Genomic DNA, 71,791 nt, shown 5'->3' on the forward strand with positions numbered 1-71,791 from the left:
AGGAGGGAAGGTTTCAGGTCGAGAACAATTATGGACAAAACTCACACATTGCCACCAGGTTGTTTGGAGGAGACCTTGAACTTTCCCCATTGAGGAAGGACAGAAAAGTATTTACAGAATTTCTAACTGTTTTTATGTTCAGGACTCACTCTGAAAGAACACAAGTTGAATCTAGAGTTATCCTTGTAGTTGGTTTGATCATTCTCATTTGTATTTTGGGAAAACTAAAACCCATAGCATTTCACTAGTTCTGCTATTTAGTTCAAATCTTAACTCACTTAATCACTTAACTAATGCATTAACTGTTGGATTAAAGGACTGCGCTTGTTTTTCTGGAAAATTACTATGAAGAATATCATTAACGCCCATACTGAAAAGTATACATCAACTACCATGTAACTGGAGGCAGGTGGGTAAACGGTGAGGGCTGGTAATCGGAAGGTTGCTGGATCGATTCCCCGCAGTGGCCAAAAATGACGTTGTGTCCTTGGGCAAGGCCCTTCACCCTACTTGCCTCGGGGGGAATGTCCCTGTACTTACTGTAAGTCGCTCTGGATGAGAGCGTCTGCTAAATGACAAAATGTAAATGTAACTACATAGCATATATAACCAACATTTCTATCTTAACAACATTGTAAGTAAATCGGAATTGCTGTGTAATTAAATGGTATTGCGGGTTATCATTAAGTTAACCTCTTAATGTAAATGTGTGAATGCTTTCAATTCTTTTCTATTTTCTAAAAAAAGACAAGTAGTCATAAGTACACTGTACATTTGATTGGGTTATACAAGAGAGCATGTTTTTTTCTCTCTGTTCACTCCTTGCCATTGAATCTTCACGTCCTGTTTTCTTTTCAGCTCTCATTCTCTCTACTTGTTCTCTGGCCCCACTGTCTCATCTTTTTCAATTGAGATGGTTATGAGACAGTGTTGCCATGGTACCCACCATTCCAAGAAGAAGGGATGAAAAAAGATGTGCAGGGGTCAGTCTGAAAAGGCTTGCCTATATGTGTATGTGCCTACAGTCAGCGTTTGTCGGATAATCGTGTTGTCTGCGTGCTTCTCTCAACATGATGTGCAGTGGGCGTGTGGGGGTGTTCAACGTAACCACACTTATGACAGATCTTTACCTCAGTCTGAGGGCTATACATAACTAAACCTCACCAGGAGGAGCCAGCCAAAGGGCGATATCAACTATTTGTATTTAATTCACTTTTCAATAGTGGGACATTTTGTTTAAGATGACCTTATTAGGACTTACGCAAGGCCAGTACCATAGTAGTATATTGGACTGTACAATTGTGTGTTTGTTTGTAAGAGCAACTGACATTTGGTGTAAATATTATACATATTTTATTTTAACCTTCCAGACCACACACAGTTATGGAAAAAAAACTATCAAATGAAAGAACATAAACCATCTCAGGAACCAACTGGCAGCAACTTACAATACTACTGTCATCATCAGTAGTCAACATATGCACACAATAAGAGCGGATAACATACTTCAAAAGTCTACCATTTGTCTAACATGGCTGTTGTACATGCACTGGTGTCTAATCACTGGCAACCGAGGCCATAACACATTGATTTGGATTACATCGCCATCTAGAGGATCACTAGTTAACTTTCCAGCCCAGATGAGAGCATTGTGTATCTCTGATGTAGAAGAAAGCTGCAATTATTTCTAATTAGAATATTTAAAGGGGTTTGGATATGTTATATACAATGAGTAGATGTGACTGTACAGTCCTACTCAAACAAAATGTATGAATACACATGTTTTGAATGCTGAGCAAAAGGAATATAACTATTACAATTCTTCATCACTATTTATTGGCCATGTTGTGACCTGCAAATAATAATAGGCCTTCCTCTTACAAATTGGCATTTGAATGGGTGGGATTCCCCAGGGAGAGATGTTGAATAACTTTCTACTAGAACCTTTCTACTACAAAAATGCAAATACATTTGTTTGACTTAAAGTAGAGCTAGATGACTTTAATGTTTATTTTGTGACAAGAATGGGATTGGCACAAGTACACTACTTTACGCAGCTCTTTCACACAGCTCCATTATTATCAGAAAAACATTTATAGATAAAAGTCCTACAGAAAACACATTTACATTCAAGATCTAAATGTCACCTACTGTAGGGATCTTCTGATATAGTGCAAAACCATAGACATATAAAGTCTGCTTTAAAAGGCACCTTCATCCTGGGTTAGCTGATGGACACATTAGCAGGGATATCCGCCACCACACCAAACTGCTCACAAACCTTCTTTAGTTGTTCTTCCAAAACAATATTTTTCTTCACCTCTAAATTGTAGTTAAACTTCAGGTCTTCGATTTCCTCGAAAAATGTTGGATCAAAGTTTTCCAGTTCTGTCTTCAGTTTTTTTACTTGAGCCTGGAAACATAAAAGCAAACCATTGAAGTACTTATCATACAAACTAAACACTAAATGTCCTTTTTGAAGTAGGAATGCACCTAAATTTCGGCCCCCGAAGATTTTCAGCCAAAAATGGCAAGAGAAAAAAGGTCAAAAGCAAAATATGGGTCAAAAGCGGTCACTTTTGCGAACTTTTGTTCGATTTAGCCATTATTACAGTGCTACCCAGCAAAAGGTGATCATGTTAAGCGGTGTGGAAATACTTCACCCTTTCCGATAACAACATCAAATTTGCAATATGCAGTGTTTGTTTAACAGAAATTTCAAGACGGGGTAGGGTGCCTACATTTAAATACAGTTAAAGTATATTATTAATACAAAAGATTTTATAATAATTGTGGGATTGGGCCCAGAATGTTAATTTCGGTGCATCACTAATTGAAAGGCTTTGTATAGTTGTAGAATCAATACCTTTAACTGTCTTTTCTCTAGGTCAGTTGCCTTGAGTAGATTTTGCAGCTCTTCGTAACCTGACAACAAAAATAATTCATCTTAATTATACATTTCAACAAAATATCCAAGGCACTGGGCATTTCCCATTGTTCATGCTACCTCAGGCATGTTAGTTTAGTCTGCACATGTAGCCAGTGAAGAGGAGTTAAGGGTGTTTAGAGACGAGGGGTCAGGAGGAGTCAATAGAATATGGAAGGTTTTCATATGGAATTGGTCACATTGACAATTGTCAATGTATTTGTGTTTAATGTGCACATTGGCAGACATCTTCAAGTCAACATAAGGCTACAGAGTGACTGGTTGAACTATTTCAACAACAGTATTGGTCAAGTCCACAGCACAATGCTGATGATGTGTATAAAAGGTCAGCGTGTCTCACCTGGTCGAGCAGAGTCACCAGAAGTGGCCCCATGCCGCTCACTGAACTCATGGAGCCTCTTAACCAAATCTGCCTTTTCCCTTTCCAGCTGTCTATTGGTCAATCTAGGACACAGCAAGTACATATTTAGTCAAAAGGGCCATGAGCAATGTGTTTTAGGATGTTGCATGATTTGCTATACATTGCAATATATAGTTTTTTCACCTAGCTGACTGAAGGTCCTTCGAGAGATCTGTCTGCTCTCCAGTGGGAAAGTTCTTCAACAAGTCCACCTGGAAAATGAACACCAACAATGCATCATGCCATCGCAATGATCACACGACACACGTAGGTCACGCCATCGCAAAATGGACGCGTCGTTCATCGCCGTCCACAGAGATCACCAAAGACATCTCGACACAGGAAGACCGAGGACGAACAGTGGTCAGGGAGACGGCAGAGTGGACCTGCGCACGGTTCATGAGGTCTTACCTGGTCTTCCAGCTGTCTGACCGCATGCTGCGCTCTCTCCTCTGTGGCGCTGGCCTGACGCAGCTGCTGCCTGAGCTCTGACAGACTGGACGTCTTCTGAGCGTTGTCCTTCTCCAACTCCTTCATCTTGTTCTCAAACAGCCTGAGGAAGGGGAACCAGTATTCAAATGACTGTGCCACTCAAATCCTCCCTGAAACGTGAGGATGGAAATAGTACCCACCAAGGCTACAGGGTCACATTTGACTAGAAAAGCGCTTGGTGCATGACAAAGAACTGGCACTTTACCTAGATATCACAGTTGCCTTCCAGGTCTTACTGTCGGCTCCCTCGGGGATGGTTCTGGACTGTGCTGCCAGTAGTCTTTGCTTCATTTCATCAAGGTCAGTCACCAGCTTGTCATTAGTCACCTCCAAGCTAGTCTTGGCCACTCTAAGCTTCTCCACAGCCTCTGTCTCCTGCATGGAAAAAAGGTTAGATATGGTTGGTATTGCAAGTCTGAATAAGCTTTGAAGTATGCTGGTATTATAAAAATGTAATTCACTATCACGTGATCTTTTTGAGACAGATCAAGCAAATCTTTAATTTTTTTAACCAAACACCCAGCTGTCTCCAAATTCCCTTCAGTGTTGATTTGAAATTCAGTAATTGGCCTTTTCAGTAATAGGATTAACTTTTGCCAAACTGGATGTTTTTATCCACTCCAGTTGTTCTATATACACACACAAGACCTTTACCCTTTTAATCTCCTTTCGTAAACGTTCATTTTCCATCACAATTTTCTCAATTTCTTTGGTTTTGGAATCTTGTCTGGAGCTTAGTTGTGCTGCAGTTTGTTCCTTGAGATGCCCATAATCAATCTAGGAATAAAGTTGAGTAAGGAGGTGTATTAGAAACTGTGTAACGTCACCTGAGAAATTAATGTATACAGAATTCTGTTTCATAGGACACATGCTTATAACATCATTCGGGAAAAGGTGTCCAAACTTTTGACTGGTACTGTATGAAATTTAACAAAATGTTAAGAACATCCATGAAGTATTTAAAATAAACTTTCAGATATGCACCATCATGTACATAAATATAAATTAAACCTGGCCATTTGTACACAGTTTAATGTATTGTTCACCTTAAGTTTATCATGTGCTTGCTTCAGAGTGGTGAACTGCTCCTGTGTCGGAGTTGCAGGACTTTTCTTGAGAGTCTCATTTTCCCTCTGCACCCTTTCCACCACCCTCTTCATCAGTCCAATGGTTTTCTCCAGTTCTGGCACAGTCTTACCGCTGCGACCCGCCTGGACAATGGACAAAAACATGACAAACAGTGCAACTTAGAGTCTTAATTGACCAATTGATTTGGAAATCCTTTATAGCTTGCGTGCTTGTAAAAGGCATAGGTGGACCTACTCCACGAATGTGGCTTAGCTTTCTCTCCACTTCAGCCTTGTCGTTCTTAAGGGCATGACACAGCTCTTTAAGGTCTGCAACCTGGTCCTGGACGTACATGAGCAAGTCAAGAAGAGAGAATACAAGCATCTAAGCAAATATCTGCCAGAAAACGGGATTCTCTTTTGTTCATAAGACAGGAGTCTGGTTTGGCCCGTGAAAAAGCTACATGGACCAGGGTGGACCGTATCGGATCCCTGGTTGTACCTTGAGCCTGGGCAGATCCTTGTTGGCCTGCTCCAGCTGAAAGCGGAGTTCCAGGTTCTCTGAGGAGAGCTTCAGGTTGTCCCGCTGCAGCTCGTGGTCCTTCTGAGCAGGCGTGCCGGTGCCTCGTCCAGATGTCTACAAGGAAAGTTCTGCAGATCTTATACCAGGAGATAACAAGCTCACCAGGACATGAGAGACAAACAACTTGGGCATTGAGAGAAGGAAGGCAAGACAGGGCGAGTCGAGCCTATCAAACTAATCACAGCTACTACACTATGAAGTGCTATCACTGCTAATGCTACTGCCGCGCGACTATCCCCCTAACATTCAGCTGAGGGAGTGGGACGTCCTTCAATACCTTGACGGATTTCGGTTTACATTTGGATGTGGCCTTTTGCTCTCTTTTGGTGACAACAGATTCCAAGCTCGGTTGACTGCAGATGCTTTCGGGCTCGGACTCTGAAATGTCGAGATCTTCATTGAGGACGACGCTGGGGTCGGTGTCTGCGTCGGTTACAGAGGACTCCTCGGGTTTCTCAGTTGCCCCCTGTGCTCCTGTGGATGTGCTGTCCTCTACTTCGCCTTCCGCCGCGGAGGCGTCCTCAGCAGTTTCACCCACTTCCTCTCTTTCGCCACCCTCTTCCTCTCCGTCCGTTCTGTCCTCTGTCCTGGTTTCATCACTGCCTCCTCCAGGGCAGGATTTGGATGATTCTGATCTTTCTGATGGTTCGACGGTGTCTGGCTCGCCTTCGTTCGGGCTCTGGGACACGTGGGGTTCAGCGTCGCCCTTCCGGGATTCACTCCTGCTTCGCTCTGAGTCTCCTGGGAGGTGTGCTGTGCTCGTATCCATTTTATCGTCAGCAACGCCGGCTTTGGTGTCCTGGGACTCTTCGCCACTTGTGTCGTCCACTTGCCGTGCGTCGTCCACCTGCCGTGCGTCGTCAACCTGCGGTGCGTCGTCCACCTGCCGTACGTCCTCCACCTGCCGTGTGTCCTCCCCAACACTGTACGTTCTTGTGTCTCCATCTTTCTCTCCGCTTGTTTGAGTCGTTCCGTCACGCTTTCTGTGTTCTGCTCCGTTGTTTGGTTTCTGATGCTCAGCCTCGCTCACATCCCACATGCCTGCAAGGTCGGTCCCGGTTTCTGTCTGGTTTGGGCTGGTTGTTGACAGCCCGTCAGCCACTTCGGTGTAAGACGAGGTGAGATGGACGTCCTCGATGGTTTCGTCCTCTACCCCAGGCCCAACCCTGACATCGAATGTAAGACAACGCAACTCTCTCAGAGATGGGGACGCCATACCCTTTGTCTTCATTACGCGTGTTGTGGTATTACGACAAGGAAGGACGGAAAGGGATAGAAAAACAAGAATGGAAAGTGAAGTAAAGGAGAACACAGAGAAGAGTTTTAGACAAAAAACAACAAAACAAATACGTATTTCAAATGCAAACACACCGGGGATGAAATGTAGTGAAAGAGGAAAAAAAAAGAAGAAGAAGAAGAAAGAAATGACATCCGTTGGTGATGACAGTGCTTGTGGCTCAACAGGACTAGAGTGGGTTTGTCGGTATAATTACAGAGGGTCTCGAGGGGGGCTCCACGGACATCTGGCCCTCCAGTGAGTGAAGCCTCTCCTCCAGGTGGCGGTTCCTCCGGGTCATTTCCTCCATGGCAGTGTCTCGGGGTAAGGCCTGCTTCTGTCTGACAGGGAGAAATACGCATCGACTGATTACAGTGCAAACGCTCGCTTTCAACTCCTTCAGTACGAGCGTCATTTTAAGTGGCGAGGCGGTGTTTGGATCAGTAAGTGTTGAAATGACCCATAGTCACGTTGAATATACACCCTATCCAGTAGACTAGTTATATAGCCAGTTAAGAAGTTCTGGCACCTGCGACTACAATTCCTCGTTTCAGCCTCTCAGTTGAATTCATTAGGGTGCGTATGATATCCCTTCGTGCCCCGCTTCGAGGAAATATCGATGCGGCAGAATGAGCGCCTACACAGCGTATGTGAACGTGTCGTGTACCTCACGCTGAGGAGATCTCGCTCCAGCTCTGCGTTTCTCCTCCTCAGCTCCTCCGCCTCGTTCTCGGCCTCCAGGTGGCGTGCGCCGACCACCTGATCTGCCGTCACGGCAACGCGTCCCTTTAGCTTCCTCAGCAGGGAAGCCTTCTCCTGGTCCACTCTGAACACGCGGCCAAGTGCACGACCAAAGTTGGCATTTAGTCCGCCTGTTTCTATTCGATGTGATCATCGGTATAACTGATATAAGTGGGGTTGTGTGTGTGTTACAGACCTGCCATAAAGCTCTTTGAGGGTGCTGAGTTGTTTGGTGAGAGTCTCTGTTTCTCTTTCCTTCTCCTTCAGCATACTCTTCATTTTCTCCATCTTAGCTTGCCACTTCTTGCCCTCCTCCCAGCGCGCTATTTCATCCTTTGATGACTGACGGATGGAACAGTGAGACGTTATCTTACCTTTGACCTTGTAGTAACCCGGGAAGTTCATACGTCCATTCCACTATAAGGTTTAAGTCATATACGGTCAACGTGTGACTTTTACCTTGTCGTCGTTTAAGTTCTTCCTCTTAGTAGGGTCTGGAACACCTCTCTTCTCCAGTTCTGCCTCCAATTTTCGAATTTTCTTCTGCAGTGCCTCCACTGTGGGCCCCTTCAAATCAGCCTCTGACTGATTCTGTCCCGTCACACACGCGTACAGGTATTCATTAACACACATCAACTAATACGTTAGAAAAGCCCAATTGTTTCCCCCCCCCCAATTGACTTTTACTCTTCATTTTCATTTCACCAAGATCCCTCCCCAATGTTACTGTTTTAACTGTACTTTCAAATCCAGCACAGCCTAACCTATAATCAACCGAGATGCGGCGAAAGTAAATGCGACGCCCCTGCCCCGTCACAGTCAGGGAGGTTGGTTGGGCATCGCCATGGACAAGTGCTTTGGGTGCAAATCACCTGCAGGCCGCTGTTGAGCCTCTTGACCCGCTGCCTCAGCACCTGGATCTCCTGGTCGCGCTCCTCCTTCTCTCCCTGCAGAGCGCTCTCCGCTCGCTGGCTCTTCTGCAGGTCTCTCCTCAGACCCTCCAGCTTCTCGCCGAGGGCGTTCTCTCGCCCCTTAGCTGCCTTCAGGGACTCCCTGGCTCCCTGGAGGTCCTCCCTCAGCTCCAGCATGACGGCCTGAAACGACAGCCTGTCGCGTTACAGGTTTACGTGGAACAACTACCAAATACTCGGGCGGCGAGGTGGCTCGTTTGGTTCTCGTGTATGGAACGTTTTGATGGGACGCGAGGGTGTGTTGAGGTCTAACCTTAAGGTCTTTTGTTTGCCTGTCCACCAGACTCTGGATGTTATGGCTCTCCTCCTTGTGGGCTGCGTTCGATATAATCTGCTGTTCAGCGTGGGAGGTCATCTCTGCCCTCAGATCCAACATGACTTTGCTGAGAGACTGACATGATGAGAAACAGAGAGAAAGGTAAAAGAAAAGAAAAAAACGGAAAAGAAAAAAAACGCACGAAGACACATCAGCGACTCGTCGACTACGGCACTAAAATGGCCAGCACGTTTGCTGTCCGAGAGACGTCGTTCAGACAAAGTCGGGCGGTGGCTCTGCCGCACCTTGAGCTGTTTCCCTTTCCGATGGAGCTGGGCCTTCAGCCGCTCCACCAGGCTCTTCATGGTGTTGCTGGGCGAGCGGACGTTGGCCTCCTTCTGGGCCTCCAGCTCGGCGCGGAGGTAGTGCAGCTCCTTCTCCATCTGCGCCGTCTGGGCGTGCCGCTCCTCCACCTCCCCGGACAGAGCCTTCACCTGGGCCGCATGGTGCTCCTCCAACCTGGAGCAGGTCAGCTCATTTAGACTGGAATCCACCCGCTTCATCTCAAAGACACAACTTAATGCATGATAGTGGAATTTCTAAATGGCCGATAGGCTACGTACAGTACATGTACACCACCTTGAAACCGGAGTGGAAACAAAGTAACAACAGGCCTTGTCTGCCTCTGACTAGACATGCCGGCCACTGCAAATTAAGTTGTGACTGCAAATCTCCCTTACGGTGCGTGTCCACTTCATTGCTTCCAATTCGTTTTCAATGAAACCGGGCGTTGACGCTCGCGTAGGGCATTGTGGGAGCGTCAACGCCCGGTTTCATTGAAAACGAATTGGTATCTTGGTGGGGATACTAACTTTGACCTCTCGATGGCATGCTCCTTGGCCTGCATGATGGCGGCGGCCCTTTGGCGCTCCAGTTCGCCGCTGACGGCCTTGAGCCGGTTGTCGAGGGTGGAGAGCGAGCTGTCCTGCTCCACCACCGTCTGCTCCATCTCAGCCAGCCGCAACAGGTGCTTGGTGGTCGGCACGGCGATGCTGGGCTTCTTCATCAGGTCCTGGTGACGCCAGAGAGAGACCGGTCAGGTTCTATTGGTCGGAAGACAGTCCCGAGGGGCACTCGGAACCTCGATTCCCAGTGGGAGCGACGCTTACCAACGCAGTCTGTTTGAAGCGGTCCAGGGAAGTATCCGTGTGCGAGTCCAGCTTCTGATTCAGAATCCTCACCTCCTCCTCCTGTTTTTTGGTCATGTCCTCTTGCTCCTGGTGGTTAGAGAGGAAGAACTGTTAGAACTGTGCATGGACAGACACACAGACACACACTGTACAAACAAGGACGTACCTGTCTAGCCCGTGCCAGCAAGTTCTGATACTTCTTGAGAACCTCCTCTTTCTGATCCAGACGACCCTGCAGATTGTTGATGGTCTGGTGGGCCACTTTAAGGGCAGGTTGGCTTTCTGACTGGTCCTCCTGGTGCTTGGAGAGGTCGGCTAGGAGCCTCTCTCGGTCCGCAGAGGCCGGGAGGCGGAGTCGCAGCTCGTTGATGACCTTGTCCCGAGACAGGACGTTCTGCTCCGCCTTCCAAAGGGCTGCCTCTTTTTCCTTCAGCTTCTACATGAGGGAGAGAGATATTCTGCTGTGTCGGTCATTTACATCATTGTATTTCAGCAACTCTTTCCCGACATTGGCCACGTATTGCAACATTCAAAGTCTACCAAGAGATTTTTTTTGTTTTATTCAAAAAAGAAATTGTGCAATAGGATCATATTAGAAGAAATGACGCAACTTGATGCAAATTCCGGGGTGTGTTCTCCACCTGGTGAACAGATTTACCACCAGGGGGAGTGGTTAGCCGTATTTGATGCTTCTAGTCTAAGTGGTAATGAATGCTGCTCGCAACATGATGTGATATAACACTAGGTCGATTTTTTTTATTCAACTGTCTTTTCAATGTCTGGAGATGTAATAACATTAATTGAGGAGGGTTAAATGAAGAATGCAAAGAGCGGTACCTCGTCCAGAGTTTTGCAGGTGGCTTGTGTCTCCAGGATGGTGCGGACTTGCTCTTTGATTTTACCCAGCGCAAAATCCAACTGGTGGGCCAGTGGAAGACTCGGATCTAGCAGGGCACCTGTGGTTTCCTCAAGCTACAACAAGCAGAGACAGTGGGCTTATCATCATGGAGCATGCATGGTGGCCACAGTATAGTGACTGTGGCAGTCAGTCACTATGGCAGCATCAGAATAACCTTGATTAAACAAAAAGCAGTAAAGCACTGCCAACCAACCCCCAAATAATCATTTAATCATGAACGACAGTTTTGGACAGTGCAGTGCGTTCATGTTCCTACCTTTCGGGCAGTGCAGTGCGTTCATTTTCCTACCTTTCGGGCAGTGCAGTGCATTCATGTTCCTACCTTTCGGGCCAGTGCAGTGCATTCATGTTCCTACCTTTCGGGCAGTGCAGTGCATTCATGTTCCTACCTTTCGGGCAGTGCAGTGCATTCATGTTCCTACCTTTCGGGCAGTGCAGTGCATTCATGTTCCTACCTTTCGGGCAGTGCAGTGCATTCATGTTCCTACCTTTAGGGCAGTGCAGTGCATTCATGTTCCTACCTTTAGGGCAGTGCAGTGCATTAATTTTCCTACCTTTCGAGCAGTGCAGTGCATTCATGTTCCTACCTTTAGGGCAGTGCAGTGCATTCATGTTCCTACCTTTAGGGCAGTGCAGTGCATTCATGTTCCTACCTTTAGGGCAGTGCAGTGCATTAATTTTCCTACCTTTCGAGCAGTGCAGTGCATTCATGTTCCTACCTTTAGGGCAGTGCAGTGCATTCATGTTCCTACCTTTAGGGCAGTGCAGTGCATTCATGTTCCTACCTTTAGGGCAGTGCAGTGCATTCATTTTCCTACCTTTCGAGCAGTGCAGTGCATTCATGTTCCTACCTTTCGGGCAGTGCAGTGCATTCATGTTCCTACCTTTCGGGCAGTGCCAAGGATTTCATTCTGCTGCTTCTCGTAGAGGTCCAGCTGGCGCTCCAACTCCACCTCTCGCTGGTCCCAGGACAGCTGCCGCTCCTCCAGGATCTGAGGGGGCAAAGGAAGGAGGGACGGCTGTGTTTGTCTGAGGGAGGGAGTGTCAAAATGAACAGGTATGCTAAGAATTCGATTTCCCAGTCCTGTAAACGTGGGTGTGTGGTGATTCTTCATGTCCCCTGTGTTTGGGTGTGTGCGTGTGTCCGTTTCTCTCTCTCACAGTGTTTTGCTGGACGATGTCCTCCTCCAAAGTCTGGATGGTGCGCTCCTGTTCAGCCACCAGGTTCTTCAGGTGTCTGATCTCCTCCTTCTGGACGCCCAGCTCCCTGCCCCGCCTCAACTCCTGCAGACGAACGTCCTCCATCTTCTTGTGCCACTCGTTCACCTGTGAACATCCAAAATGAAGCCACTTCAAATTTTGGGACGTTTGGCACCCCAACAACAAACAAGAAAAAAATGTAAATCCTGAGCTGTAGTTTGTATTCATGAATGGTCAGTGACCTAGACAGCGGAAAGGAGAACTGTGGTTGAGAACTCCCAAACCTTCTGAGCACCCTTCACGTCCTTCAGTGTCGATATGAGCTCCTCCAGTCCTCTCAGCTTGACCTCCAACTCCTGCACCTTTCCCTCGGCCTCTCTCCTCTCATCGACCGCCAATCGCTTCTCTTTCTGCACCTTCTCTTGATCGTCCTGCAGGTTCATCATGGTCTGAGAGAACTTCTCCTGATGGGCTAAGGGCAGGGCTCCGGCAAACTGCCTGCGCAAAGACTGGATGATTTGGCGTAGATACCGGACCCGATTTTGGCCTGCCTGGCGGGCGTGGTACAGGGATCGCTCGCCGGCGTCCAGCTTCTGCTCCGCGCGGAGCTTGTAGGCCTCCAGTTGCTGGATGCGAGTGGTGGCGACCTCCAGTTTTCCCACGGCGGCTGACTCGCTGAGTTGCAACGCAACTAGGTGTTGGTGTAGTTTGGCAATGAGGGCTCTTTCATCTGACTGGGACTGAGTAACAGGTAAAACTGTAAATAATGGTTGATACCAATAAGAATGACAGGGGGTGATGTGTGACTGATGTGTAAGACCATTGTGTTTTCTTGCCTGATAGTCTAGAACTTGTCTCCGCAGGGCTTCCACTTCCTTCTCTCTGGACTGCTGCCGTGCCTCAAAAGCCGCCACCTGCATTTTAGCCACGTCCGATACCTCCCGCAACCTGCGCAGGCACAAACCACCTCAGCATTTCAATCTGGATCCCTAAAGGGGCCCCCGTCCATCACCACAGCGAAACACGGATCATACTTAGAGGCTTCGATCCGGAGCTGGGCCTCGCTTTCCTCTAGCTCGCTGATCCTGGCGCGGTCTGCGTCGCTCGCTTCCTTGCTCACGCTGTTGGTCAGCTCGTCCCTCAGCTCCCACTCCACCTTCTGGGCCTCCAGGCTCTGCTTGGTCAGCTGAGGAACACACGACAGGTGGTCAATCAGTTCAATAGCTTGTGCTTTTCTTCTGTCGGTTTTTTAAACATTTATTTTGATCAAATTGACTTGCGGATGTCTGTCTCAACCATTAAGCTCCATCAAATGTGCTGTAATAAAAACGAAACGGTTTAGGCTACGTCTCCCCCGACCTCTGCAAACTTGGTCTCCAGCTCCGAGTTGCGCTCCTCCACCTGCCGGAGGGACTTCCTCAGGTGCTCGTACATCTGGAGGGCGTGCTCGGCGCGCTGCCTCTCATTCAGCTCCTTCATCTCCAGCGTGGTGATCCTTCTGGAAGCAGACACGATCTCACTGTTGGCCACCGCCTTGGCCGCTTTGTCCATGCCGCTCTCACCACCTGTCCGTTAACGGCCAAAGTCAACATGAGTGATTCTGATGCAGACACCTGTCCACCATCCTGGGGAAACGGAACCAAGAACAACTAACAAATTCGTTCTTTCGTGTTCAAAAGGTGCAGACGGACCAACTGTGTTGATGTGCTCCCAAGCTTGCTCTAACGTATGAAGTTTCTCCTTGGTTATCGCCAGCTCCTTGTTGAGACCGGAGATTTGCTCGTGTAGACACTCGTTCTCGTTCTTAAAGGCGAAAGGGGGGGACGGGGGGACGTCAGCATTTCGAAAATAAGCAGTATGCTACGACACAAATCAAGGACAACAGGAAAAGTGGATCTGAAATGCTAGAAGAAGCCAAACAAAAGCATGTCGTTGGTTCTCCTACGTTGAGATGTTCAAGGCCGGTGGTCCTCTGAACGAGGTGATTGTCCCTCTGAAGCATGTCCCTGTATTTCACCGTCAGCTCTGTGTACTGCCTGTTAGCCCTCTCGAGCTCTGAAGAAGGAACGCTTTCATCCAAGGCCCTCTGCAGCGCTGCCATCTTGTATGCAGCCATTTCCTACCCATCAGGACACACGCGTGACAGAATATATAACATAGCACAGCCTAATAAAATACCATGTGTGTACACACTTGTAAATCGTACAGTTACAAAACCTATCGGGCAACCAAGGAACACACGTTTGGCATCCATCCTATATCACCATGGCATCCCTGTCGGACTACCTTGTATCTCTGCAAGTAGCCCATGTGCTCGGTGACCGCGGCCTGCATGGCGGTGAAGTCCTCCCTGAGTTTGGCGTTCTCCTTGCGGAGGTGGTGCTCCTGCTCCAGCAGGGTGGTGTAGCAGCGGGTCAGACACGTCTCGTTCACCCGCAGCACTGTCAGCTTCCTGGCTGCCTCGGCCGCGTGCCTGCGAACCTCCTCCGGGTCCTTCTGCAGGGCGTCCAGCCAATGCTGGTAAACGGGAGAAGACACATTTAGTGAGGGTCTACGGGGGGGGGGGGGGGGGGGGGGGGGGGGGGGGGGGGGGGGGGGGGGGAAGGGAAGACTTTAATTTGATCGAATAAATACAAATGGGCTCTGCTTACGTCACTTAAGTTTGGTGTTTTGGTCACCCGCAGATTTTCAAACGGAATGTCCACCTATTACAAGTGTACTCACATTGAACTCTTTGACTCGGATTGTGTCCACCTCCTTCTGTTCTTCCAGCTTGTTCTTTAGTTCTGTAAACACCTCCCTTTCCTTTTGCCAGCACTCTTTCTCACTAAACACAAACGGAGGTCGTTCGGGTTGGAAATCGTGGAGCATCGTTCGACAAATTATAGGCTGTGTAAAGGGATTCGACCCCCCTTTTTGTTAGCAATAAGCTGAGTCATCTGAGAGACGGTCCTACTTGAGGTAGGCCCCTACCTCTGGTGATGTTTGTAGAGGAGTCCCTGCTGGTGGCGGATTACAGAAAACTTCCTCTGGTACTCCTCTAAGGCCAACACAAGCTTCTTATTGGACTCCTCCTTGACTTTGATCTCCTAGAACACATTTTTATAAAAGAAATTAAGGATTCCATGAAACAAGCAAGTTAAATATGGGCTTTATGGATGGGATAACCTTTATTAATAGTTTCACAGTTTACAGAAGGTTTTTTTTTTTTTTTTTCAATATTCATGAATTGACTGTTGTTCATAGTGCACGACTTGTAAAACTGACCTGTAGCAGTCTGACAGCATACTCATTCAGGGAACTGATAGCCTCAGTGCTGGATGGAGCCATGTCCTCAGGGAGATTCAGGGTCCTAAAGATGGTCCCACTACCTCCAGACTTCCTCAGTGCCTCCACCTCGCACTGTAAATGGACAACCTGGTACAGAAGACGTCTTGGTAAGATCTTTGAAAGCTGAACCTGCCATTCCGGTATTTTCAACTGACATCTAATAAGTGATAGATTTTCCCTATTCTCAAGTTCATCAAAACATTGTATAACATTTTATTTATAAGTTTGACTGATTACTGATTCATTTTAAGAAGTCAGACGGTACATAAATAATATACTGAAACATTCAGTAATGTTTACAATATTACAGTGACGAGGAACGTCCTTTGGCAGTATACAAAAAGTTGAAATAATTTTTTATACAATAACTACATTATGTTGTAGTATTCCATATATTTATGGCTCTAGAAGTTGGACTATAAAAACACTGCCCTTATGTTTAGCCAAACATTTAAAATACAAAGTTGGCAAAGATCAAATAAAATAATGAGGGTCTTGGGGACAGTGTTCAGTTCACTCAACTCTCATCAATAAGAAGCAAGTTCCCAATTAGATGTAAATACTGTAAAAATGTATTACTGACATTTTCTCTTGCTCTGACAAGTTGACTCAAGGTGCTGGCAGCCTCGTCCCGGGCCAACCTCATTTCCTGTCTGAGCTCGTCATTTCTGCCAATTAGCTGGTTTACTTGGGCCTTTAGGTGCAGGTTGGCGTCAAACTTTCCCGCCAACGTGAAGTTCTTAATCTCTATTGCCTGAAACATAAATATAGGAGCAGTGTATGAATTGGCACATTATAATAACAGTAATCTACCACAAAGGCATTAAAAGTAGCATCACAATCATGTGTCATACGCTATATGCGCCAAAACTTCAACCCACAAACCACATGTATTCAGACCCCTTGGTAGTAATCAGTGCACAGTTAATCAGTTATGTGTCTTATCTGAGTTAAAGACACATACAAGCTTCTTTTGGTTTACCAACAGGCTTCTAAAGGACTCACGAGAATTATAGGAATGTCTTTGAGTGCCTCAGCCAGGGACCCTGTTTTTGATAAATGTCTAAATGTACGGAACAATGTACGAATTGTAGAAAAAAAAAAAAAAAATGTTTAATTGAGGGAAGAAAAATAACCTAAAATGAATTCTATGCATGTTTTGATGAACAATGCCTACACCACACTGACTACCAGCTTTTACACAAGAGACTACACTTACATCAACCAGCCTCTCTAGACTGGGAATAGTAACACTTGTTCCAGCGGGGGCATTCTGTTGAGCATCCTTTAGGGCTTGAAGGATCTCTGTCATTCCTTCTTCAAACTGCTTCTTGTCCTTTGATAAGTCTTCCACTATGATAATTAAGAGAGAGGAGAATAACAAGCACTTTTATCTTAATTGAACAAACCAAACCAGCAATTGTCAAGGTAATTGTCAAGTGACAAAATATTTCGATAAAATGGTCTGCAATTGGTGTTAATGATATTTACCTGGGTGTCATATGTTCATATGGGTGGAACATTTTAACAATTTGAAGAATTCATTCATTTGTGAATTCACACTGGCATAAAATAACAATGGAATAATTACCGAATGCTTTTAGAATTGATTGTTGATATGTTACAACTATATAACTCAATCATTTGAACCACTTATGTGAGCATAAAACAATTACTCAAAAGAAGTATTGGAAAGAAAGCATGTGTCAAATATTCCAATGACTATATCCACTATGATCGAGATAGGGAGATAGGCCCAGTCTACTACTTACATTTGGCTTTTAACTCAGATGACTGAGTCTTCTGGAGCTCTAGTTCTCTCTCCTTGGTGTTGAGGTCCTTCAGCAGATGATCATACTGACCAAAACAAGAGAAGGTAAAAATAATGATAAATATACCTTATGTAGGCCTATCGGTTCATATTCAAACGTGAATCATTCCGAGGTTGTTTCATTTTTTTTACTCAAGCTGAATATATTTCATATGCTGATCTAGGTTTTGAACTTGAGAAAAGAACATACCTTGCGTTTTATCTCCTCATCTGCAAAAGTGGAGGTCTGCTTGGTTGTCATCTGGATGTGTTTGCTGGTAATGATATCATCTTCTAGAACTGAACTAGTCAGTGTGATCCCTAAATGTGTGCCAACCACAAATGATAATGGACTGTTTATGGACTGAAAGTGGCATTGCTCTTTTTAATTTGACAATCAATTGCATAATGGCTTGACAAAGAGAGACTAAACTGCAATTACCCCTGTCCTTCACCATGCGTCGAATTTGTATTTTCAATTCAAGTCTTTCCTCTTCCAGGCGTTCAATCTGTAGAGAAGGACAAATAAGGGGCAAGCTGACTTCAAACTCAACCAAGATTACCTACTGTGTCCTCCCACCCAAATAATCACCTCTTTTGTGAGGACCACATTTTCTGCTTTGTACTGCCGTTGTCTATGATCTTTGGTTCTTCGGAATTCTGACAAATCTATTTCCCCTTTCGGATCTAGACCTAAACAGGCATGGATGAAGGATGAATAAACAAGTAAATGCAAACCCCAGTTTTAACAACTAGGCAGTGTCCCTTATTCTTGAGACTTTTTCAAAACACATAAGGTTTTCCTGAACAAATCTAAGATTACTGACCGAGTCTTTCCCTAAGATCCTCATTCTCATCCAGTAGGTTATTGATTTGCATCTCCAACTGGTTGATCTCTTTGGTCATGGCTTCCGTCTCATGGTCTCGCAATCTTATCTGGTTTTTACACTCCTTGATCTCAGCAATTGCAGCCTCAAGGCCATCGGTTCCCTGAAATACAAAACAGAACCTCATCTTTATATTGACATTGACCAGAATACAAGGTCTGACAGCCAAGTTGGCCTTAAATGGCCACAGAGACCATTGTGGTTGAGGACATTGAATTAGTCTTGGCCCCAACTATCGTAGATAAAAAGCCATTTTGTAAGTTAGGCCCCTCAGGCTCTTCCGAATGTGTGCGACTGGGCAGACTTACAGACTCGTATGTCCTCATGCGATTGAGCGTTTCACTGAGATCTTTGTCTTTGTCTCTTGCGTCAGCCTCAGCTAACTCTGCCACACGCTCTGATTCCCGCGCTCTTGTTTCTGCGGCCTGCAGCTTCGAGTTCAGCTCCTCAATCTTCCTCTGCTGAGGGGTCGAGGACAGGCCTAGGACGACATGGGCTTTAATGTGTCATGGTACAGTCACGAAAAAGAAAACGTAAATGATGGCTGGTCCGCATCATCGTATCCAAAGTAAATATGCCGCAAACATGTTCAATTGTGTGACCATTTCTGCGGCTGATCTGCCTTGAATCCTAAGCCCTTACCCTCTCTCTCACAAAATTCAGTTTCTAGCACATCACAAGTTTGAAAAAGAGGGCTTCACCTCTGCCCTTTGCCGTGGGTTTCTTCAGTTCCTCTATGAGCAACGCATACTTCTCCATCTCTCCCGTATACTGCTCCACTTGTTCCGTCAGCATCTTGATTTGATTATCCCTCTCTTGCACCGCCTTAAGTTCATAAACATTTCATAGGTTTGGATTGATGAGACTAAATGACCCTACTGAGCCAACTGCAGTGAATGTTGTTGTCAGTACAGAGAGGGCTGTGATTAATAGACAAGCTAGAGAAATAAAAGAAAGCAGATACGTAAAAAGATGATGATCATAAAACAAGTATGGAAAAAGGCTCAACTTACACCGCATAGCTCGTATATGACCTGGCCCAAGCCAGAGATGGAAGTGCAAAAGGACAGAATGATAAAACACAATAGTATGGTAGAGAAACAGAAGAAGCCATGGAAGTAACCAGAGAGGAAAAAGTAAACAGCATTTTATTTATATTTTTTAAAACCTCAACCCTGTCAAGCTGTATTGATATGTTGTCACCTACAAGTCAGTTCGACATTTGAAACACACCTGTTGCAGGGCAATGACATTGCTTTTGTCTGTGTCCATTTGGGCACTGCGTAGCTTATCCCTCAGCTCGTGGATCATCTGCTGGTACTCCATGATCTCCTCATCCTTTCCGACCAGCACTCTCTGAAAGTTAGGGAAACGGAAACAGCACATCCAGGGCTCACTCACAGGAAACGAGATGTTTTTCAGAGCAGTCTGGAAGTTCAGTTTGATGGGCCACATGTGTATGATATCCAAAGAAGACATGTGCTCCCAAAGGATCCTCTAAGGAGCTTCAGGAGGATGAATAGTGCATACCTAGAACCCTACCTTCCATTCCTCCACCTTGGCATTGACTGCTGCCATAACCGGGTCGTCCTCCTCGGACCGGCTCTGGATCTGCCCACTCAGCTCTCTGACCTTGAGGTGGAGCACACAAACTCTCATTCATTCAAAAAGGCTTTGCTTTACATGTAGCAACTAGTGGATTTGATCCACTAGTTGGTACAGTTGGTGGAGTTCCAATTTGACACAATATGTTTTGCATATGTCAATGTGGGAAAAAAAGAGGCTAGATTTTTCCAATATGTCAAGTTTGTATCTCAAATATCTCAAGTGGCTTTGGTTACTCCACTGCCTACATGGGTATAAAAGAGGTACTCTAAGTATGCAAGAGAAGATTTACCTGCAGCTTGGCACTATCCCTCTCTCTCCTGAGCTGGTCCATGATGGAGTCGGTTTGTTGCACTACAATCTTCATCTTGTTATACTCGTCTGTCATCTTTTCCATCTCCTTTACGGACTCCTCGAGACTCTTCTGCATATGTTCATTCTGTGTTTTCAGGTGCACTATTTCGTCTTCTGTCCTCTACAGAAAGAAATTGTTAGTCCTTGAATGAGGCCTGAATGCAAGTCAAATTCAATAACGTGACGTGATATCTTAAATAATCAAGGTTTAGTTTGTCAAAAGATTATTGTTAATTAATCAACCCCAAATTATCACAGTGTTAATTAACAAAAGCAATCATTTGCTTGATATCTTTTCTATCTGAGAGTATCCAGCCATAGATTCACAGACCTTAATCTGATCAGTAAAGATTTTGTTTTTTATGAACAAACGTTCGAGGCCGGTGGGTATCTGTGGAAGTGATTTTAATAAAAAATTCCAGTACCTGGATGTCCTCCATACACTGATAGAGCTGTCGATTGGCTAAGTTGAGCCTCCTCTGGGTCTCACTGCCCTCCTTCCTGGACTGGACTGGCTCCGTCTGGTCAAGCTCCCGGCGGTAGAAGTCTGCATCCTGCTGAAGTTGCTCGTTCTGACACACCAGGCCAAACATGTACAGAAATGATTGATATTTCCAGATATTAGTATAGGAAGTTATAGGTATATGCACAGTAGTTATTAATACTTAAAGGAGTTGTTCCCACTATTCCCCTGAGTTAGCAAACAAAAAATACAACACCCACACAGACCGACAGGCAGTTATGTGATTTTCATTTACTAATAGTTTCTACAAGCCGATGGACTGTATATTATATAACCCAAAGTAGCCTAGTACTACTACACAATTAATTATAGACTCATTCACCATACTTATATTGCATTTTTACCTTACATCCTCACTACACTCAAAGTCTTACCTTTTTCTTAAGCTGTTTTATCTATGTGCATGAAAAAAAGATGGAAAAACGGACATGCAAGAACAAATGTAAGAAAGAGAAAATGACATGCAAGAAACCACTGAATAAAATAAAACACTCCTGCTACTAATGAGACGGGGGCAATAATGCAATTCTAAAAACTAAACGACAGCAAAAGTTTACCTGATAAGATGATGACAACCACTAACCTCTCGTTTCAGTTTCCTGCTCTCATCCTCGGCCTTCTCTGCCCGAAATATCAACTGTAAACACACATGAGAACATGGACATTGAAAGGACACCATCCCCAAGGGGCATCAAGCCACATGAGAGAGTAGATCATATCAGACACATGTATGCTATGGAATGACGCGCAGTGGGGTCATACTTCCTCGTTGTTTTTTTTCTCCTTGCTCATTTCCTTCTCCAACTGGCTGTATTCCTTCTCCCTTTGCTCCAACTGAGTCTCCAGTTGGCGAATCTCATCCCGTAAGAAGCGGGTGTCTCGTCCCACTGATGAGCGCTGGGCCATCTGGACAGGAAACGAATCAAACGAACACCCCCACAAGTAAACTGTCAGACTTAATCAGCCTCCATCGGTTTTCACCATCCACATGCACCGTACACACCAATTACAACGTTCTCAGACCAACAGAACATAGAGGAATTAGCTACCTCTCTAATCTTCTTACATGCTCTCTTCTGTGGTCACATGATGTAATCTTCTTTGTAGCCTCTGACTATTGGCTACACATAGAAGTACTATAACCAGAATACAATCAGCAAAGATTCTAAATTATATATTGAGTCCAGTCATTGAAAACCCCTTTCCAGAAAACTATACAGACATTTGTAATACTGAGTTTACCTCTAGCTCTTGTTCCAACTTGAATGCCCGGGCCCTTAATTCATTTTCTGTAAGACACAGAAAATGTGAAATTATTTGTGAGTCACTTCAAAAACTTATAACTATATCACTTTTGTACAGCTTTCTCTTGGAAGTCGCTTTGGATAAAAGCGTCCGCTAAATGAATACATGTAAATTTATAACAGTGCTCGATCAAAAGCATTTCATGTCGGACTTACCAACTATTGCTTGGTCTGAGCCAGCGTTATCAATGAGTTCATAGGCTACAGTAGCTTCCTGACCCTTCATCTGAAAAAGAAAAAATGTATAAAATGAATACATTAGTCTACATACAATGACTAATAGGTAACTTTGCAGAAGGCAAATGCAAAGGCAATAGCCTATGCACTGAAACATTTTTGTTATTTGTCAAATTAAAATGAATCTTTCACTTTGTGCTTGGAATGGGGGCTGTTAGAAAAATGTAATGTACTAGTGGCTTTATTTGAGCACCTTCATTACAGTCTGGGACACTCGAAATAGCTGAACCATTTTGTCTGGGGTGCATCCTTTCAGCTCCCTCTCTTTCACCTATGGAGGACAAAGTTACATTAAAACGTGCAGTTCATTGATTTCTGTTTCTTTGGTTCTGTTGTGTCTACTCGTTATTGTTGTGGGGGGCATGCGGACATGAATTAAAAGGGAACACATGGACAGTACCTCTGAGAGCATGTTGTAGAACATCTCTACTTCTTTGTCTGGCAGTTTGTCTGGGTCGGCTCCCATCACTTCACCCCAATCAAGTTTTGGAGGCATCGTGACAACCGTGTGTTGATGGTTTGTCAGAGTATGATCATATGAGTCTCTTCAAAAGAAAGCAACGTGAAACAGAACGAGCTCGACAGGATAGCTACAACATGGGATTGTTTACCGAAGACATGCAGAATATGCATTTTGAAATCACTGAGTCTACTGTAGTAATTACATAATTTAACAAGAAAACCAGCAGCGAGAGAGCTGAGTTCGCCAACAAAGTGGAAAAAACTCAGAATTACCGAGGCTTCGGTTTTCGGAGCTTGTTAGTAAGCTAGCAAACTAGCTTTATCCACAAAAAAAAACGTGTTTTTAAAACGTTTAATTGTGTAATTGTTGCCTCGAATCTTTTACATCATGTGTAAAAGTAGCTCTATGCTATCGTGCTAGCTGGTATGCCAGACATATCCTCAACCGATGCTCCCGTTGCCCGGTTACAGCTGACAACAATCGTAAAGCGATTACAAATTTTACGACAGAAGATAGGTTGCACACACGCGGCGCGGAGCGGCGCGGAGCGGCGCGGCGTGGAGCGTCGGCTTCCAATTCATTTTCAATGAAACCGGGCGTTGACGCTCGCGTACGCTCCCACAATGCCCTATACCAGCCTCAAGTTTCATTGAAAATGGATTGGAAGCCGACGCTCCGCGCCGCTCCGCGCCGCTGTAGTGGACACGCACGGTTAGCGTTTGAGAGGAGAATACTGCTTATTCTTTCAACAGTTTTATTACTTATTTTATTTACTTGGCGATCTTTTTAATCATTCCAATTGGTTGGGTGGTTATTGACACATTTTTATGTGGTGTGACAAACGCAGAACACATTTATTATTGACTTTAATGGTAAATATATATTTATTTGAGCATAATGATACATTGTTCAGAGACGGTTGGTCAGTAGGACTACTATACTAGGTTATAAAAAACCTCAACATTATAAACAAATATTATAGAAGTTTATCAATGTTGTCTATTTGATGTCCCCTTCTAAACGGTACTACTTCGTGTGAACCGGAAGTAGTAAGATTATACATGGATAGCAGGGAACCTGGAATGCCAATCTCCAAGTAACATTCTAACGTATGTTTCAACATTTTATTCTGAATGTCAACTGAGTTTTTGCTCTATAAGATTGTGTAGATTTTTAAGTAAATTGTCTATATTGATGTGATTGAATACAAGTTTTACAATGCAAAAGGTCAACAGGCAAGGAACAACGAATGGCTGGTTGATTGAAACGCTAGCTAGCTCTTAGCAGTAGAGTTAGCTCCGAGTCGACGCTACTGGTACAGTACGTAGTCTTAACGAGACTTGTTAATGATGTCCAAGTTGCTGCTATGTGCATAGCTAGCTCGGTATCAGACAGTGTTTTGCATATTTGTATTAAAATACGACAGAATAATAATTTATTACACACTCTTCAGGTACTTACAGACAGATACAACGTTTAGATCACGGGCTACATTAAAGTCATACATCAGATATACAGTACTAGAGAGTAGCGGGTACTAGAGTAGCTTGAACGTTGACAAAGTAGTACGCGTTGCCAACTACGCCGTTTGCGTTAACTTACTGAAAATGAAATACAGAGAGATAGTATATTTGTCATAAGTATTCACACCCCTGAGTACATCAACAATTACGCTGACATGTTTGGTGCTTGCCATTGACACCTCCACCCAGTGTGACAAGCGGATATGACAAAACACTAAACACACACACAAGCTAAATGACTGAAGGGATCACCACTAAACCATCTGCTCCTACTTTGTGTTCGTTTTTGGCATGGTATGTCACTGCTTGCTTTTCCTGACCAATGTATCGTTGAGTTGTACTAGGAGTCAGACAGTGTTAGTCAGGTAGATACCATGGACAGAAATGTACACTCAACATCAACGTGCCCCTAAAAAAAAAATGCAACGTACTATTTGCTAGTATTACACAGGAAAGTCTGCTAAGTGTAGATTCAATGAAAGCAGTAAAGCCAGACTAGTTGTTTATATTATCCAAAAATGAAAAGCAAAGCCAACATTTACAAAAGTCTACGTTTACAAAAGTGTTTACTGAGGCTCAGATACATTCAGAAAAAGCTTGGTTTGTTCAAACAAGCTTTAAAATAAAAATGTCTGCCTTGATGCAACTGAGGTTGTATTTCAAAAATTTAAATATTTGGCAGAGAAATGTTGCATGTTGTTGCTTAAAGCCTACCATCTAAGTATCTTAATTTGTATCAAGACCAAAAACATCCATGTTGGTCAGATTTGCAGTCATTTAGTCAACTAATTCCATTGACTGAAGGGTGTATTCATGTGATTTTAAACATGTGATATAAACAGTATATCTACCAGTGGGTTTAAATAGTTTACGTGGGCATAAGGTCTGACTAAAGCAGGGAACATAGAAAAAAATTTCTTTGGTGATGGATTAATGGCAGTGAAATCGACCAGTCTTTTCAGTGTAATGATTGAAAAGTCTGGCTGAAATCTTATGTCAGCTGTCTCTTTGACAGTGCTTTCCATCCAGCACTCCTTGGTAGATTTGTAGTGCGCAGTGCCCGTGATGCAGTTGGTGATTAGGATGTCAGTGAAACACCATACAGATTCCTTGAACTCTAGATAGTGCATAGTGCCTGTGATAAAATTTTAAATCGGGCACAGTGCCTGTGATGATGTCGGTGCTGACATTTCTCCTTTGAGAAAGCAGCTGAATATCGGTTGTAAAAGTGAATTCACTTAAATAACGTAACAGAATTTCCCTATTTTCATTTATATGCCTTTGTTTGCATTAGTTCAATCACGGTAGACTACATTTGGGGCGTGGTTGCCTTTGGCAAGGGCCAACCTATATTCTCTCTCATATATATTTATTATTATTTAATTTCCCACCCTAACTCGTCATTCAGTTTTTGCACGGTTCGTTTTGCAAAGGTTCGTTTTGGTCACAATTGCGTTGCTTGTATTGGATTTGACAAGTTTTAGGTTTAATGTAATTTATTTTTAGAAAGTGAAGCTAATGGTGGCTAACAAGCTATCCACAGTCACTAACGTCACAACGTCACAAACACATGTGCGATTACCTATTACCTACCTATTCACCTTATTCCGCCCCGCCCACTTTTTTCATATTTTTGGTGCTCAATATTTTTTAGCCAATTCCCTGACCTAAATACGTCCACTGCAACTGTCCAACATTGATCATATTCTAATGTAGGCCTGCATGTAAACCAGAAGATACTATTTTAAAAGAAATTCCTGGATTAAAATAATGCATCATGGCAGTTTGTATGATATAAAAAAAAACACAAACATTTAATTATTGCAGCAAACAATTAGACTGCACTAAACTGTAAGTAAAGTACAAAAAAGTCAAAATAACAAAACCTGTAATTATTACTTGTGCACGAATATCATTCACGTCTTACTAAACCTAGTCACACGAAAGTGAACGAGGTAGTGATGTGTTGTTCGTGAACAATAGTTCATTTTTAACTAATCCTTACAAGGACTTGGGAGTAACGACTCCTCTCAAAGAGTTGATTCGTTCATTTTTTCGTGGCCGCGCATCGGGACTGTGGCATTGGCTCATCCAAGTAAACCGAAATGATTCTTCTACCTGACTCGGCCTTCGGGTACGAGTCTTTGGATAATTTTTCACGTGACCTGCATTGTATTTTTTAGTAGAGGAAACAGTTTCTTAATTCCCTTTTGCGTGGCCGTTGTTCTGGTAAGACGTGAATGATATTTGCTCAAGTCATCATACTGACTGGCTTTGTTATATCACTTTACATTTACACTTACAGTTTAGTGCAGTGTAATTGTTTGCTGAGATAATTAAATGCTAATGTGATAATAAATGACCAAATTGTACAAACTGTCATGATACATTATTTTAATGCCCCCCCCCCCCCCCCCCCCCCCCCCCCCCCGTTGAAATGAACGAATGACTCGAAAAAAGATTTGTTCATTTTACTGAACGAGATTAAAAGAACCGAATCAGTAAAATGATCCGAACTTCCCATCATTAGAACGAGGTAAACAAATCCTTTCAGTTTCCTCTTCTGAGCCTATAGAGGTCATGTGAAAAATGATCCAAAGACCTATACCCGAAGGCCGAGGCAAAATGAACGAATCATTTCTGTTTCCTCTAGTACTGAGCCTATGCATGCCACGTGAAAAACGATCCAAAAACTCGTACCCGGCAGATGAACGAATCGTTCACCTCCCAACCGAGTCTTCGGATCAAGTTTTGTTCTTCTGCCAACCGAGTCTTAGGATCAATGATTAGTTAATCTGCCAGGTATGAGTATTTGGATCATTTTTCACGTGACCTGCATAGGCTCAGTACTGCCGTAGAGTCAATAGGTGCGTTCGACATGGACTGCATCTGCATGAAACGACCGGCGAGAGTAGCCACTTGCAGTCGGGGAGGAGTTGAAAACGGATCTGTGAAGTCGGACATTCCAGCTTCTCGTGGTTTGCTGCGGTGACGTCAGCCATGGTCGATCAGACACTGTTTGTTTATTTTACCTTATTTATAATTGAACTTAGTCTTTCCGTTAGTGAAGAAGCGGACTAGAACCCCAACACATTTTTTATTCAATGAAACTGTTTGGTCCGGATTTGAGCGTTGGCGAAACTGAAGGTGTCAGAATATTTACAAAACACGTGTCAGTTGTCGTGTGTGAGTCTGGCAAATCTTGAAATAGCTGTCGTCATTAGAACCCATGCAGTTGCTCTTGAGAAGATGCGCTCGGCTACACAGCCGGCCGTTCTCAAATCGATCTCACGGTACTTTGATGGCTACGTCACAGTGACCTAGCCTCGGCGCCGTCTCAAGTCGGACAAAAAGTCTAAACAGAATTCACTGTTTGCAGCGCTGCATGAATTCGGTCCATGTCAAACGCACCTATTATAAGTTCTTGGATTGTGCTATGAGCAAGCTAGCAATCCAAGAACTTATAATAGGTGCGTTTGACATGGACCGAATTCATGCAGCGCTGCAGTGCTGTTGCTAGCCAAACTTCACTGAATGTGAAGGAAATTAAAAACGTTTCTTTTGACAAAGTTTAGCCTGTGGCATTGAAGAGAGCGACGCACCACACAAGCTTGAGTTGAAATACATTATTTAATGTGACTGTGACATTACTAACTGTACATGCAAGTCTTGAATTGCTTAAATGTATGATGCTACTAGTAGTACACCACGGCACGATACGATACTTGCTATGCGACAGTCTTGGCACATCTATGCCAGAGCCATAGACATTTTGCATAAGTAGCCTACTACTTGCTACATGCTTCGATAGCCAAACAAATGACCTGGTTCTCGTAACTCAGGATATTGCATTTTCTGTCAATGAATTTCTTATTTCTTGTTGCTAGTTACTTCATCCATTCAGCGACGAAGTGTAGTACTACCAACCCTTTCCGTTTTGAGTTATGTAATGTGTTTTTGAGTTAATGTAATGTGGTTTTCCATTTGGGGGAGCGTGTCTTTGTATTGGGGGGAGGTGAGCAAGTCATCCTATTTGGGGGGAGTTGACTCGTATTTGGGGGGAGTGTTTTCGTTTGGGGAATGTACTCATATTAAGGGGTGTGGTTTGCACTTCAGGGCATCCGTACGAAATACGTATCCAAACAACGTCAATCCCAGCACTGCACACGTTGGGTTATAAAGAGGACGTATGCAAAATATAAACTTAGCTTCTTTAGTTGAGCGTGGGAAACTAAACCCATTCTAATTTGTACACTCACACACAGATTCCTGAAATTAATAGAGATGCACAGGGACTAAACTTAGAATTAATCTATGCAAAGTAGCACTGATTTATTACTCTCTGTTCCACAGTGATCAATGAAGTCTTTGATCAGCAATGGCTGTTGTGTCGTGGAAGGAGATCTTGCTTTTGACTGGACTGGTGGTGGGTTGTTACTGGAACAGCCTGTCCTGTGGCTTTGTGTTTGACGATGTCTCAGCCATCCTCGACAACAAGGATCTGCGCCCCTCTACCCCTCTCTGCAACCTTTTCCTCAATGACTTTTGGGGGACTCCCATGGCTGAGGTAAATATCTCCCTGTGAGATGATATAGATGGTATAGCATGAAAATACTTTCCTAGAAAAAACGTTTTTTTATATTTAAAGCAGTGCTACATATCACTCAGAGCTAATGAATAGGGTTAGCGGTTCAAAATCATAAAGACAATCACACAGCAGTAGAAAAATGGTTCCATAGATATTTTGACAAGAATCTGTTCCAGAAACATGTCCTTGTGAAACATGTCCTGTGAATCAGATATGTGGGTTAGCATTAGTCAAAGAGTTGAGATTTCACCAGGGTGAGTTCCTGTCCTTCCTGGTTTTTTCAGATACTTAAGTTATTGTTCACCAGCCTAGTGTTTGCAACTTGTCATGTCACGTCTCTTCCCAAGTGATTAGGAAACTGACGGTTCAATGTTAATTACAGGAGAGGAGCCATAAATCGTACAGACCCCTGACGGTACTCACTTTCCGGCTGAACTACATCTTCAGTGAGCTGAGGGCCTCGTCCTACCACCTACTCAATGTTGTTCTGCACGCCGTGGTGTGTGTGCTGTTCCTGCGTGTCTGCCGCCTTTTCCTGGATATGACCTCCAGCCTGGTGGCGGCGCTGCTGTTTGCAGTGCACCCCATCCACACTGAGGCGGTAAGACTGCACATGCTTATTTGACCTGGTTGATTGTAAACCACTTAATAAAGGGGGCTCTCAAAGTCAGTGTTACCTATCCTCCAAGTCAGTGTAGGCATGTTGTTAAAGAGGTCCATAGGTCAGATAATATGGAATAATAAGCTCACTATTAATAAAATGTGAGCAACCATGGGGCTCATTTATTAAACTGTCCGTATAAATTACATGATTGCCTTAGGGCTGGGCGATATGTACCAAAAATCATATCTCTATATTTCTGGTCTGAAGAGCAATATACAATATATATCTCTATATTTTTTATGTAGGTTTAATGGCCAACAACTATATAATTTATATAAAAAATGAGGCAACTACCAGATTGGTGAAGCATTTTGAAAAGTCTCTTAGCTTTCTGTTGCTTTTCCCCCATATGAACACCAGAGTGGTGTTAGAAGGTTTAAGTGCTCAACCTTAAACTACATTTACATTTAGTCATTTAGCAGATGCTCTTATCCAGAGCGACTTACAGTAAGTACAGGGACATTCCTCCAAGGCAAGTAGGGTGAAGTGCCTTGTGCCCAAGGACACAACGTCATTTGGCACAGCCAGGAATTGAACTAGCAACCTTCAGATTACTAGCCCGATTCCCTAACCGCTCAATCTCAAAAACAAAGAAACAAATCTTTGTTCATCAAATTTCACACAAATGAGCAATTTCTCCTGAAGTGGTAAAATATGTTGAGCATTGACAGGGCAGCTAAATCAACATTATTTCAAAAAGTGAGTGTGAAGCGCTGATTAATACTATAAGTCAATAAGTCAAAGTTGCATTTACATTTATTGGTTTAGACATTTGTATCCAAAGCGATGTAAAAATTGTGCATATAGTGAGCGTAGCACATAATCAAGAACTCAAGGTGCACAGTTTTTGAGTTATAAACAGATTTGTCAGACTATCATGCTATTTAAAACTTTCTCAGCGCAGTTAAAAATGATATTTTGTGTCTTTTGAATTCTTTTGATGTGTCTTTTGAATTCACTGGAACTCAAGTGGCCTGAATCCAGCTCAGACACTGGTGGGCACACACCCACACATCTGAACTGGACTTCACCTTCTGGCTTCTCACCCTCTCTAAACCCCTCCCCCCAATTTGTACTTGAATTACATCCTAATTGTTGAGTTGCAATGACAAGACATGGCTTGACAACAGAAGATAATTTTTTTTTTTTTTAAACAGACAAAGTGGGACATTCCGACACTTAGGAAGGACCGATAATGTTACGCATCTAGCCCTGGTCCTTCAATCGTCTTCATGTCGTTCCTCCTTCATGCGGCCTAAGTGCAGCCACTCTAACAGACCTCCTGAAAGGAACCCATTACATTCACCAAGGAGCCCTCAGTCCAGCTGATGCCCTTTTGCTTTATCTCTGTCTGGAATCTCACTCTCAATGGATCATTTGTTTTTCATTTGATGTAGTGCACACTGAAGGTCCCTTCATGATCAACATTGACAAAGACCCCTTGTGCCTTCGTCCGGCCGTCTTATTACACAGTGTCTCAAGGGAGTCTGTGTGTCTGTCTGAATGTGGATGTGGAATAGTTTATGCCTCTACCGTCAATCTTTTTTACATCTTGCAAGAACACATACAGTTAACATATCAAGTGCTCTGGTATGCTCTTTGTGGTTTGACTTCCATATTAGTCTTCCATATTAGTCCTTGGTGCAGTGATCTCCTCGAATCAGTCATTCAGAAACAATAATAAGATTTTTTAATAAGATGACACTGTAAGAACTGGTGGTAGAGGTCGGTTAAAGTGATTCAGCTCGGCGTTATCTTCTTGATTGAGGCCTCAATGGGTTAAGTGACAGTCAAAACTGTCTAAAGTGTAGAGTTAAGTTATGTATTGTGAACATTTTTACCGTCTTAACGGCTAAATAGGCTACTACTCAATATTGACCAGACAACTTGTTCTGGTAAAACAAATATTATGCAGTTAGATATCCCTCCATAGGGTGGCAGTCATATTACACACTTGTACTGTAACAGTATTCATCCCCAATTTTAGTTTTTTTGTTTTACAGCTTAGAAAGGATTTATGTGTTCGATTAAACACATGATTTTCACAACTGATTCAGTGTATAAGGCCATGGATAAATTGAATATATATATTATATTGTGAATATGAATATATTCGATATATATTTTCGATACCTATAAAACATATCTATTTCTTTTTTCTTATCCATTCAATGATTGATTGACAGATTACAGGCGTGGTCGGCAGGGCAGAGCTTCTGTCTTCAATCTTCTTGTTGGCTGCTTTCTTGGCCTACACCAGGTCCAAAGGTGCAGACCATTCAATTGGTAAGTCGAGTATTCTTGAACTCATTCAATTGTGACCAGGAACAAAAATTGGTAATGAAACGCATGACTAAACATGTTATATTTTCCTCCAAACCTCTTCCTCATGCCAGTGTTCTTTGTGACACTCGTGAGAAACAATGCAAGCATGTTCTGAGTGTCTTAACATCAGATGAATAATGTCAACAGCCTTCTCATATTCAAACCAGTCGTCTCAGTTCGCTGGCAAAAAACCTGTTCCAGGGTATGTGTGGGGGCGGACTGCTGTGTTGAGAAATGAGGATATAAAGAAGGCTGGCAGTTGACTATAGGAATTACTCGCAATCAGAGGATGCAGTGTTAGTTTAAGAGTAATTAAACCTGACCACACACGACAGGCGGTACGCAGGTGACGGATGCAAGGTGACCGACCGACTGTTATTTCTTCCATTTTAATGAATGGAACAGGACACCAGGGATGGATCTAGACATTTTCCTCCTTTGGGTGATAAGAGGGTGTCAGGAGGTAGTTGTAGGGTGGCGTGGAGGGACAGTGTGACCCCGTGCCACCATAAGTTATATAACATTGTAGTTTAAAGGTCCCATGGCATGCTGTTTTTGGATTATTTTATATAGGCCTCAGTGGTCCCCAAAAACTGTATCTGAAGTCTCTTTCCCGAAATTCAGCCTTGGTGCAGAATTACAGCCACTACGAGCAGTTCCACAATGAGCTTTTCCTTAGGACGTGCTATTACTGTGTCTGTAGCTTTAAATGCTATGAGGAGGAGAGATGCGGGGCTAACTGCCATGCTTCGGTCGTTTGCAAGCCATGATGTCTCTCGAGGAAAAACCAATATCGTGCTAGCACGATCGTAGCTCGTTTTTTCATTGTTGGGCCAAATTCTCTGTGCGGCCAAATCAGAGAAAAGGGAGGTAACCTTTCCCCTTATGATGACATAAGGGGAAGATTTTCAGATCGGAGCATTTGAGCCTTCATTTTCTCAAAGGCGGAGAAGAATACCCAGGGCTTGATTTACACCTATCAAAATTTCTAGCCACTGGGGGACCAAAGGCGGGCTAGGGGAACTCATATTAATGTTAAGTAACCTCATAAAGTGACATTTTCATGCCATGGGACCTAAATAATGCCTATTTTATTCTTGTTAATATAATCGGATGAAATACACTATAATGTATAGGGTTTTTCCTGCTCAAAATTAGGCTTAGGTGGTTACTGTGCTGTGAAGCCGAAACATGCGCAGCTAAACTACCGTACCATCATAGTTCACGTATCCACTACAAAGCACACCACACACTGCTTTGAGATGATCCTTTTGGGCAAAGCAATTCACTCACTCTTTTTCCTCTCTCTGCCCCTCTTCAGTTTGGACCCCTATTGCTCTGACTGTGGTCCTGGTGGCTGCAGCCACACTTTGTAAAGAGCAGGGTATCACTGTTATTGGCATCTGCTGTGTCCACGAGGTGTTTGTTGCACAAGGGGTAAGACCTGTATTCTTGCTTACTGTCAATATGAGCATAGGGTGAATGTAGCCCTAAGGTAGCATAATTTTATAAAAATAATAAGATGGAAGAAGGTAATTAGCTGTTGGACTTGCTCCTCTATTATGGAAATGTTGTACTCTCTCTGTTTCTTTCCATGCAAGGACATGAGTTGAAGTTATCATCAGGAATTATTTATCATTGTCACAAGTAAACATCTGTGAAATGAAAGATGCATTTTCAGACAGCTCACACAGTCTATGTTCTCTCCATTATTCTACCCCCCCCCCCCCCCTTCCCTCTCTATTCTGTTCTGTTCTCATGCTCTTTCAGTTCACTCTGCCCATACTTGTAGACACTCTACTACAGGTACTTCGGGGGAAAGATGGTTTCCCCTATGCAGTCCTGCAGACACTCCTCAAGCTTATCATTCTCATTATCAGCACTTTACTGTTGGTTATCATCCGTGTCCAGGTCATCCAATCACAGCTCCCTGTTTTTACCAGGTGGGTGACAGCACAAATACAATACACGGAAAACAATCAGGCTACCCACAGGCTACAACAGTGGGAAATTAGCTGTAAAAAAAATAAACATACACAAACCCTGAGTACGTCACCCCTAGCCTCATCAATCTCTGGTAGCTCCCTGACATTTTAATGAGTTGAATATCAAAACATCCTGCTCACTTACAGTGACACAACCGGATCTACTATCTGTGCTCCTTCGCATTCCCTTTGATGCTTCAAAGCTGGTTGTCCTCGACCTGTTAAGCTGTTCATCTCAGCACCAGGGGTGCGAGGCAATTCAACAAGGCTCTGGAATGACCGAGGACCCAGGCTCCACATGGTCTTGATCCTTTCTACACCTGAACCTTACACCAGTCTGTCATATTTAATAGAGCGTGGGTTAAAAATGAAATTCAAAAAGGCCTGTTCGAGTATGTCCTGACTTTATTTTTTAATGTCGTTTTTTTTTTGTCTGTCCTAAGGCAACTTGGAATATTTTTTAAGGAGTTGAACACCTTTTTATTGTTATAGTCATGCCCTTATGCCTGAGAGACAAAACTGGTTTATTCTGTGACAGTGCCATAGTGGAGTGACTGCTGAGCTGTTGCCATAGGCTACTGTAGATTACTTTTCCCATGTGAATGTGCTAAGGATGTCACCACTGCCTATTGAAGAATGTGGGAGGTCATATGCAACACAAACATTTCACTTTCAGGCTATAGCTATAGGCTATAAGGCTATAGCTGTTTATTGGTATCTCAGAAGTGGAGAGCACCAATCATTGGATGTTAAAGTTTAAAAAAAAAAATGTTTGCTTTTAAGGCACAATGGGTTTCATCTGGACTGCAACTAGTGGTATGAAACATGTTTTGCAGACTAGGTGAAAACCTAAATGCAAATAGTCCCCAAGTCGGCCTCCAAACACATTTTTTGTTCTGGTGTTTCATGGGACAGTATCAGTGTTCTTCTTTTAAGGAATGTGCGCAGATTTAAGTTGATGGCATTTCATGACGAAGATAACATTCCTAAAGATTTCCTCTTATTTTAATCTTTGCCCAGTAATCTGCTGCCTGTCTCCAGATTGTATCACGTCATTTTGTGTTATCAAAACAACAGGAAGCATCTAGACATAATAATGATTAACTACACAATGCACCACACTCAATTTTTATTGCTTGCGAGTTGTTACGTTTGAACTTAATAGTTTTGCCAAAGGAAGTCAATGTGGTAGTCCTCATAGCCATACTGTGACAACTGATTAGAAAGCACATTGGCAATGAAGCCAGCCACATCCACAAGAGGTATTTTCCCATGGCTCAAAACAACCAAAACAACAACTTGATATTACAGAAAGTTAAGCATCTCAAAATAACTCTCTCCCTCATCCCCTCATTTTCTAATGAAACACTATACTAGATGTACAGAGATCAAGGGTCTTTATGCTATATTGGATTTTTATATTCCTACCATTCTTGTGCTTGATACACCCACACATCACATTTCCACTCATCCTCTTCTCCTGCCTCCAGGTTTGATAACCCTGCAGCCGTCAGTCCAGCGCCTACCAGGCAGCTAACCTTCAACTACTTGCTGCCCGTCAATGCATGGTTGTTGCTCAATCCCTCTGAGCTCTGCTGTGACTGGACCATGGGCACCATCCCACTGGTGGAGTCACCCCTGGACCTGCGTAACTTGGCCACCCTGGCGTTCTACAGCCTCCTGGGTGTGCTGGCCTACCACAGCCTGCGTCACAGCCACAGCTCCTCCAAGACGGTCATCATGGTAAGGGGAAAAGGGAGGGCTACGGATCAGTGGGCAAGTTCTTGTCTTCTCTTTGGCTCCAAAAGGATTACTCTTCCTAAATCTTCCTTCTGATGTTTAGATGTTCAGAGGACGGTTTAAAGTAGATTCCGGTACGGGAATATTGAATTGTGATGTCTGCTGCACCGTCTGCACTCATGTTTTTTTATAGTGATCGACGTTTGTTTAGTCTTAAAAAGCCTAATGTTGAAGGTGCAACTTTCATGTTGAAGTCGTCTTTTTTTTTCTCCCCTTAATCCTGGCAGCTACTCTCGTGTTATTCCTTATTCCAAGTGTGCATCCAAATCATCTGGAAAGTTTATTGGGACGTTTTAGATGGACTGTAGATTTGTTGTACAATGCATCTTGGTACCAAGTTTCTCTTTTGATGCCACAGCTTTAACACATTTCGCGAATGTTTACTAAGTCAATATTTTCCTTGCATCGCAAGTATTTTTTTATTTTTTTTAAGAATATTTTTTTTATGCCTGACCCACCAATATAAGTGTTGTTGTCTTACTCAACAGATAGCCTCTTTCTCGGTCCTAGATCAGTACAAATAATGTTCTCCTTTGAATGACCCCCTTTTGCAGATTTAATGCCCTTGAAAGTTCAGTGTGAATGCCGGCATACACTCTATTCTCTGTCTTCCCTCAGAGAAACAGGGGTACTCAATCCCCCAAGTCTTGTGCAACAGTCCCATGACTTTCAAAAGGGGTTGAGCGAACTTCCTCGCACTGTTGCTTTTAACCTTGCGGACAGTGAGGGAGAACAACTACAAATCAACAGTAGTGGAAAAATGACCTGAAGTTCTGTTGAACAGGTTCTATGAGGATATGAAATTGCACAGGCCGTGACAGTCTTATTTTATTACAACTTCTTTTTTTTTATTTCTTTTTTTTTTTTTTTTTTTATCCTTCCCCAAAAAAGCCAAATGCTTTCAAAAGGAAATGTTGTTTGGAGTTTGTTCACTTTGACAAAATGTGAGTATGGGGCATGTGACAAAATAGGTTGTGACAATCGGTTGATAGTTAAAAATAAAGTCTAACTTGATTATGTGATTTTTCAGCAGACATGGAGAAGTGTTGGCCTGTTAACATTTAGACAGTTTTGGTTGCTATTGATGAAAGAAGAACCAAGGACATGTATTATGTCTTAACTGCAGGACTTAATGCTCTTAAATTATCAGTAAATGCGTAGGACAAGTAAATCATACGGCAAACCCCAAAAAAGGTATGCAAGTTTATTTGGAGATTTCTCATGTCCACAAAAATGTTGGAGGAGTTCACTCAGGAGTTCACTTATAGCAATTGCAATGAACCAAGTATAAAAACACCCAATCATTTTTTGGCAAAATTCTCTCAAGATTAAGAATTATTTATAAATGTGAATAATCCATATTAGCTGCAGTGAATAGATGATGACCTACTATATGCTAATTGAACTTGTCTGTGTTGGACAACAAGGATTTGACAGAAATTCATTATCTGGATAGTTGCAGTCGGGGGCTTCAAGAAATGCTTCGGTTGCATCATGTGACTTGTTCACTTAGCTTTTTATTTTTACTCTTTTTATTCGGTTACCTTTTACAAACACCTGCTGGAGGCAGTCTCTTCAAAACTGTCCTTTTTGTTCAGACCCTGCTCCAGTGTAGCTTAATTGTGCGTGTGTGTGTGTGTGCGTGTGCGTGTGCGTGTGCGCGTGTGTGTGTGTGGTAGCAGTGTTTTCAGACTCCCAGTAAGGTTGACTTTGGATCATGGATGTTTCCATGCGATGAAAATGGACCAAAAACACGAATTGATAATAAAGTATTGCGTTCTTTCGGCCCTGTATCTTGTTTTAGTGGTCAAAAGATCCATAAAACACACCCAATCTCCGACAATCCTCTGAAGCCATCGCCAAAAGCAATCCCTGTGATGTGAAATTATGAGGTTAACAGTTGCCTAGTCGTGAATTTATGGCAGTGAAGGATTGATTTGTATCTTATGAGACCATCTTGTTCTCACCCTTTAAGTGTTTTCTCTAAATTATGTTAGAGGAGCTGGAGCTTTTTATGTATCAAGTTGAAGAATTCAAGAATACACAATAAAGACTGATGATTCACATCAACGTCACAACACAGACATCTAGCCATCTAAACAATCATGACTACAGGAGACTGGTACAGGAACACTGAATTTATAACAGTTGGTTACAAGAAACTTTTTTTTGCAAAGTGTAATTGGGTTCAGCCGACACGAAAGTCATCAGAGGACAGTGTGTGCCACGAAATCACCCTTGAATCTCTGACAGTGACGGCATTGCTACTCTCTAACTTGGCTGGATCAAAGGGACATAAAGGAAACCGTCTAATATCCTGGAAAGTTGTGTAGTTGCTGGAAAGTCCATGGAAAATCTTAACCTTGGAGTGTGAACCTGAGAGAGTACACTGTCTAAACAAAATAGGGGCTGAGAAGTTAGGGTCCAAGGACGTTGTGGTAGCAGATCAGCACAAATATGGGAATGTTATGCAAAAGAAATCCTTAGGATCTTTACATGGACATTTTCAGGAACTGATGTTGATAAACAAACATTTGAAACTTATGGAGTTACATATGTGCGCATCTTGTTTTCCATGTCAGGTCATGTGCAGCCATGGTAGGAGAGGTATTTATGTTGAAATAGCGATAATATTAACTTTGTTTGGATGTTTTATATTAATGCGGGTTGTATTGGTCTATTCAGATGAACAATGTTTTGTATACTTTTACAGCATTTACAGATGACAGATTTTTAGGAGCACAGTACATCAGTTTTTCAACATAATAGCTCTTGACCACATGTTTGACCTCCAGGGTGTGACTATGCCTTTCACACATCACAATGCCAATTTGGCACAGTCAAAAGTCAACACCGATTTTGAGGCGGAACATTTTGTTGGACTACACACTGCACACCTCTCTGTTGTGCCTTCAATGTGCCTTCGATGTTCAGTACATCAGAATTCTGGTGTTTCTATTCTATTTTTATTAAACAAGACACCGACAACAGTATTCTTTCTATTATCCTACTGACATATTTAGTTTGTGTAGCACAAAAGAATGGCTATGTTAATTCAATTTAGTTTAATCCTTGTTTTTTCCCCCCGCCCTCCACAGGCCCTTTCTTTGATTGTGCTTCCTTTCATCCCTGCATCCAACCTCTTCTTCCCTGTGGGATTTGTGGTGGCAGAGAGGGTACTGTATGTTCCCAGCATGGGATTCTGTGTGCTTGTGGCACATGGATTTAGGATTGTCTCCAATAAAGGGTGAGTACAAGGCAAATACACTTCCTTTTTGATTAATATAGAAAGTTCAAAGCCCTTACAAAACCCTTTAGCAGGCCACGCACATTTATTTATTATTTTTGAAGGTGTCAGATAATGTTAGGCTATGTTAATGTGAAAGTTATTGTACAATTTTACCAATACAGACAATATCTACCAAAACAGACGATATTAGGTGTTGTCTTCTTGTGTTAACTGTATGTGCAACATGTCTATTGATTTCACAGATACATGAAGAGGTTTTCGTGGTTGATGATAGGCGTGCTTCTCGCAACGCATGCGGTCAAAACATTCAACAGAAACTGGGACTGGGAGACTGAGTACACGCTGTTTACATCAGCACTCAAAGTAGGTGTAGGTCTTTCCTGGACATGAACAGCTACACAACTTTCAATTTATATCAGCTCACCTCCCAGAGCAATGTTTTCCAAATTACTCCCATAAATATTTTTGTACTCACTCTGTAGCCGGATAATTCATCTTTGTCATCAACCTAAGACAGATCAATCTTTTGTGGTTTTTATGTGATTGCAGACATTTAGCAAAAAAAAGGATCTTGATCTTAGGTTCGCTTCCTCTCACCCTTCCCTCAGGTCAACAAGAATAATGCCAAGTTATGGAACAATGTTGGCCATGCTCTGGAGAATCAAAACAGTTATGAAAAAGCCTTGAGATATTTCCTTCAGGCTACTCGGGTCCAGCCAGGTAAGAAAGTAATAATGGATTTATAATTATAATCTGCCTCAAAGCAAACTTTAGAACTTGGATATCTTAAGCAGTGTTTGATACAGGATGACTCCACCGTCTCAAAGGTGATACTTCAGTGCTTCAAATTGTGTTCTGTTATTTTGGCTGAACTTGCTATCAAAAACCAGTTTTTGATAAGATCGCAACAATCACAGGGAAGGTATGTGTAGTCATCTCATTGTTGTTCTTCAAGTCTCATTTATATTATTACTGGCCTTGATGTTCCATAGTTCACATTTTAGGCGTGTGAAAAGTACAAATCAGTTAATCTGAAAAAAAGAGCAGAAAAAATACAGGGATTAACCAAGTAATCAAAGGGAACAATGATAACTAACTGGGCTGACATTCAACAGCATCAGCACTGTGTGGAGAATGTGGGGTGAGCGGTGTTTGTGTCTCTGTTCTGACTGAGAAAGAAATGTATGTAAAGAGTAAAAACTGTTCAAGTGTACATTTGGCCCTTTAATTGGATCTCTGCACCCTCTTAGATTGTGATGTCTCCTAGTTGTATTTCCTGAATTTAGAGACGAGGACAGTGTATGAAGAAGACTTTAATGACGATGTTACAGACTTTAGTCTTTCTCTCTCTGAGCTCCTACACAGTTCAGACTGTATAACAAGAAGCAAGTGGAGAAACAGTGGCCCAGCTATGGCTTCTCAACATTGTATGGTTCATGTAATAGGACGGAATAAGAGAATGTGTAGTCTGTGAAGCAATATGTTTTTAAGGACCTGTATGAAGTTGATTTCAATAGTTTGAGTAGGTAGTTTGTTGACAATATCATTTGGCAGGGAGGCAGGATTGCGACTCGTTAGACATAAAGCATGTCTTGGTAACAGACTCAATATGTTCTCAAAATGTTTTGCTGGTTCACCACTCCGGTGGTGTTTTTCCCGGATGAACTCTGTAAACACATTAGCGGACAAGGATTTCCTGGTTCACTTATCTTTAGTTATCCATTATGCTTGTCATAACATCAATGGTTTCTAACATTTCACTGTAGGTCACAGGTTCCCGCAGGCAACTGTTTGCATTTTTATTGAGTTTTTTATGTAAATATGTATTTTGTGTGTGTGTGTTATTAGTTTGCAGTACTGATGCCTTATTCAATTCAAATATGTAAATTGGTAATGCCTTTTGGTTGTTTCCTAAACAGTTCCATAGATCATATCTGGTCCCTCACCTCGACCTGACCCTGTACTTTTATCCTGGCTTGACAGCAGGAAACATGTCTGTTCTGGGTAAGGGCTTCTTTTTCTAACCTTTGTTCCCCATGGCATGTCCTCACAGATGACATTGGGGCACATATGAATGTAGGAAGGACATACAAGAACCTAAACAAATCAAAAGAGGCTGAAGACGCCTATCTTGTTGCCAAATCCCTCATGCCACAGGTATGTGACAAGACCACACGCACACGCACACACACACACACACATGCACGCATTTACATGAAATATCTGTGTGGTGTTTGCTGTTCTCAAGGAGGACTGCAGAATACTCTGTCCTCCTTTGAAAAGCTTGATAGATGGCTGCTTCAAGCGTCAGAGAAACAGCGTGCATATTGTTCATTGTGCCTGAGGCCTCTGCTTTGAGACTTAAGTGTCAGTTGCATTCAACGTGTTTAATCTCCACAGTTGACAGATTATTGATTACCACAGCAAATTACGTTTTGACAATTTAACCTAGGGTTTTTAACCCTCTTGTGTATCTTACATTTATTGATACCCCTGAATAGTCTCTATAATCCTGAGTGGTGTGGTGCAACAGCCACAACCGTCACCTCTGACATAATCAAGGTCGCTAGGAGTACTATTTGATGCATACCCTCATTCATCAATTCAAGAAAACATAAGATTTAGAGCTAATCCTAGCAAATTCCATATACCTTGTCCCAACCTGCCCTTGTGTACCTACTGCTATGCCATTAGTCCAAGGTCATATGACCACAAAAATGAGGTAAACGAAGTCTCAGTCTAAGGACTGAGACTTCAGATTTAACGACTTTGCGGTTAGCAAATGAATGTCATACAAATGTCAAAATAACATCAAACAGACTGTGCCTTGCTTGGGTATGTGTGCAAGACTGCATGTGTCTCAATAATCGTACTTAGTGTTCCCTGCAGTGAGGGCTCTCAAGCCGGTTGTACATGGATACAAGTCTCCAGAGTTTAGTCAACCACCTTTTCAAAGGGAGAGAGAGAGATAGAGATAAGATGGAGAAATATTTTATTCATTAGTGTCATATAACAAGTGAATAGAGTTTATCACATGTTGCTTTCAAAAACAGACCCTTATTTGCCTCGACAGATTATTCCAGGAAAGAAGTATGCCACACGGGTTGCGCCCAACCACCTGAACGTATACATCAACCTGGCCAATCTGATCCGGACTAATGACTCACGCCTGGAAGAGGCTGACCAACTCTATCGACAGGCCATCAGCATGAGGCCTGACTTTAAACAAGCCTACATCAGCAGGCAAGGCACACTGCATCCTTTTTTTTCTACACAGTACTTTCCAATTTTCCGTTTGTGAATCTTAAGATCCTGGATGTGTCTGATTAAAAGCATCTTTAAAGGCACACAATTGGTACATAATGTGCAAGTTGTATAGTCTAACTATGTAGCCTACTTTTTTAAATTCCTACATAACCTTACTTTTTTTTTTTTTTTTTTAATTCTTTATCACAAGTTTTTCTCTGCAATGATGACACCTTTGTTCAGTGGTTTAACTGTTGTTCACCCCAGCTGGAAAAACAGAATTACTTCTGGCTGATGCCTCGTGTCCACAGAGCATGAAGAGTGTGTCACTTTCAACACCACCCAATCTCGTATTGTGAAAAAACATTGTTACTCCTATTTGACCTTACCATAGGCAAGGTGTTGATGTTCACAGCATCGACTTCCTCATTCAAATGTCGTATCACACAGATGCACTGTGTGATACTAGTTTGCCTGTATAATTACTTTTAAAAATGAATTTGTGTCTTCGTTTTTTTTATGGGAATGGTAGAGTAACTGGGTTGAATTCATCATAAATTCACACTATGGTTCTGCAGATTTGTCCCTTTTTTACTGTATTTTTGCAATTATAAGACCACACTTGACGATGCCGTATTTTCCCCGCCAGATCCATAGCATCTGATATATTTCTCTCTGACCCTTTTTGGCATCTTTCTGAACACAGAGGGGAGTTGCTTCTGAAGATGAACAAGCCTACGGAGGCGAGGGAGGCCTACCTCAGAGCCCTGGAGCTGGACCGCACTAACGCCGACCTGTGGTACAACTTGGCTATCGTCAACATTGAGATGAAGGAACCATCGGAGGCACTGAAGAACTTCAACCACGCGCTAGAGCTTAACTCTCGTCACAAGCTGGCCCTATTCAACTCTGCCTTGCTCATGCAAGAGTCTGGTGAGTTAACATAACTCTCCTGGGTTTTACAGAAAGATTGAAGCAGTAATTTTGAAATTTGTTTGAATATTCAGTTAAATTCAGGGTGACATTTTATTGATATTGTCACAATGATACCTAATCCCTGGTCTTAATGTGGTAGGGGAAGGGATTAGCAAGAAACATATGATTTCAGGTCATTGCCTGCCCAATTGCTTAGTCATCACTCAAAAACTTAAGAAAGTGGTTATCTGAGCAGGGTGTGGTTTCTTGGAAGAAGACTACCAACAGTTGTAGACAGGCAGCACTATGTTTTTTTTCTTGGCAGAGATGTTTTCTCAACAAAGTTCACTGTCCTGATGCTGCCTCTCTCGTAGGTGTGTTGACCAAAGCTCCTTTTTCACCAGCTGCTATTCTCTAAAACCAGATAGCCCCCCCTCCCCTCCATTTCAACCGTAGCCTATTAGCACTCCCCCAGATGTTCCACGCTTCACCTGAATTGTAAGAACCTTATTTATTAGGTAAGGCGTACCTCCTGTGCGATTAAGTGCGATTGTTGACATAGGTCTCTCTCAACTGTATGCGGCTCGTCAATCATGTGTTAGCACTGTAATTGCACACTCCCCATTTTTTTATATGATCAATCTTAATATAGGTTATGTCAAGTTCAGAAGGTTTGTTTCGTTGCTTATTTATTCACGGGTTTTACAGAATGACATATATAAGGCTTACGTACGCCTACTGCAGTCAACCTGTCGTTATGTTTTTCAAACCGATAAATCTAGCCTTTTCTGTTCCTTTGGGTAACTGCGCCTCATTGTCTCTTTGTGCCCACGCCTCTTTATTCAAGATAATTGCAAAAACTCTTCCATATGGTTTAGGCACAACTCGATACTTAGTTTTAGTTTTAGGATAAGACATTTCCTGTGCTGCAGGTGAGCCCAGGCTGCGTCCGGAGGCCAACCGACGTTTCCTCATGTACGTGGAAGAGGAACCCGACGACGCCAACGGCTACTTCAACCTGGGCATGCTCGCCATGGACGCCAACGAGAACGCGGCGGCCGAGCGCTGGATGCGCAAGGCCATACGGCTGCAAACGGGATTCCGCAGCGCGCTCTTCAACCTGGCGCTGCTGTACTCGCAGGCCAAGCGGGAGCTGGAGGCGCTGCCTGTGCTCGACGAGCTACTGCGTCACCACCCGGAGCACGTCAAAGGCCTGATCCTCAAGGGAGACATCCTGATGAACCACAAGAAAGACACCGGGGGCGCCAAGGCGTGCTTCGAGCACATCCTGCGCATGGACCCCACCAATGTTCAAGGCAAGCACAATCTGTGCGTGGTCTTCTTCGAGGAGCGCGACCTGGCCCGCGCCGAGCGCTGCCTGGAGGAGACTCTCGCCATGGCGCCTCACGAGGAGTATGTGCGCCGCCACCTGAGCATCGTGCGCAACAAGATGGCGGCTCTGAGCGCAGCGGGGCATCCACTCAGCCCCGCAGAGGGCGCCACCGTACCAGCAAAGGAAGAGCTGGAGGCCCGACAAAAGGTGGAGCAGGAAGGGGACAAGGAAGGGAGGGGAACCACTGACGCTAGGGAGGGGGCCGTGAATGAGAAGAATGTACGGAAATCCGCTTCTGTGGGGACCCTCAGAGATGCAGGAGAGGATAAATCAGAACACCTGGAGGGCAGCCAGGGAGACAAGCGGACTAAGAGTAAATCCACAAAGGAGATTAAGGACATAGAAAAGAAAAGGGCGGCAGCCCTAAAGAGACTGGAAGAGATTGAGCGCATATTGAGCGGTGATTAACCCCATTTAACCTGAGACTGCTTTTTTTATAGAGCTATTCACAGCTCCAGAATGAGATTTAGTTGTCAAGAACAAACCCCATTTCATGCATGCTTTTTATTCTTTTGTTTTTGTTTTGCTGATGTGTGAATAGATTGATGCCATACTAACAAACAGTTTGAACTCTAATCACCAAAATTAAAGGGAAATTTGTTTTGGAAACTGGTTTGTTTACTCTAAGCCGCTTAAGGGGTGAACCACGAGTAATCTATTTAATGCTTATAATATCACAGTCAAGGATGCAAAGATGCGAGTGCTGAATGTTTGCATTTGTAGTTATTTATACTTATGGCAGATGGATGCCCTTCTTGTGTATCACTGGATTTATTATAATTTTCCAAATGTGCTTTATTAGTTTTCTTCTGTGTGTGTGTTTGTTTTTATTGAATGATTGTATTCCAAACAATTAAAGGAAATGACGTTTACTCTAGCCCCACTTCAGACAGGATGGTCTGTGTTACGTACGTGCATGAAAATAACTTGCACCACCTCACTGAAGTTGTTGCTCTGTCACATTACAGCAGGCTCCTAGACCCTCAGTGTGAACGCCGAGCTTCTGTTTTCTATTTCTACTGCCTGATGTCATCTGCGTTTCCTCCTCTCTCTGTGGTGTGGGTGCACAGACTCCTCGTTTGATTAAGATAACTTACACCTCATCCGTCAAAGCCCCATACATCCAACCATGCCCCCAGCACACCGGCAGTGCTTTTCCTCAGACGTGCGTTTCTTCTGGCTCACTGCTGATGGCACGTTGGTCTCAGCATTTCAGTTCTAGTCTGTGCCTGTTCTGTATGGGGACTGTGACACATGCAAAACCCACTCTCTACTCCCATTGCACCCCCCACCCTACCACCATGTCCCTCCCCCAGGCTGTGTCATGGGGTTCATCTCATCTACCAAGGCTCCTTCTGCTCACTGGCTGATTTCACAGCACAGTTGCACTGAAGATACTTCCTCTTCTCAGCTTGTTGAGCTTCCACGCACTTGGATTTTTAAGATGCACAGAAAACACCCAGCTAACACACACACACACACACACAGAGAATGTAGACAGATACTCCAAAAAAAGTGTACTCTTTATTTAAATATTTCTTTCTTGGGAACACTGTTTTTTCCTGACATTGTTACAAACCTCACACCGATTCATTTGTTCTCTTTCAATGTCTGTAGCAGGGTTTGTTACACAATAATCACTGAGGCGAATGCGCTAGCAATTGTCTGTCTGTTTTGCCAGTCTGTTAATGCTACACTGCAGTGTCATATTATTCCACTTTCATTTTTATGTAGTGAACCTAAGTTGTGAGCAGTTAACTGTCCATAATTACTATGATGGAAACTAAACAGTTTGACAAGTACTACAGTGTTGTTTGTTTTTTTTTCTTCTGTCCACTTCTTAAATAAGCAGACAAAAGAATGTGTATCATGTTGGTGGGGAGTTTTTGTATAGATGCTTATGTTTGTTAATTATTTATTATTTTTACATGCACTGTGATCTCTTCATATTGTAATTGCTTCTGACTTACCATAAATTGTTTGCCACTTGGCATGTTCTTGAAAACTGTTGGTACCATTCCCCCCCCCCCCCCCCCCCCCTGCTATCTATAATTACCAAGCTGCCGTTGTTGACAAGCATTGTGCATATCCATACCTGTAGTAACATTTTAAACACCATATCTATCACTTGACCTATCTATGATTACTCTGTTTTTATCTATGTTGATTTGATGAAGAGGATGATTTATTTTACAATATTGCATTTTTTGTAATCGTAGCCACAAGTTTGGCTCGCAAAGGGGTGGTGGTTAGGTGAAATGATATCAAATAAAGGTGGTTGACAAATAAAATCATCTTGATGTCAGACTGTGTTAATATGCAGGGGGGCCTTTCATCTCTATCCAGCAGTTGTGACTGTTGATCCAGCAGCTTTCTGCATATGACTTCAGCACTATGACTACTGGTAATACTGTAATTTCTACCATCAATACATTGCCTCACATGGTACTAATTCTACAGCTTGCATAATATGTACTACTGCAGGCAGTATACATAGAATACGACCTGTTTGGGACATATTACTCTGTCATATTATCAAACCTTAAACTGTATACTGGTATCGATCCTATGTTATCTTCCATTCATACTCGTTTTGCCATGCAGCGGATTAGGAGTTATATAGGAGAGTAGGATGGCTTTTAAGATGTGAGGTTTACACAGAATTAACTGAATTGAACGTGGTGCTCCTGATTTCATAATACCAATGCACACACGTTCGAGGTTCTCAGCAAACTCTTTTAGAAGTGAACTCTTGTGGGATTTAAAATACTACATATTACCCTTGAAGTAAAACATTGCTCTCCGAGTGAACATTTTAAAATGAACTGTTTCATATTCTTTACATTTAAGATTAAAATAACAATTATCAACTGGCAGGCCAATGTGTGAATTCTTATTTTTTATGTTATTAAAAAATATATACATACTGTATATTGAAAGGCAGTATTATTGCCTTTTTCTTAAAAAGGTTGGCCACAACACATCACAAAATATAATAAAAAAAAAAAAGGTTAAAAATAATCATTAAATAACCTGGTGGCAACGTGTGCTACAATCAGCATTGAGAAGTCTGAGAAGAAAAAAATGACAATACAATGATAAAATGTATAATTCATACTATATAGTGTCAAAAGGCACTAGTAGGTCACAAACACATGAATGCACATTTACATATTTAGCAGACGCTCTTATCCAGAGTGACTTGCAGTAAGTACAGGGACATTCCCCCGAGGCAAGTAGGGTGAAGTGCCTTGCCCAAAGACACAACGTCATTTGGCACGGCAGGGAATCGATCCAGCAACCTTCTGATTACTAACCCAACTCCCTCACCGCTCAGCCATCTGACTCCCTTTTGAAGGGCATCCAGCTGCACCCACCCAATGATGGTTCTCTTGAACTTCATCGTAACTATAAAACAAATATGAGCAGCCTTTGTATAATATCCGGACGTTCATATATAGCCAGCCGCTTGTTTTTGGTCTATTGGTTTTGTTTCACTTTGTGCATTCAACGTGTGCATTCAACATCAGTGCGGTCAGGCTGATGTGCACAAAATTTAGAATCCTTACAGGAAATGTAATGCTTCCACATTTGTCTCTCTGTCCTCCTACCATGTAATCCCTTTAATAGAATTGCTGATAACTGGTGTGTTTATTAGGTCTTAACAATTAAGATAAATGTTTTGGAGATTTAGTCCACATCGCCTCCCACACCATCTGTTGTTTCGATCTAGCTTCCGGCGTCAACCAAATAAAATGAGAAAACACTGTGTTATATTGTTGTGCTGCAGGCAAAGGCATACACCTGGATACACCTAAATGTTGGTAAAATCTTGTCCACAGAATGTGAAGCTTCAGGACTTTGTGTCACAGCCAGTGGTAGGATCATAACTCAGAAGACATACAATTTCCAGAAATTATCATTTGCTTCTGTGATTGTGGGACATGTTAAAGGAGGAATAAGGAGACCTGGTTAAATGTTGGTAAAGTGTGACTGTGTTGAGTGCTGTTAACACTGAATGACCTGCAGCCTAGCGTGCGAAAGGACCAGGGAGATGGTGGTGGAGATCCAGAGCTCCATGGATTCCTAATGCATACAGAGAGTTGATGTTGAGCTTTAGTCATTACAAGAATTACACCTGACCAACTGCAAGGAACAAACAGGAAACGGCACGACCACATACAGCTAATTGAGGTAGGCTAGGTGCTGTGATGTGTGTGCAGCACTATGCTGACAATCTGTCTGTGTTAGAGTGCAATCTTCTATGCAGTTGTGTGCTTTGGAAGCAGCATAAAAGCTGGTCTGTAGAGCAGGCTTGGTCCTGGGACTCAACCCAGAGAGGCAGTCCAAACTGCTAGCCATCATCTTGGACAGAATCGCTCACCTTCATGAAAGCTTGATCAGTCCGAGGAGCGCGTTGAGTCCAACATGAGTCCTCTGGGTTGTTGTAGCATCATGACAACATTGTGGGTGGGACATTACAACAGCCAACGCTTTCTTTGCATGTGGTGATCTTAGGCCATGGAAACCCATTCCACGAAGCCCCAGACAAACAGTTGTTGTGCTAACATTGCTTCCTGAGGCTGTTTGGAATTTCGCTATCTGTTTATACACTTAAAACACTTTTTCAGGCGGTGTCCACAGATCAATGTAAATATATAGAGAGAAACAGAGCCTTTTACACTGAGCTCCAACTAGAGAGGTGCAAATTATTGCAGTTATATCAGGATTGTATATTTTGGGCATTCTGGCTTTATTGGGATTGATACAGTATTTAAAGGGAACGGACCAACAGAGAATGGCCCAGGCCTGAATGAAACCCTGGCCACAGCAGTAGGGCCTTGATATGGATTCGATCCAATCCAAGGCTTAATTATTGGTTTGCCTTCAAACATGGTTAAAGGTTTACTGTTTTTTATTTTGTACTGTTAGTTTATGTCTCCCTCAAGGCCATTTTTATGAATGTTCCAGACAAGCTTATCAGACTTCTTTATAAAAGAGTGTTAGTGACTTCCAACAGCCGATACAATCCAAATAGTTTTGAGAAAGGTCCGATCAGATTTAAAGCAGAGATAGTGATTCTTCTGACATTTGATCATAGTAGCATAATGTGATTACATCTTGCGTCTGTGAGTCATCCTGCTATTATTGAATCAAATGCTCAATGACTCTCTCATACCCTATTACGATTTAAATGGCCATGTCTGCAGTTTGTACATTCTTTAGCTGTCTCATTGACGACAAGGGAAGAGAGACAATTTGTACTTTTTGTGGTGACATGTTATATTGCTGTATGTATTTCCACTACTATGTACTATGTACAAATGACCATGGGCTCTCATGGTGCAGAAAGATGCCAATATATTTTCTGTACCCCCATATTAGCGACCTGAGCAAATATTTTGTATGATCCCAAATAAGGACAAAGTAGAAAAAGACCACCATAACCACCATCCTCTCATTTATTGACCTGACCTGTGCAACATGTAGATTACAGTTTCGTGTTTAAATGCCAAAGACTGATTTTGGTGCATTGGAAGGTGGGCCGGATAAAGCTGATTTTGCGTAAACTGTTGCAGAGAAATTCAATTTAAAATGTAATTCCTCACATAATGGTAGCCTTTGTGTTCTCTGTCGTTTCCCAATAGAAATATCTGTTTTACTCTTGTATTTGCATTCAAATTTGAACAGTATCTAAATTACAAAATTATTTCCATCAAGGTCGTAAATTTACTGGGAAAGGGCCCATACATATGAATTCCTTCAAGAGTGTAGTGGTGTTCTGACAAATCTGTCACAGTTCAATTTGATGTTTTTGGATGATGTCATTGTGTATGTATCTTATGACCTCAGTCCTGTTTTTATCACTCAGATCTTTCCGGCTTTGAAATTTAGGTTGGTAGCTTTTGAGAATGCATAAATAAATAGAAGTGGGTGATTGATTCCATGAACTTGCTGTAGAAAAAGAGAACAGATTGAATGAGCCAAATATGTCCACACTAGCACACACACACACATGCACACACACACACACATGCACACACACACACACACACACTCAGCCATTTAAGGTTGCATCACAAATTATGTATAGAGAAGCATTATGCAAAGACAAGCAAAAATAGATTTATATAAGGCTGTATACAACTAATTAAAGTAGAAGTACTGATGTTTTACACAGTATAAATTTAATATCAGAGTCTCTGGTTGGGTTTGGGAAGAGTTCCAAAAGTTAACAGAACACATAATGATCATAACTTGGTTATGATCATTATACAACTACTACATTATGTTACCAATTAGTTGTTGTGCAATCTTAATTTTTTTATTCAGTCATAAGATATTAAGTTAGCTTTTTGGGGGCACTATTTGGAAGAAGATATATATATATATATATATATATATACACACTACATTTGCAAACATCACTGGTTTCACTTGGCAATGAGAACTGTTATTTTATCTGCCACCTAAGGTGTACATATTTTTCTGTATTGCTCCATACAGCCATATCAAAACTATTTTCTGTGTTGCATGAGAAGCATTATTAATAGCACAGTGATCTCACCCTCTCAAGCATGACAATCGTGGGAATTTATACAGAGTGTTTTGGAACTTTTAGAGGCTTTTCCTCTGGGTCAAGCATTCCTTGTGGTCCCTAGGTTTTTGAACAAGGGATACAATTATCTCACTCACTGGCAAGAGATCTAAGTGCCCTGTTTAGTGCCTCGTTAGCATTTAAAATTAAAAATAAAAATTACGATTTTAATTCCCACCGTTGTAATACTGGGATCTGCAATATTTCACTAAAGATCACCATTGCTCCTTGTCCTTTCTTTCTAACACTCACATGCTGCCTGCCACCCTAATTACAAATGCTTTTTCTCCCATCCTTTTGACCATACTTTTTTGTAACTGTCAAGTTGAACCCCACACGCAGGGGCACACACACAGTTTGGTTATGTCTGTTTTTTCATTCAGAACATTTTCATTCCAAGCTTTTCGAGCAACAGTCTAGCCCTTCATTGGGGCCCTGGGTAGTCAGTTCCACTTTTACCCCCACATCGACACCCCTGCCAACTCTCTCATTTACTAGGGTCATTTCACTTATTCAGTCTAATAGTACCCCATGGTGATGTGGCATGTGAGTGTTAATAGGATGTGACTGAACCACTTGCTGTGATAAAATATTTGATTTCCCTGCCAATCCTTTTGAGGAAAGACCTCTAGGTGGGTGGTAGTGTATTGAATTGGCCATGACCCAAAAAAATCACACAATGTCTTTGAAGTCTTCCACACAAATGTTTGTTTGAAATACTGATGCTCTAGGGAATTAAACTGTTAAGAATTTCAGCCACTGCAGCCTACTAACTTTCAATATTATTGTGGATTTTTCTGAACAGTGAGCTAAATGATGATTTGCCGGACTGCTATTACTTTCCTCGTTGCCTTGCTACTAGGCCCCAAAAAACTCTGCCACTTGCTAAAATCCTTTTTCTTATTGTTTTTAGTTATAGACACTGTTAATAATTGAACTTTTAACCAATTGAGTGTATTAGTATTAAACTTGCCTGGGTTGTGTTTTACAAAAGCCACGTTCTGGTCATCACATCGAACAAAGTTAGGACCATGGCAGGCTCAGTCAGTAAGACGTCATGCGACATGCCAGTAGACTAAGCAACAATGATCATAAGCGCTGTACAATATGAATACAAATGTTGAATCTTACACAAATAAAAAGAACCAAATGAACAATGTACCCGGCTATCACAATAAACAAAGTTAGAACCTTTTCTGGCTTGCACGCTGACGCTATGAAGGAAGGAAATATTAGCTTGCACACATTTGCAAGAAGACAACGTGACAACTAATTAGCAAGTGATGCTTACATGCTTATTGCTGCAGAAGAACTATCAATACATTGTTGAATGAAGCGAAAGTTTAGTATACATAAATTACTCTTCATCAGCATAATGCAATGCAAGTCAAAAATAAAATTTTAAAAATTCACACTAGATCTCATAAATAACAGGTGCTTTAAACTTCTCAACCTACACATGGGACATTGCTAATAAACTGGGAAGAGGGAAAGGAGGTTTTACCCTAGGGGCCCAAGAAGAGGGTCCCTTAGTTGAGGTTAAAACACAGCATGGGAAGTCAAATGCTATATTAATCTGTTACATGATCACTATTGATCATTTAACTGTTAATCAATTGAACACTATTTTATAATCCAAATGTATAATTCAGGGATGCTCTTGATGTAAAATTGCAGTTTAGTTTCTGAATGTATTTTTGCTATTGTGTCATTCTGTAAACATGTAGGTCATAATGTGTCTACTGTGCCTTGGATATCTCAGGAGATTCAGGTCCTTTGGAGTGCAGGGAGCGCTCCTCAGGACCTTCATTGACGCGGTGGTGGCATCAGCCATGGAGTGGTCTGCTGGAACAGCAGTATGTCAACAGCTGACAGGAGGAGACAGACTGATCAGGAAGGCCAGCGCTGTCCTAGGATGTCCCTTGGACACAGTGCAGGTGGTGGGAGAGAGAAGGATGGTACTAAAGCTATCATCAATGATGGACAATGAATCCCACCCTATGCAGGACACTGTCTCTGCACTGAGCCGCTCCTTCGGCGACCGGCTCCTTCACCCTAAGTGTGTGAAGGAGTGGTTCCGCAGGTCCTTCCTTCCTGCTGTTGTGAGACTATACAACCAGCACTGCTTTAAATAGAACACACACACACAGGACTCAACCAAAATAACTCATGGACACACTTAAAGTGCAAACTACTGTGCAATATTTATATTTGGTCTCCATATGCAACTGGTATTATCTTTTTTTATAATATCTCGTATTTACTTTGTAAATTGTATGTATACTTCTGTCCACTTTGCTGCTGCAATGCCCAAATTTCCCCATTGTGGGACGAATAAAGGTATATCTTATTTTATCTTATCTTTGACCTTTGGAATCCTAACCAGGAATTAGGTATTTTCAAGTGTTGTGAAAGGCAAGTGCACATTGTGGTCATGTGTCACCTCAGAGAAGAGTGGTTATCTGACTCAATCTGCCCAGAGCCTTTTTTGAACACCGAATATGTAACCTCAGAGGGGGTTAATCCGCTCCAAGAATTCGTTTCACCACAGAATGATGAAGAGAAAAAGCGGTTACGTTTGTTCTTTGCCCCTCTGAGAAACAGCCGTCAAATTGCTGTCCTCACTCCATGAGGCCCTGTTCTCTGTCATTTCCTGTCCACCCTAAGAGGATTTCCTTGTCAGAAAAAAAGTCAATGGTAAAATCAACAAAGGCGGTGCAGAATATTCATTTTTTTATTAATGGCCATACACAACAATGCCTCCAACAGCAGAAATTATACATGTAGAATTGAATCATGGATTCTCAAAAGGGAATAGATTGCATTAATTTGCCATTTTGATCTTTGTCCAAAAGTGGATACAGTTGAGATTTGTAAACACCAACATCTTCTACTTATATCAATAAACTGCTTAGAAAAAAAACCTGTTCCCATGTTTGCACTGTACAGTTTGTGTGATGCTATGGGTGAGGGATTGTCATTAGGTTTTCTACAACCAACAAACACGAACCTTCTTTGCTGCCACAGCAGTACATGGGAAATGTGAAGCTTGGTGTTAAAATCCAGAAACAGATTTAAAGGAGCTGTCAATGTAGGGAATCCACCAAGCAGGAGCTGCTTTAAGCCATGTTGGAAAAAAAGGAGAATAACGTTCTGTAAGTTATTGAACTAATGTCTATGCACGTGTTGTGCAAGCCTTGTTAAGCATTCCTTTACACCAATACAATTCTAACATTTTCAAATTTGCACATCTCATCTGCTTACCAAGCAATTAGTTTGCTTCATTGGAAAGCTGTTCTCCTTCAGTTGTTGGTGCACTGCTAATCTGATGCTTGAAGGGCCGACATGCCATGCTGCTTTTTTATTGATTTAACGGTGTCATAGATTAACCATGAGGCCACCTAACATAATGATTGTGTATAATAACAGGGTGTGTGAAGGGTAATGCTTAATTTGATGCTGTGTGATATTGTGAGGGAATTTGGTATGGGAGACGACAATGTATTTTGTATTACAGTTCTTTTCAAATGCTTACAGACAAATTCCTTACTTTTCAAACACCAGAACCACACCTCATATCTGCAAAACCATATGCAAATGTTTGGCCTTTGACTCATTTTTCAATTTCATAAAACACTTTTAGCAAAACACAACACACAATTCTCCACGAAACACACAAGATTCTAACAGGAAGCATCTTGATTTCTTTTTTCAAACACAACCAATCAAAATGGCACACTAATTCATAAGTGCCTCACTAACTCCTCACATGTGCAAACACTCATTGCTTTACTCACACCAACCAATCATGGCTTTAGAATAGGCCTATAAATAGCCTAATTTGAGTCGATTTACAGTGGTGGGTATAATTTGAACCTTTGCTGTAGAAATGATAATAGCTATGTAACAATCTACTGTAATGTACACATATTCTAATGTACAAAAAATAGCTGTTTCAGCACAACACACGGTATACTATACACAAACATATATTTTAGCACCCAGGCATCCATTGAATGCAGTGCACTGCATAATTGTTCACAGTCTGGTGGATTACTGTATCATACTATGCAACTGTACAGTGACTGCAAGAAGACATTCTGACAATATTGTAGAAAACAGTAAATGTTACTGTATGCTACAGTTCATGGCACACACACTCGCACCATTCCGTAATCACCTTTTTCAAAGTTAGGTTTGGTTTCTGTCCTATTTCTTTCGTACTGTGTAATACTGTATTCACAACCACAAACGCTTACAGTAAAAAAAAAAAGTTTTCAATCTTGTTTACGTGTTTACCAGGAATTTTTCATCATCTCTGCCATTCAATCTTGTACAGAAATGTACAAAGGAGCTCATGTAAGAAGAGCTTTAGGTTTTGAATAACTGTGTATGATATATCCCAAAATGTAATATCATGGTAAAAGTGTTTGCAACATGAGACAAATGCTTGCTTTTGAGACGTGTTTGTGATATTTTGAATGCAGTGCTTCATTTTGCAAGAAAGGAGAGGCATTTTGCATGTTGGGTATGCAGTTCTTAGATTTGTGTGAAGTTTTGCAAGTAAGTAAAAAAAAATGTGTAAGCATTTGAAAAAAACTGTAGTTATCAGAGCATTTGGCATGCATGTCTTATTTCTCAGACACATCTCTGAATCAGATCAGCAACATTTGAAAAATGGGAAAACATCAAGTATTTTAGGAATCTAAAACGTTACAACGATGTGAGGATGTTTTCCATTCTATTCATCAAGGAGTCTTCATCTGATATTTTAAATGCTCAGTGTGGTAGTGGCAACCAGTGTTTGGTGTTTGTTAGGATAGACGGGGCACCATGAGAAGGCAAGTTTCTAAGACAAGCATGCCAGAGATGCTAGCGAGAGTAAACAGTGTCAACGTTATATTGCTACCTCAAAGAAAGGGGTCTGGGTCAGGGGACACAGGCCAAGACCACTGGGAGCTGTTACAGTGGCCTTTGGTCAGGCTGAGACGATGTCAGTCAGGTCAAGATGGATGTTTTTATTTCTACCCAAACACATGAGGACTGCATCTGCCTAGTTGTTGTTTGAATTGCAAATACAAAAAAAGAAGAATGACCTTGGTCACCCTCTAGGGATCTTCTGTGTGAAAGGAAAGGGCTTGATCTTTTGATGGTGTGCACATGAGAACTCTTTTCTTGTTACAGTTTTTTTCAAATGCTTACACACATGTTTTTCACTTGTCCTCTTTACACACAAATCCAACAACTGCACTCACAAAATGCAAAATGCCTCGCAATATGAAGCACTGCAATCAAAATATCACAAACACATCTCAAAAGCACACATTTGTCTCATGTTGCAAACACTATTGCCATTATATTACAGTTTTTCACGATTGCTAAAACACTAAACCCCATTCTCTGAATCAAATGGTCAGTGAACTAAACCAATTTGTCAAATCAGACACTCTTTTGGCAAAACTCTAAACACATTCTCATTCACTAAACACATTTTGCACTGTGATGCACTTGTGCTGCAAAATGGTAAACATAAGTGGCAAACAGTAAACACAACTACAACACAGTTGTCATCTGTAAAACACAATGACTCAAAATTGTTCACACTTTTTTCTAATGCTGGTTTGGGACAATGTAAGCTTTCACCGTGGTGTCCATGTATGAGAATAGTTCAACATCAACCAGCATTTTTTACTGTAAATGTTTGCCTTCCACCATACAGCCCTTTTCTCAACCCAAATGAAGAGTTATTCTCTGTGTGGTGGTGGAAGTTGTATGACTGAAACCCATATACCAGGGTAAATCTCCTACAGGCAATGGAATTGGCCTGTGGTGACATAGGTGTGGAGTGTTTTCATGGCTGGATCCAGCACAACAGAGGGTTTTTCTTTGTTCTTTGTTGACAGTACTAAGTTGTGATGGTTACTGTAATATTTTCAAATCAAACCAAATGTACAGTATTTGTATAGCCCATTTTTCAAGCAATGTCACAGAGGGCTTCACATGTGCCGATAGAACTGCCCCTCAGCCAACCTCAACCCTCAAGGAAGACTCTCAGAACAACTCACTAGAGGAGAAAAAAATGCAAGAAACCTTGGGAGGAGCAATTCAGTGAGGGATCCCCTCCTCCAGAGACGGTTGGCAAAAGAGAGGTGCAGAACACAGGCTAAACATAGTCAAACATCAGGAAAGTGTCAATGGGTGTTGAAACACCAAAATTAAGTGTTTCAAAATCCAAAATGCATTTTCTTTATTGCTACGTAAATGCATTTACTGTTTATACATGAACAAATTTGTCTTTACAAATAACTACATGGTCTGGATTCTGTGTCCTTTTTTGTGTTGTGTCTAATGATTGCTCCATAGTGTTTAAATATTGATTGGTTGTGTTTATGATCTGAAAGCATAGTTTGATTTTGAACACAGGTTACATGGTTTAGGAGCGAGTGTTTGATTTTGCCAGAAGAGTCATAGATTTGGGAAATTGAGTTTGAATATTTGGTTTTATGTTTACAGTTTTGAGAAAATGGTTGACTGTTTCAAGAAACGTGTTTTAGCAATCGTGAAAAACTGACATTTTTGGGATATATCATATACACACAGTTATTCAAAACCTAAAGCTCTTCTTTCAGGAACTCCTATGTACATTTCTGTACAAGATTGAAAGTAAATGGCATAGACGATGAAAAATTCATGGTAAACACGAAAACAAGATTGAAACCAAACTTTTTTTTTTACTATAAGCATTTTTGGTTGTGAATACAGTATTACACAGTCGGAAAGAAAGAGTGTAGTAGGACAGAAACCAAACCTAATTTTGAAATAGGTGATTACGGAATGGTGTGTCTGTGTGTGCCATGAACTGTAGCATACAGTACTATATACTATGTTCTACAATATTGACAGAATGTCTTCTTACAGCCACTGTACTGTTCCACGGTATGATACTGTAAACCACCAGACTGTGACCAATCATGCAGTGCATTGCAGTCAATGGATGCATGGGTGCTACGTAAAATATGTTTGTTTGTAGTATACCGTGTGTTGTGCTGAAACAGCTAGTAGAGTATGTGTACATTAGAACGTGTACAGTATATTGTACATTCAAATTATACCCACCAGTGTAAATCAACTCAAATTAGGCAAAAAGTTGCAAAAAGTGTTCAATGAAATTGAAAACTGAGTCAAGGGCCAAAAATGTGTTTATGGTTTTGGAGATTTGAGGTGTGGTTCTGGTGTTCAAGTGTCAGGTTTTTCAGAAATTGTGTGAAAAGTAAGGAATTTTGTGTAAGCATTTGAAAAAAAACTCGAAGTATACATTCCCAGATTGAAAAGCTCTTGCCTATGCATTTGTAATGTCTGAAATCTTCAACAAAGTAACAGTGAACAGAATACCACTTGCAGGGCATCATCACTAGCAAGGCCATTTTAAAGTTATGCTCAGCTATCATTACATGATAGAATTACACAACTATATGGAGGCAGTAAACATTGATTGTAATAGTAGTAATCATTAACCAAATATTAGATTTTGCACTTGTGGGTATTCTTAACTACGATGGGACAATAATAATATAACTAGGAGAGGGTACAATTTCTGGGGAAATTGTAGGGTGTGCTTGCATCGGTTGCAGATGTTTCCAAGCTGTGAATATCAACACCCTGTATTTTTGTACGCCCTTCGACTGGTTAGCTTCTGCGATTCCCACACAGCAGAAGTGTAGTAGTTAGCTAGCTCTACAAATTCCCGGGGCTAGGTCTGAATCTAGGAGCAAAAACGAAGCACAGTGCTAAATAACCATTTAGTTGGTCGGCTCCATGACGCCGGGTAAGTAGGGCTTTTGAAACTGCTCACCAAAAGAACAAAGGAGAACCCACTTGTCTAGCAGATTAAGACATGTTTGTAGGTACCTTGCGAAAAGTAGCCTCAACTTTCCTAGACTTTTAGCAACTGTACTAATGCTGAGGGTTCGCTGATATTGCTGTCTGCGTTACTAACATGTGCTGACGTTGTGACGTTAGGCTAGCACTGAGGTCCCTTGGTGCACACAAGGCACTTTTTGCCACAAAAACTAAGCCTAAACCATGCATTAAAACATAAATCCCAATAGAAGCAACGCAATCGGGACCAAGACGAACATTTTGACACCAACGTTGTCTATGTAGTCCAAATATTGAGGGATCCTTAGGAGTGGGAAAATAAATAATAAATATATATGAGAGAGAACAATGGTTGTGCTCGCCGACGGTAGGTACCCCCGATTATGTGTGACACCTTGTCATTTGTCTCTGCTTCAGTATGTCACAGTACATGTTTGCATTCATGGTTTCCTCAATGAACTGTAGCTCCCCAGAGCTGGCAGCACTCAGTGGAACTCACTCCTCAAGCATGTAACAGGCCTCCCGCGTCATTGAATAGCTAGCTTTTCTTTGGCGTAGCTGGTAGTGGTGGCGCTTGGGAAGTCAGAGATTGGACATTTTCACTTAGGGATGTACTCACTTTTGTTGCCAGCGGTTTAGACATTAATGGCTGCATCATGTTGAGTTATTTTGAGGGGACAGCAAATTTACACTGTTATACAAGCTGTACACTCACCACTTTACATTGTAGCAAAGTGTCATTTCTTCAGTGTTGTCACATGAAAAGATATAATCAAATTAGTGGTGGGCCGTTATATCGGCGTTAACGTGCTGCGTTACAGTGAGACTCTTATCAGGCGATAAAAAAAATATTGCTGTTGATTTATTCTCAAAGTTGGGTTGGGAGCTGGGTTTATACTACGCAAGCTATGATGACTTTCACCTTGATATTTTAGCGCGGATGTATACCTTGCAGAATTGCACTGTAGGGGGCGAGAACGAGTCTTCGAACCTGTGTGTATGCCCTGTGTATGAAACGTGACGTGCTAACATGGATGCAGCTATGAAGCAGCCGGGTTTGCTTCAGGGAAAATTAGTCGTTGTCAAACTACTACGTTTGAGTACAACCGAGGCAAGCCCGTCAGCACAGCTCTATCAGCCTAACTATCTAATCTCCTCGCTCACCCGGTTTGAGAAACCCATTCTCAAAGACTTACTTTTAGTCATTATTTGGTTAGCACACATTCTGAATGCCTTCGGCGGAATTCTAATGAGCCATTTTAATCTAAATTTAATCTAGATTAATTCCAAGATTACAGTGAAATTAATTTAGATTTTTTTTATTTATTATCTATGCCCACCACTAAATCAAATATTTCCAAAATGTGAGGCGTGTACTCACTTTTGTGAGATGTTGTATCTTCCATTAATGGCTAAGGGGCTCAGAAAGGTTCAGCATCCATAACCAAGTCTGACTGTCTTTGAACGTTTCCCAACGCTCAGGGCTTTGAACATGTCATGCAAACTGTCATACAAACTGTGGGCAAAAAAATCCTCTCTGGAGGGAACTATCATGTACTGTCAAGTATTCACACAACATCAATGTTTGTATAAACCTGTCGGGCTTGTCTAGCAAAACCCAAGGATTTACAAACCACACACATGAATGTTTGTTTAACCCCAACTGAATGTTTGCTATAGTTGCATAGTATTATCAAAATTAAGGAACAAATGCTAACCCTCATAACAAGATGGCGTAGTACTATTGGGTAATCCTCATGAATCCTGGAGGCTACTTCTTAACATGTAATTACTAATTCAAGCATCCAGATATCAAAGTATCTCTTTGATCATTTAAAGCCCCAGGCTGACTTTCTCTTTAATTTTTTGAGAACATAAAATCTGCAACAGATTGTGACAAACCCTGTAACCATGCATAGACTGACTTTTAATCCTGTGCTGTTGGTGCCCACTGGAAGACTGTCAAAACAAATCAGTGTGTAATAAGATAGTGACGACCATAATAATATCAGCATCATGAGATTTGCTGCTTCAGACGACCAGGCACCAAGTGGTCAAAGGTATTTAATGACATTCCAGTGATTGACATTTATAGCCACTTTGGGGCTATAAACAACCATTGTGTGGTTAAAAGGAGAAGGGATGGAAAACTGGGGAGAGCTGGAATATCTGAATGACTCTCCGTCAGCTATTCCCATGACACAGACATGACGTATAGAATCCACAACTATGTACACCACTCATTGCTAATAGCTCCAGTTCCTGTAAAAGGAGTCATTGATGATGTGACCGTAATACCAGTGGGTCCTAATGTGCTGTTTTCTAGAGCGATGACTTCTTAATGGTAGTTTTTTTTGTTGTGTACTGTCATCACGTGTGTGTGTGAGTGGAAGGGAAGCTTGAGTCTAGTGTGTGTCATGATAATAGCAAGCGGAAAAGACTACGAGCATTACTAAACCTGTTGGTGGGAGTAGCATACATAGCCACTTGGTTGATCAAATTGAAAAATAACCTATGAAAGACTAAATATGAAAAAATTGCTTCATGATTCAATCTTACCAGGGATTTAGTTTGCATGTGATTTATTTTCTAACTCAAGCTATTTGTCAAGAAAAGGCATGTGTCAGTAAAACAGATTTAAAACGCTTGGCAAAATGACATGTCTCTCACTTGACATTCTTAGCTCAGTTTTTACATCTGCACGAGGAAAAGAAGTATCAGACTGAACTGCCCTGTCTTTAGCATGTTTTGTGGGTGTATATTTAGGTTTTTAATGTCTTATGGCAATTAGGGAGCCGTTAAGTATTTTATCCTGGTTACTCTGCCTTAATTCTCAAAAACATAAAAAATGCAGTTTGGTGAGAAATCTGACATAAAAAGGATGCTGTGTATCACCAAAGTGAGAATGTCGGGTCCATCATGAATAAGGTGAGAAGTTGTCGTTGCTTGAGCACACGAATGTCGTCTTGGAAACACAGGTATGAGTGGTCTTCTGTGAGAGCCCCCTTCTGCCCTTTGAAGAAGTGCATGTGTTTGTTTGGTGCATACTTTGTCAGTAGACTCACAAATAGACAAGGTCATGTTAACACATTATTTCCATGGTTTTCATCTCCTAGCCCCAACATTTACTGGCTTTGTGAAATGCAACACTCTCTGTTCTTAATCATTTTTTTAAGTTGACCAAGTCTGTGTTTAGCATTTAGCCCCAGCAGTTGAATCTTACAAAAGTAAGCAGTTAGAATCAGCATTGCATCTTAGATTAAGATGTCTAAATTGATGATGAATTGTGTTACACGCAGATTCAACTTAAGAAAAGACCTTCAGGCTTCAGTTTAGCAATGGTAACAAGAAAGTCACTTCATGATTGTCACTGACATTATTGCATAAGGTTTGGAAATGGAATGTACCAAATGGCTTTTCCACTAAACCAATATGGCAATCAAGTGACTACTTTTAAATGGCCACTTGATAAAGGGTTCAGTTTGCTAATAGTCAAATAAGACACATTTCCACCAAATTTGTACCACTACCAAACGATTTTTCAAGGAAGTAAGACGTGTTTCCAATACAGAAACTTTACCCTGGAACTAGGAGCTTTCCCCTGGAACTCAATGCATATGCACTGCAGGAACCAGTGTCTAAGTGAAGGTTGTGAATTTCAGGGGACATTTCTTGCATTCGTACATGGATTGGACAGGGTTTTACGGTGTAGTGTTGGGTGTGTTGTCTCTTTAAAAGGATATTATACCAACATCTTCAAAAGATATCAGGAGAGCAAAGGTTGTATGACACTGAGTAGCACTGCACGTGTGGAAGAACACTAGCAACTAAATTGTACTTTGAACCAGAGTTGTGGGCAAGTCACTTAAACTCATCCAAGTCAAGTCTTCCGAGCCGAATCTGAGTTAAGTCTGTATAAAGTATATATCAAATTAGTTAAACACTAGCTACAGACCTCGTCTTCCAGACTGCTATTAAGGACTTTCTGGGTGGAAAGGATGGTGTTGAAGGCAGAACGGAAGTCTATGAATAGTGTCTGGCAAAGGTGTGCCTTTTTTTCCAAATGTTCCAGTGCAAAATGTATCACCAGAAAAAATGGTGTCGTCCTCTGATCTATTTGCTCTGCAGGCAAACTGGTGCGCGTTCAGTGAGTCTGGTATGGCGGTGTTGATGTGTGCAGTAATTCATTTCTCCAGGCACTTCATGACAACTGGAACAAGTTCCACAGGATGGTGGTAATGAAGAGCTACCCTGGTTTTCTTTGGTACTGGCACTATCTTTTCCCACAAATTTCTCTCTCATCAATGAATTAAGGAACTAAGCCCTATGGTACTGAATTCACAGAAAATGAATATATCATTCCATAATATAATATGGAAAAACATAAGGAAATGCTTTGCATTTGAATTTATATTTAGTTATCATGTGTTACATTTTCTTCATTTTATCATGATTTTTGGTCTGATCTATTGCATATATCTCAAGAGAGAAACAGCAGAAAAGGCAGAGCCTTGGAGTTGGCAGGAACAAAGTAGCTGTAATCACTCATTAGTTTATTTTTGTCAACCAGCGGCAATGCCAGAAGATTTAACGTTTTAAAAGGTGTTTAGTCAGATAGTATGTTTGTGATCGGTACCATGTATGACGAAATTAATACTGCAGCCAACTGACTGTCAGCTGATGTCTGCAACTGTGCGCTTTGAAAGTCTACCAACTGATCTAGCTTTGGTCCTTTGTAAACAATCTGAATCTTAAACAACGCACAATCTTCCTACATGTTGTCAGAAGCACCACAGACTGTGATAGACTGTTATAACAGAATTACACAGCTTTTGAACATGTAAAAAAAACTTGTGAATTAGTACAATTAGCATTCTTGGCTCCTTGAGTCTGCTTTTTTATGCTTTTCTCAAACTCACTACATTAAACTTTCTTCCCAGTGTTTTGATCCTTTGCTAAGGCTTTTTTTATCCTTTTTATGCAGACTTGAAAGCCTTATAAGAATCCTGTTTTCTGCAACTATATGACACTTAGCAGCAGTGAATGAACACATGTAATCATAATGGTCCTGGCAGAGACTGAAGACACAACCTGACCTCCAACTACAGAGCAAAACTGGAGTCATGCAAAACAAATCATACATTATAATAAATAATGAAATTAATTAGCATTATTCCAATCCAAATCCTATTTTCCCCAAATACATTTTACTGTAAAAAATCCTTCACCATATTTTGGTATTGAGTTTAAAAATACTTTCTGTAAGATTTGAGTTTCAAACTCTTTAAATGTTCTTAAACAAAGTAATGTTCTCTATACTATGGACTTCTGAAGGAAAAGGATGACAAGAAATATATATTTATGTGAAAAAGATGCCTGTGTGTTTTAGAGATATCTGGAGGATAGTAACATGTATAGTGAGTATACTTGACAATATTGTACGGTAAATCATTTATAGGAGAATTATGTCAAATTTGGTAGTAAAAGGTTTTTTTTGTATCACTTTGCTTTATCATTGTATAATATTTATATCATATCTGAAAAAGACTACGTGTTTTTCATGTCCAATCTGTTACATAGTAAAGTGGAAGATGTCTTTTGTTTTCATTTACTCTTTGTCAGTTTGCATTCAAGTGCAATGTTATCATGTTTCCCTTTGAAATCACTCAAAAGGTAGATTATCTAGAGAATCTGATAAGACTAGACAATGTGACAAATCCCATCCACCTCCTTTTGTTGACGCATATTTTGAATGATATACCTCAAGGGAGACATGTACCGCACATAATGATACACAATGACATGGCAGTGTGCACATATTTGAACTGAGATCAAAGAACATGGTTTAACATTTCTCAAATGTAAAACGAGTAAACTTGGACTTTATTGAAAATCAAGAGTAGTTAATATTGCCAAGCTCATTTGATGTGTTGAATGCTACTTAAGTCATGGCAATGACAGCTGTTCCTCAGGGTAAGAATAAATGAGGCCACTGGGAAACTAAGTCAATACCAGATTGATAAAGCAAAGGTATGATTCAGCGTTGACTCAGACTTAACACATCTAAAGGTGTATTCAGGTGCCAGTGAGTCATTTAGAATCTCGCTAGGGACAAAGGCTGACTGTGGATTAGATGGCAGTAAGGTGTACCCTTTGCAAGTCGACAAGGTGATGCTGAGTAAAAGCTCTCAAGGCTCTTTTATCTGTCCACCTCATCCCACACACCTCATCCTCCCCACTTTCATTATACCAGCAGGTCAGACTCAACCTATCTCCCGTCTGGTCATCTCTCTCCGCTTTCCTTGTCATTGCTCTCATCCTTTTCACATGTCCACTTGCTCCATACCTTCCTTCTCTCGGTCTCTGCTACCTGTCCCCCCTGCTCGAACCCCACCCAACCGTCCTCTCCCACACAGCCCACGCTTCCTAGGGGGTCTCAATTTCAGCCTCCTGCCCAGAAAAATCAATATTGGGAGGCAGCCTGAAAGGTCTTTCACAGGAGTATTACAGCACAGCCTGGTGCTCTGATAAACCTCAGGTTACAGCCTCTTGGGACAGGGCTGGCTAGGCCCCACTCCCGACCTGAGGGGGAACGCATTCTCCCCTGGCCGTGGGGAAGAGCTCCATAAAGGGTAAGACGTGGATCACAAGTCTGTTGGTGCGGGCTATTAGTAACCTTAGCCCAGCTGACCTGTGACTAAGGTCCTGTACTGATTCCCACACACACACTCAGTCAGAGAGAGAAAGAGGGGAAAACAGTTTACAACGATAAAGACCTTTGTCACAGATTCAAGAGAGTGGATAATGCCTTTTTGTCAATGTATGCACTGTCATTGGAGAGAGAGAGAGAGAGGGGGGGGGTATTCAAGGCCTGCCATTCAGAGATCCCTTTCACTCCCTTTGATTATGCGGCTGCCCACACACACACACCCACGACATGCACACCCCTACACACCACAACCTGCATACACACGTTAACTCCAAATGCACGCCCACATACTGTAAATGTTTCATTGACATCATTTACTAGACTGTATGAGTGTGAGACCGAGGGCTGCACATGGACAGAACACTCCCACTTCCTGCATCTACATGCCACATACTGAGTTTAAAATGTGTTACCATCACCATTATGATCCATAGTCAAGCTGATCATAAACTGCATATCAATATACCAATCCACTTAATACTACTGTGCTGTTTTATAAATCTACAGGATTTTATATTGTACACAGGTCTCTTGGTGATGGTTCAGTATCCTCTCAGGAAGAGATCCCACTGTAACTAAAGACAAATAAATCCATTCCTTGAAAGCGTTACCTCAAATAAACTTTTGAAACACATTCCGGCAATTGTATCAAGTATTATTGAAACTTTTCCAAAAAACGAAACAAGGGAGCTATCCATTAAACACACACACATAATGTATACTGGACAAGGACCCAGCAACATGCCCCAAGTTCAACTTGTCTTTGAAACCAGAAGAAAGCTGGCAGCTGCTCCTCCTTCAGTGGTTTGTGCAGCTGGGGCCGGTCCACTGAAGGGTGGGAAAGCTCCCAGTCCTGGCTGTGAGGTGGGGTTATGCTAGTTGTCTGGGAGCTCCGGTCATATCTTGAATTTAGCCTCTTCACATCCTTCAAGGACTTTGCTGCGGTCGTAGCCTACATTTAACCCCGGCATGCACAGCGGGTGAAGCCGGTTTCCATCCACACAGAGATTTGAGTCCATGATCAAATAATACAATATACAATACATCACAACATTGGGCTCATTTGAGATTTCCTTTAGATTTCCCTTGTCACCAGCTATAGGAACAACTATAGAAAATCAATGATGTATTATATTGATCCACCTGGATGAAAAGAGTCACTGCAGTTGGATAGGTGCTCTTACACATACAGTGCCCTCCAAAAGTATTGGAACAGTGAGGCCAATTCCTTTATTTTTGCTGTAGACTGAAAACATTTGGGCTTGACATCAAACGATGAATGTGAAACCAGAGATCAACGTTTCAGCTTTTATTTCCAGGTATTTACATCAGGATCTGATGCACAAATTAGAAAATATCACCTTTTTGTTCGAACCCACCCATTTGTCACGTGAGCAAAAGTATTGGAACATGTGACTGACAGGTGTGTTTTGTTGCCCAGGTGTGTCCTATTACATACATTATTCAATCAATAAATACCACTGAATGTCTACACTCAGGTTCAGATTGGGTAAGATAGGTTTTGTCTATGCAGACTGTATTCAGAGGTGAAAACAACATGAAAACCAGAGCGCTGTCTTTGGGTGAAAAACAAGCAATTGTGAGTCTTAGAGAAGATGGAAAATCAATCAGAGCCTTTGCAGAAACATTGGCCATAGCCAGTACAACCATTTGGAATGTCGTGAAGAAGAAGAAAACTACTGGTGTACTAAGTAACAGACGTCGAACAGGTAGACCAAGGAAAACATCAGCAGTTGATGACAGAAACATTGTGAGAGCTGTAAAGAAAGACCCTAAAACAACTGTTAGTGAGATCAGCAACAACCTCCAGATGGCAGGAGTGAAGGTATCACTATCTACTGTTCGCAGAAGACTTCATGAACAAAAGTACAAGGGCTACACCAGAAGATGCAAACCACTCATTAGCAAGAAGAATAGGAAGGCCAGGCTGGAATTTGCCAAAAAGTACAGAGATGAACCTTAAATATTCTGGGACAAAGTTTTATGGACTGATGAGACAAAGATTAACTTTTACCAAAGTGATGGAAAGGCTAAAGTTTGGAGAAAGAAAGGAACTGCTCATGATCCCAAACACACAAGCTCATCTGTGAAACACGGTGGAGGTAATGTCATGGCTTGGGCTTGCATGGCTTCTTCTGGGACGGGCTCATTAATCTTCATTGAGGATGTAACACATGATGGCAGCAGCAAAATGAACTCGGAAGTCTACAGAAACATTTTGTCTGCCAATTTAAGGAAAGATGCAACCAAACTGATTGGCAGAGCCTTCATCATGCAGAAAGATAACGACCCAAAACACACTGCCAAAACAACAAAGGAGTTCATCAGGGGCAAGAAATGGAAGGTATTAGACTGGCCAAGTCAATCTCCAGACTTAAACCCTATAGAGCATGCATTTTACCTGCTTAAGAGGAGACTGAACGGAGGAACCCCACAAAACAAACAACAACTGAAAGAGGCTGCAGTGAAAGCCTGGGAAAGCATCAAAAAGGAAGAATGCAAAAGTTTGGTGACGTCAATGGGTCACAGACTTGCTGCAGTTATTGAAAGCAAAGGATTTGCAACTAAATATTAAGTCTTATTCACTTAAATATGTTTTAAGTATATCTGTTCCAATACTTTTGATCACATGACAAATGGGTGGATTCAAACAAAATGTGATATTTTCTTAGTTGTGCATCAGATCCTGATGTAAATACCTGGAAATAAAAGCTGAAACGTTGATCTCTGGTCTCACGTTCATTATTTGATGTCAAGCCCAAATGTTTTCAGTCTACAGCAAAAATAAAGGAATTCGCCTCACTGTTCCAATACTTTTGGAGGGCACTGTATATGTATTGAACTATGATAATTGTGTTATGATGTATACAAGGTAATTATGAAAAGTCTACAGTGGGTTTTACTTACAAAGCATGCAGACATTTGTGAAAAATGTGTAACTGCAAAGGTTTTACAAATGTTGCTTAGCAATTCATTAATGATATCAATTATATTATGAGGCAGAAAAGATATGATTTTATTTAATCGCATACTACACTGTATAAATTAGTGGTCCAAAAGATACAATCTTTAACCAACAGTTGGATAAGTGTACTTTATTAATTTCTCATATATATATATATATATATGTTTGTTTACATGTATACAAAAATACAGAATACAGTAGAGTGTCACCCAGCTTTCAACTGGGTCTTATATATGTGTTCTTTTTGGCACCCAGATTAATTTCCTGCCAAAAGCCTTTGGGTTCCCCTTGTAAATGCATGGGACACATAACATCTAGAGCTCCAAAGCACCGTTGAGTTCATTTCACTGTCAAAAAGCCCAACAACACGTACAAGAACTGATATGGTAACAGTACTTTATGGAAATTGCTTTCTGAACACAACAGCTTAGTCACAGAAAAAATTACACACATCTGGCTGTGTGTTCCTGGACTCACAAAGACAGGAAGATGGAGGATGCCATCATATTTGTGTTCAAAGTTTAAAACCTGTTCTAGCTTGTGGTATTCATTCAAACATTTTAGGAAATGCAACACTGCTGAAGTTATCTAACTGACACTACCTTATAGTCAGTTTATGGTGGTGATTATTGATGTTTTGTACACAATGATGATGATGATGATGTCTACCTGACCATTTGGTTCTTGAGCACAAAATGTTATAACACCTATGGCCTATTTTACCAAAAGCTTGATGACATCTAAACTTTCAATTGCATAAATTTTGCTCCACAGCACATACAGTATAAAGTAATTTATTTAAAGGAAGGTTTCTTTCTTTCAGCTTTAACAGAACAAAACAACACTCAACCACACCAAGCATCTTCAGCTATTCACGCTGAAACAGACTTGTCACATTTGCTCAGAACTAACGTATATGAACACCAATGTGGTATTATTAACATAGACTCCATTTTGCAAGATAAATATAGCTTCTAATAAAAAAGGCCCATATACGCTTCATCAGACACAGGTTTACCAATGGAACGGTTTCCTAAAAATGACAATGGTTAAAACATTGCATGCAGACAGGGAACTCAATGCAACCTAAGGTTTAATTTCAGTTTGGAGCAACTTATTTTGAGTAGCATTGCTTTAAATTAGTAAGGTAAACAGTTTGGAGGATTTAGTGAATTTTCATGAAATACAAATATTAGTATTGTTCTAAAATACTTGACGATGATCTATTGTCCTGCATATATAATGTTGGGCTCATTTACTGTACTGTTATTTAGTAAAGGTGGAGGGTTAACACACAAGACCATACAAGTCACATGGAATTTTACGGTTTATAGTAGATGATAGATGCTGAGAGTAATCAATATTCTGACAGAATTTTACAATAAACTTAAACAATTACAGGTCTAAACTTAACAACTACAGATTGAACAGAAGTAATTGATTTTTGAAAGACAGGGTCAGGATCTGTCTGATTGTCTTATTTGTTTGGTTATGGTTAATAATTCACTGCAAGCAGGTCCAATGACCCTCATGCTCAAATTCAAACAGCATAATCATTGTTTCACCTGTTCATAGTGGAATTAACAACATAATTCTGAACAAGGCACAAAATGAAGATCTGGCAAGCTTGTAAGAACACCAAAAGGTACATGTAAGAGAGAAAACGCAAATTACAACCATGGCAAATAGATGGTCAAGTTGAACAAAAAGGAGGCTCAGTAAAGACTGTCCCATCATGGGTCGGATATTATTCATTATATCTCAGATAGTGACTAAATGGTGTGAAATGCTGAAATATCTTCTATATTCATCAGTGAATGGGTACAAGTGGTACAACTTCAAATAATCACCTCCGCAGGAAACTGCGAAAAGGACATTGCAAAAAAGTGTCACTGTCATAACAGATATCATTTTTGGTTATGGTTGGTAATAAAAACAATTCTATATTCTGGGTTAGGGTATGTGTGGTGTAAGACTTTATAGAGCGGAGTTTTCGATTTTTGTTATTTGTGAAATAAGTAATTACAATGTTAACCATAATCTACATCATCATTTGTTTATAAATATGTACAGATTTTTGTGCTAAGGAAAATGATTAATATTTGACAATATCAAATGTTAAGACATTTCGGTTGATTAGGGGGACGCTTTAACCAATAATGTATAAAAAATATTGAAAACTGTTTAATACATGCAGGGACATTTATTTAACAACCATCTATGTGTCGTACTCTAATTCATTTTTGCTATTATATAAAATATGTATTTGTATTGTAGCTGTGTACATGCAACATACAAAATATACCTCATAGATGAATAAGCAGTACAGAAGTACCTCTAAGCTGATGAGTGAAATTTGCTGATACAACTCATCAGTATCTAGAATTATGATGTAGTGGATCACCTGGGAAATATCTGTTTGCGCATCAGACAATTAACCCAGAGTTTTCAGATTATCAGATTTTTATAGAAATATGGATATCAAAACTCTGATTTTCCAGTCTTATCAACATGGATAGCTGTTATTGCCTAAGGTTTGTTAATCAAAGCAGTACATGCTGTATACACAGTTGTTTATCTCCATGCACATTATCCACTCAAATGCCATCAATGATCAAATCATCAAACGTGAACATGTACTGTATGTCACTTGCAAGTGAAACTGTCAATGTGATTCAAGCACACTATGGTTGTCTTGTATGAGAAAACAATTTGTACATCCTTACAGTATGTAAAATTGCAACAAAAAGCAAATCCTAACGGGTGTCTTATTTGTCCTTGAGTTGCACCCTTATGGTCCTTTTCCTGTCCATGTACTGTATTGTGTTACATCATGTCACGTTATGTATTTTTGTCAGGTGTGTAATCAACAGCAGCAATACGATGCTGTTAGCATTCAGAGTAAATAAATAAATTAATCATACAACCTCGTCAGCACAGTGCCCAAAATAAAATAGATGATTCAGTTTGAGGAGTTCAAAAATGTTTCTTTTCTTGTAGAGTCCAAGTAGAAACCAAGATTGAAGTGGTAGATGACGTCACTGAAAATGGTCAAAGTAAGGGTGACTAGAGGTAGGCATTTACGCTTTAGTCCTTAGATTGAAATAAATCTCAGTTTTCCACTCTGTTCTTGAGAACCCAGTGCCAAATCCACATGACCACATAGCATGACCACGAAACCTTTTGGATCAGTCTCCCTGCAGAGAGTTTTGTCAATGCAGCAGATGTTGAAGTCCTTCTGACAGTGCCAGTCCCAAGATGTTTTCATTAGGTGGACCAGAATCCTCATTTCACTTCACATCCATGAAATCTGGCAGTGGTTGAAGTCAAGTTGATGGTAAGAAAGAAAAGCTTATCCAGAACTAAGGTGGAGTGA

At 41.6% G+C, this 71,791-nt stretch overlaps 2 protein-coding genes across 5 annotated transcripts; one reads left to right on the top strand and one right to left on the bottom strand.

Annotated features, from left to right (window-relative positions):
* Positions 1–1,366: 1,366 nt before the first annotated feature.
* Positions 1,367–23,017, bottom strand: cep290 (centrosomal protein 290). Of its 3 annotated transcripts, XM_047034062.1 has the most exons (54): positions 22,493–23,017; positions 22,286–22,363; positions 22,012–22,081; positions 21,794–21,840; positions 21,314–21,457; positions 21,135–21,188; positions 20,926–20,946; positions 20,454–20,600; positions 19,967–20,149; positions 19,612–19,701; positions 19,303–19,425; positions 19,083–19,103; positions 18,771–18,894; positions 18,378–18,550; positions 18,010–18,172; positions 17,775–17,875; positions 17,625–17,691; positions 17,394–17,503; positions 17,145–17,229; positions 16,592–16,725; positions 15,956–16,126; positions 15,310–15,459; positions 15,016–15,131; positions 14,767–14,869; positions 14,329–14,559; positions 13,988–14,161; positions 13,734–13,845; positions 13,402–13,607; positions 13,077–13,228; positions 12,879–12,990; positions 12,327–12,782; positions 12,004–12,168; positions 11,727–11,834; positions 10,761–10,895; positions 10,090–10,359; positions 9,903–10,010; positions 9,606–9,805; positions 9,039–9,252; positions 8,731–8,868; positions 8,379–8,600; positions 7,966–8,097; positions 7,703–7,848; positions 7,433–7,591; positions 6,983–7,106; positions 5,409–5,543; positions 5,163–5,249; positions 4,886–5,050; positions 4,494–4,616; positions 4,045–4,214; positions 3,759–3,900; positions 3,492–3,559; positions 3,288–3,391; positions 2,867–2,925; positions 1,367–2,413 (listed from the first exon to the last, which is right to left on the bottom strand). In XM_047034062.1, exons 1-54 carry the CDS (start codon positions 22,586–22,588, stop codon positions 2,225–2,227), a joined length of 7,377 nt encoding a protein of 2,458 aa, XP_046890018.1. In that variant the 5' UTR covers positions 22,589–23,017; the 3' UTR covers positions 1,367–2,224. The 3 variants fall into 3 exon arrangements, with proteins under 3 accessions (XP_046890018.1, XP_046890019.1, XP_046890020.1); XM_047034063.1 differs by lacking the exon at positions 19,083–19,103; XM_047034064.1 differs by lacking the exons at positions 19,083–19,103; positions 20,926–20,946.
* A 578-nt stretch (positions 23,018–23,595) lies between these two features.
* On the top strand, positions 23,596–46,538 carry tmtc3 (transmembrane O-mannosyltransferase targeting cadherins 3). 2 transcript variants are annotated; one of them, XM_047033694.1, is made up of 14 exons: positions 23,596–23,664; positions 28,432–28,645; positions 29,049–29,267; positions 31,517–31,616; positions 32,977–33,092; positions 33,426–33,598; positions 35,131–35,383; positions 38,539–38,687; positions 38,933–39,053; positions 39,299–39,410; positions 40,744–40,847; positions 41,764–41,933; positions 42,643–42,869; positions 43,784–46,538. In XM_047033694.1, exons 2-14 carry the CDS (start codon positions 28,457–28,459, stop codon positions 44,650–44,652), a joined length of 2,802 nt encoding a protein of 933 aa, XP_046889650.1. In that variant the 5' UTR covers positions 23,596–23,664; positions 28,432–28,456; the 3' UTR covers positions 44,653–46,538. The 2 variants fall into 2 exon arrangements, with proteins under 2 accessions (XP_046889650.1, XP_046889652.1); XM_047033696.1 differs by lacking the exons at positions 23,596–23,664; positions 28,432–28,645; positions 29,049–29,267; positions 31,517–31,616 and adding an exon at positions 31,929–32,015.
* Positions 46,539–71,791: the final 25,253 nt, after the last annotated feature.

This window comes from Hypomesus transpacificus, chromosome 14 (genome assembly GCF_021917145.1).
Source record: "Hypomesus transpacificus isolate Combined female chromosome 14, fHypTra1, whole genome shotgun sequence".
In the NCBI taxonomy this organism is placed as follows: Eukaryota; Metazoa; Chordata; class Actinopteri; order Osmeriformes; family Osmeridae; genus Hypomesus; species Hypomesus transpacificus.

Coding starts and splice junctions, on each gene's coding strand:
- tmtc3 (XM_047033694.1), top strand. CDS start 28,457: ATGGCTGTTGTGTCGTGGAAGGAGATCTTGCTTTTGACTGGACTGGTG. Junction 31,617..32,976: donor AGGTGCAGACCATTCAATTG/GTAAGTCGAGTA, acceptor GCCCCTCTTCAG/TTTGGACCCCTATTGCTCTG. Junction 42,870..43,783: donor CTTGCTCATGCAAGAGTCTG/GTGAGTTAACAT, acceptor CCTGTGCTGCAG/GTGAGCCCAGGCTGCGTCCG.
- cep290 (XM_047034062.1), bottom strand. CDS start 22,588: ATGCCTCCAAAACTTGATTGGGGTGAAGTGATGGGAGCCGACCCAGAC. Junction 14,870..15,015: donor CTCTACAAACATCACCAGAG/GTAGGGGCCTAC, acceptor GTTTGTGTTTAG/TGAGAAAGAGTGCTGGCAAA. Junction 10,011..10,089: donor TGCTGGCACGGGCTAGACAG/GTACGTCCTTGT, acceptor TCTAACCACCAG/GAGCAAGAGGACATGACCAA.